This window comes from Helianthus annuus, chromosome 8 (genome assembly GCF_002127325.2).
Source record: "Helianthus annuus cultivar XRQ/B chromosome 8, HanXRQr2.0-SUNRISE, whole genome shotgun sequence".
NCBI classification, from domain to species: Eukaryota; Viridiplantae; Streptophyta; class Magnoliopsida; order Asterales; family Asteraceae; genus Helianthus; species Helianthus annuus.
Window position 1 is genome coordinate 21543265 of NC_035440.2, and position 72089 is coordinate 21615353.

The 72089-nt window shown below is 37.2% G+C and overlaps 5 protein-coding genes and 1 long non-coding RNA gene across 17 annotated transcripts; 2 read left to right on the forward strand and 4 right to left on the reverse strand.

Annotated features, from left to right (window-relative positions):
* Positions 1-6148: 6148 nt before the first annotated feature.
* LOC110872333 (protein SMAX1-LIKE 3) lies at positions 6149-9089 on the reverse strand. The gene is made up of 3 exons (XM_022121112.2): positions 7827-9089; positions 7487-7682; positions 6149-7335 (listed from the first exon to the last, which is right to left on the reverse strand). Exons 1-3 carry the CDS (start codon positions 8993-8995, stop codon positions 6310-6312), a joined length of 2391 nt encoding a protein of 796 aa, XP_021976804.1. The 5' UTR covers positions 8996-9089; the 3' UTR covers positions 6149-6309.
* Positions 9090-26316: 17227 nt separating this feature from the next.
* On the forward strand, positions 26317-27060 carry LOC118480925 (secreted RxLR effector protein 161-like). Its single transcript, XM_035975927.1, has one exon. The coding sequence runs from the start codon at positions 26317-26319 to the stop codon at positions 27058-27060; it is 744 nt and encodes a 247-aa protein (XP_035831820.1).
* Positions 27061-27722: 662 nt separating this feature from the next.
* On the reverse strand, positions 27723-28523 carry LOC110870925 (germin-like protein 9-3). The gene has a single exon (XM_022119984.2). It carries the CDS (start codon positions 28497-28499, stop codon positions 27888-27890), a length of 612 nt encoding a protein of 203 aa, XP_021975676.1. The 5' UTR covers positions 28500-28523; the 3' UTR covers positions 27723-27887.
* A 564-nt stretch (positions 28524-29087) lies between these two features.
* LOC118481198 (glycine-rich protein 5-like) lies at positions 29088-46154 on the reverse strand. The gene is made up of 2 exons (XM_035976515.1): positions 46000-46154; positions 29088-29541 (listed from the first exon to the last, which is right to left on the reverse strand). Exons 1-2 carry the CDS (start codon positions 46088-46090, stop codon positions 29201-29203), a joined length of 432 nt encoding a protein of 143 aa, XP_035832408.1. The 5' UTR covers positions 46091-46154; the 3' UTR covers positions 29088-29200.
* On the forward strand, positions 40563-44873 carry LOC110869724. Of its 12 annotated transcripts, none has more exons than XR_004864816.1 (10): positions 40563-40668; positions 40850-40919; positions 41066-41191; positions 41289-41327; positions 41432-41568; positions 42579-42690; positions 42774-43775; positions 43935-44029; positions 44221-44456; positions 44715-44867. It is a non-coding gene; the product is annotated as an uncharacterized LOC110869724 (long non-coding RNA). The 12 variants fall into 12 exon arrangements; XR_004864817.1 differs by having other exon boundaries at positions 42774-43483; positions 43733-43775; positions 43935-44456; XR_004864807.1 differs by having other exon boundaries at positions 42774-44029; positions 44212-44456.
* Positions 46155-52598: 6444 nt separating the features above from the next.
* LOC110869723 lies at positions 52599-54202 on the reverse strand. Its single transcript, XM_022118955.1, has 3 exons — positions 54026-54202; positions 53051-53557; positions 52599-52973 (listed from the first exon to the last, which is right to left on the reverse strand). Exons 1-3 carry the CDS (start codon positions 54200-54202, stop codon positions 52599-52601), a joined length of 1059 nt encoding a protein of 352 aa, XP_021974647.1.
* Positions 54203-72089: the final 17887 nt, after the last annotated feature.

Consider the following 72089-nt stretch of genomic DNA (forward strand, 5'->3'; position numbering starts at 1 on the left):
AAAAATCATCTACAACAACCAAACAGTATATTTTCTTTTTCAAGCTCATGATTTTTACTGGGCCAAACAAATCCATGTGTAGCATTTGCAAACACTTGGTTGTTTTGGACTCTTCAATGGACTTGTATGAGCTTTTATGTTGTTTACCTTTTAAACAGGAAACACAATGCTCAGAACAAGTAAACAGTTTATGTGCAAGACCTCTTACAAGGCCTTGTTTTGAGAGTGTAGTGATAGTCTTGAGATTTGTGTGCCCAAGTCTTCTGTGCCATAATTCTGTCTCTTTGTTAGAGGCAGCTGAGAACAGACAAGCATCAGTCATTGGGTTATCTTTTGACATATCAACTATATACACATAGCCACTCCTTTGAGCAACAAGATGTGTTTTACGCCCGGCTATGACAGCTTCAATCTTTTTTACCATTTCTGGCCCAATAATCTTGCAGCTATCCTTAGTGAAGAATGACCCATAGCCTTTGTCACTCATTTGTGAAACACTAAGGAGATTAAACTTCAGATTATCTATAAGATTGACATTTTCAAACTTGAGATTCCTATTCTGAACTATTTCAGACCCCAACACCTTTCCCTTAGAATTGTTACCAAAGGATATATCACCCCCTCCATGATTTTTGAAGTCTTTGAGTAGGGCTCTACATCCAGTCATGTGCCTGGAGCCTCCACTATCTACATACCAAAGACTATCTAGGTATGCAGAAGCTCCCTGCACAGCAAGTAAACAATTAGTTCAGGAAGGTCTCCAAAGCCAATAAGGCTTTGGATGGGGTCACAACAAGATCAGCCTCAAGTCCAGGAACATGGACAGTGGTTAGCTCAGGGTTTTGAACAGTTTTTGAACCATTTTTCTCTTTGGAATTGGTTAGCTGGTGGTGCATCTGTCACTTGCACATCTCTGGGAACAGATGTTTTGTTCAACTATTTTGTAACAGCTGTTTGGACAGACATAAAAGGTTGTTGTTTCTTGAGGGATGATTTTGATGAACTCTCAAGTGTTTTTGAAGTGTACTCTTTTCTTTTAACCTCAAAAGTTTGAGGTACACACACTCTTGAGTGAGATGATTGGTTTTTCCACAGATGGTGCAACTTTGTGCAGGCTCAATTATGCTTGTTTTGTTAATGTCAAAAACTTTTAAATGAAAACAATCCTTTGTGGAATGGTTTCTCTTTTCACAAAAGTCACAAAACAGATTTTTAACTTTTTCTCTTTTCTTCCTCTTTTCAACTTCCTTTGCAACAGAGTTTTGAACCACTGTTGGGATGTCTTTAAGAGGAATGATCTTAGCCTTAGGTACTTTAACACCGTCAACTTTGGAAAAATCCATTGGTTTGAAATTCTCAAGGATGTCACACTTATCTGACCAGGTGGGTTTGAATTGATATTTTTCAATCTCCTCAAAGGTTAATGGCCCCTCTAGCTTTTCCAAAATGATTTTATTACCATTTTTATCAGTGATTTTAATTTCTTGACCATCCTTGTTTGTCGGTATAATCTCAACAGAACCAGACTCATTTACAGCAGTGTTTTCAGCAACTTCATCCATTGTTTCAGCACTGGGTTCCACTTCTTCAGTTTCCAGCCCTTCAAGAATCGACTCTAATGCTGCAAAACAAAATTCATCACAAGGCACATCATTCTTAGCAAATAGAGCAAAATGCTCATCATTCAAATCATCAGGCATGTTACTCCAATCAACAAAGCCTTGGGTAAAGAAGCTTTGCTAACTGGCCTCTCCTGGAGCAGATGTTTGTGCAGCGTGTTGTGGTGCAGATTATTGCACTTGAACCTGAGAGACTGGGGCTTAGACATACTAGATTTGTGGAACAGTGGTTTGAACATATTGCACTGGAACAATGTTTACAGGGTGTGCAAAATGGGTAGTATTTTGCATGTGTGTTGCTGGGGTATATTGGGAATAATGCATAGTGTTTTGTGTATTTTGAGGTCTAGGGTTGGGATGAGTAAGGATTGGTCTAGAATTTTGACTCCTACATTCCCTAGCAAAGTGTCCTAGCCTGTTACACTTGTAGCACTTAATTTTGGATTTATCCAGCCCCACTTTTAGATTCCCATGCAACCCTGGAAATTTTCTTCATGTTCTCTTATAAAACTTGCTGGTTCTTACACTCATCAGTGCTAGTTGGTGCAAAATGTCCATTTCCTCCAGATCAGTGGGATCAAAGTGTTAGAGGTCATTGAGCTCAAAGAATAAGTTGTCAGAATTCTGGTTTTCCCCACTTGCTGTAAAAGCATAATTGGGTGAGTAAGACTCAGAGTTGTTAAAGGCTCCACCAGCAGTTATGTCAATGTAATGATCATAACTCTGATCCTTACTACAACCAGATTCTTCTTGACCCAGAAGTGCTGTGTTACCAATGGTGTAATCATCAGCAACCTTCCCAGATTCTTGTAACTTCTTTTTCTGGTTCAACTCTCTCTCATAGGTGAGGAGTCGACCATGAAGTTGGGTCAAACTTAGCTCTTTAAAACCCACAGAATTTCTAGTTACGAAAGCTATATTATCCCATTTGTCTGGTAATGACCTTAGAAACCTACTATTTAAAGTAGACTTTGCAAATTCGACATTAACCAGTTTAAGTTCACTAATGAGACAACTAAATCTTTCAAACTGTTGGGTTAGAGACTCTCCTTTGACATGACAAAACGTTTCATACTGTTGATTCAAAACCTCCCTGTTGTATTCTATAACCTCTTCTGTTCCACCGAACTGCTCTTTCAGTGCATCCCACAGCTCTTTGGCGCTGTTGCAATGCAACAGTCCAGCATATATGTCATTTGGGAGAGCGGAGGCCACAATGCTAAAGGCCTTTGCATCTAATTCAATTTATTGAAAATCCTGATCTGAGTAATTTTCAAGGCTTTAAGGCACTTGGCCTTTGGGATCTTCTGTGCTAGGCACCATTGGAACATGTGGTCCAAAGATGACTGACTTCCAGTAGCCGATGTTTTGCTGAGCTAACACATGACCCATCCTACGTTGCCAAATATTGTACCCGGATCTGACAAGCATAGGTGGCTTGAATAGAGTTCCGGTGTTGTGACGGTCCTGTGAATGTGATGTCATCTTGGTTGTTTTACAGATGTTTTTGAATAATCAACTTTTATACGTGATTACTCGTTACTCTATTTTTCAACTGATACGAACAACTTTAGTATCAATGGATTTGAGCTGAACTTTTATGTCAAATTGATTGTTAGATCGAATTTGACTGTCCTATGCTCTGATACCAATTGTTAGGATCTGAGTTTGTTTGATTGTGTTGTTTAATTAAGTGAATAATGTAAGAAGGTAAAACAGAGATGAATTGCAGCGGAATATTAAAGATAAACTTTATAACACAATCAAAGAAGAATAGCTTTCAGCAAACATGATTTCACTAGTCAAATGATTGTATGAATTACAAGATTCAACTATGCATGCATGCACTGCTAAACTCCCCCTCAGCCTGAGCTCACAGTTAGTTCGTACAAGATGAATGGTGAAAGAGAGCTAATAGAACAGTACAGGTACTGTTCTATTTATAGTACAATCCTAACCACTAAGCATCTAATGCTGACGTCACCTAGACAGTGACATCTAACAGACTAACAACCTCTAAACACTGTTACATTAAACAACTGATAAGTAAAACACTGATATTCCTATCCGCTGTTGATGCCCAAGCACTGATGTTGCAGATCAGTGCTTTCTTCAATGGCTGATCAGGCCTTTGAATCAGCAGTGCTTAGTCTTCATCGGGTCTTTGACAATCAGCAGATGTTAGGTCTTTTAGTCTTTATAATCAGCAGTTCTTTGATGATCAGTTGTTGAGAAGATCAGTACTTAGATTAATCAGCTGATAGAAGCACTGTCATTGGAGAGAACTTAGAACATGCATTGCTTATTGTGGATCAACTGTTGAGAACCAGTTTTGGCTTTCAGTATCATCTATTCTTCTTGTTTGATTGCATGGGCCAACACCCCTCTACATAGTCAATTTCCTGCTCTTTTCAGGCTCAAAAGGCAGAAAATATGCACTATTTAGACCGTATTAGCTGGGTTGGTGGTTCGATCCATTTCGGGTAGGATTGGGCCTAACCAATATCGCATGGTGAGGAGGGCGCAGAACTAGGACCCATGGCAGCCATTTTAGCTTATCTGATGCCGCAGATGAAGTAAAGTGGGGCTTTGACCCGTCTGAGGTATTTTCGATTGGAAGTCTCAAGTCTATCCTTAGGTTTTTAATAGAATGGTACCGGACTACGTTTTTGTGTGGAGTAAATGGATTCCAAAAAAAAGTTGGGTTTGTCGCTTAGCGTGCTGTAAAGGTACGTCTCCCAACTAGAAGGGCTCTAACGGCAAGTAATATTGGAGATTATGCATAAACGAGCAAGCATCTATTTGTTTCATGTCATTTTACCTAAACAATTTGGTCCCTTATTGTCAAGTGGTGTAAAATTCCCATGTTTTATGCTTTTTGCATAAGGGACATCCTTGACATCCATAAGTACTTGCCAATTTCTACGAAAAAGCAAAAGATATTTCAAGCTATTGCCCAAGTTACAATCTAGAGCATTTGGGATGCAAGAAATAAGTTGGCCTTCAACGGGTCATTTCCGGAGGTGTTGAGGATCATGGAGGAGAAAAAGGCTATGAGCTTCCTATGGGTTAAAAATCGCTCCAAGGATCCCACTATAATCTGGGAGAATTGGAGGAGATTTGAGGGTTTTGGCTGAGGAATTTTGCTTGAGTATTGTACCAGTTTCTTTGTTTTTTGTTTGGTGAGCCATAGTTTTTGGTTGTTTTATTTTTGTTTTTTCTTTGATGCACCTTGTTGGGTATCTTGTATCGGTGTAGCGACTTGCTAAATAATAAAGCGTTTTGTTGACCATTCAAAAACAAAAAAAAAAATAAAAATAATAGTGTAAGGAGGGAGAGTTGTTCGATAAGAGTACACTGGATTCCACCAATCATGTATTGTAATCTTACTTTTGCACTCAATTACCCTATAACACCTTAATTATTGGTAGTACTTCTTAAAAGTACTTTGTAACCTTTACTTACTAATTGAAAATAAATTATAAATTAAAATTAAAACATACATATAAAATAAAACTTTATTTAAAAGTAAAAATTACATGATTAACAAAAATTTTCCAAATAGGAAAACATAAATACCCATTGGCTTCGTCAAGAAGATTACCACTTGTGAGTTCTTTAACAGCCGATGTAATATTTTGTATCGTCGTCAAACTCTTTTTCATCATCTCGTCTAGGCCCTTTTGAAACCATTCATGTTTTCCTTCTATATCACCTACAACGATATATATGTATTTATAAGGGGTTTATTTTTTTAAATCATCCCCAACGGTCATATTTGACCAAAAGTAACGTTCATATTCAATAATTCAAATAGATAACTCCTCAAGGAATTGGCCAACCCGAAATAGGTGGCGGAGGTGTTCCCAACTCGAAAACGGTACTCAATTTGGGGTACCCGAAATGCCCCACTACCCTAACTACTAAAGAGGGAATACGAAGCAAACTTAATTAGTAGAATAGAAATAGGGAAAATTACTAAAATAGACATTTTTTTACTTTAACTTTTTCAAATAGACATTTTTTGTCTTTTCCATAACAGTCAAGTTAGCCACCGGCTAACTCTAAGAAAACCTCTAGCCGCCGGCTACACGTCGACCGATCTACAACCGAGACTTAGGTTTCGCTTTCTAATTGACTGAAATAAATCTGAAATTCTTAAAAAGAATACCTGTCTTGGTAAACCCTTGGTTAAAAATATTTGGTAATTTTCCATAGTAATACTTCCCTTGTCTAATTTTCTAGATTAAATCATTATCCCTTCCTTCTACGGTTTTTTGCTTTTACCACTACTTTTGTCTCGGGTAGTTCTAGTACTCTTTTAGTGCTTCTTGTTATAGAGTTGGGGGTCTCTCTGGAAGCAGCCTATCTATCCTCAACGATAGAGGTAAGTTTTGCCTACATCTCACCCTCCACAGACCCTGCCATTAGCTTTCTAATTGCGGGATTTACTGGGTATGGTTATTGTTGTTGTTGCATGTAAATATAACTAAAAATCGGTTGCTAGAACTCGTATCTTGAAAAATATATTCATGCAAGATATCTGAAACTAAGATTATCTCAAAGTATACCTTATGTTACATTTTTACCCATACCCATGACACACAAAAAAAAGACCAAAAACTGAGAAAAAAAGAGTAATGAACTATCCTCCTTGCATGATCCAACTTTGCTGTTCTCTTCAGATGCATTAGATATTGAACTTAACTTGCTTATCCACCGAATTGAAAATACCAGTATCTTGAGCATGCCTGTTTAAATCGAACATGCCAAATTGTCTTTCGCTGTGTGATCGCCTTATAGGAGACATTGCTATTGAAAATGATGTGAAGCTTTCACAATTAAGAATGACAATGGCGTCCTTTAGATGAATTGATTTGCCACAATCCTTTGTGATTCTCCCACTTTCAATTGCTTTTTTGATACCCATTTGAGATTGATAATCAACTTGGTCCACTTCTTCCAAGAAGAAAACACGACTAGCGTTTTCTTCTACCGCTGCAGCGAAATTTTCTATATAACTCTGACCATGTTCATCTCTTTCCCTTTTACAACTAATTAACTCTTGACCATCAACCATGGAGTAGTATTTTGTTGACGAGAAGCAGCTAAGACCAATAGGGATGAAGTTGTTTGTTGATCCAAACACAACTGTTGCTAGCTCTCTTGATATCATCTCTTTTCCTTGGATGTCAGAACCTAAGAAAAATAACCATGTATCTTCTTTGCCTTTCCTTTTGGTTAAGCCAGACCTGCATTGAAGAACGGTACTCACAATTTCTGGAATAATCGTTCGTTGCCTAGGAACCTTTTTCTCCAATGCATTGGTTAGAATCCTTATGTTCTTAGAGTTGACCTCTTTGAACTTGTGCATGAAGCATTCATCAGCATCTTTAACCTCACTACAAGAAGCCGAATTTGGACTAGAATTTAGGTGGGACAGGAGGTTGGGTTTTACAGCACTGGTTTGTCTTAAATTATGGTCGTCAAAACCATCGTCGCAATCCATTTGAAATGTGAAAAACTGGTGCTCTTTTGGGATATTTTTGGGGTCAGCTAATATTGGAGACTTGTGATGGTGTTTATGCGAGCTTGCTGACAATTTGGTGGAGGGAGAACAAAGATGGAATGTTTTGTCAAGAAAATGGGGCTGCTTGTGAAGTGAACAGCAAATTGAGCTCCATTTCTTGTGAAGTCTTCCAACTCTATCACATTCCTGTAAAAGGAGACATTATCTTAGAATTTTCAGTTAAAAAAAGTTCCAAAAGGAATTTTGTGTTCAGTTTTTATTCATCCTTCTACGGATTTTCAGGACACGCCGACATTGAAAAGGTTCAAAAATATGTTTAATGTTAAAAGGAACAAACCTGATCATTGATAGTGATTTGCCTGGAGTTCTTTTCCTTGCATTGTTGGAGCCATAATGGTAAAGTGGAGGTTTTATTAGTAGTGATAGACTCATTGTTTTGGGAATACTTGGATATGCTTTGTGCTTCTCTTGTGAAGTTGATTGAACATTCACCACAGCAAGCGAGTTGTTTCGTCTCATTTGGGGAATCTTTGCTAAAATTACAAAACCAACTTCAGAAGTTAGTTTATATCTTGCATAAGCTAACTTTTGATTCCTTGCACCAAAAAAATTTCGGTGTAAAACCAATGCAAATATTGTAAACTAATTAAGGACAAACTTTATTAAAGTTCTATTACCTATCAAGATTGAGGGTGAGATCCAGGCCACCAACAGGAGTTGTATGAGGAAAAAGATCCCATAATGTCTCAAGCGAAGGTCGACCAGATTTACAACTCAAGTATGTTTCGGAATTGGCTATCCCCATTAGCCAGAACTTCCCACTATCCCCATAACCAAACATCAGCCTGCTAAGTTCCATGATCATGTGCTCCATTGGAGAGTAGTAGTAGGTTCTCAACCTTTGCTCACTGTACTTTGACCAATAATCAGAGACCCACTTTAGATCACCAAGATATAGGATCACTCCTCTCTCCACATGGCTTTTTAGTAGACAACAAAGCTCCTTAACCTTGTCTTCAATCTCTTCCCTCGAATGATTGCTTAACGCATGTAATGGAAGACTTACAAACTGCACAAACTTCAAATTTCCAGAAAAAACCATGATGTTTCCTCTTTCAAATATGTCTATAACTCCTCTAACTATGTCATCAGCACTAACCAGACACTCCCTAATAACAACAATACTTTTCTTTCTCCTTTCCATCATTGTATCGATAACACTCATCACATCTTCATCTCGTACTCTTGGTGAGAATTTTTGTTTATTACCAAAACTAATTTGGAAATCTTGTAATATGGGCTTGATATTTTCTTTTGTCTGGGAAGATATCTCCAATGAGACCATTTGTTCAATCCTATTTTTGATCTGGGTACTAGAGAATCCAGCTCCTCTCATTACCCGACACACACTAGGGTCATCTAGTATGGACATAATCAACTGTTCTATCTCCACTCTAAGAGCTAAAACAGGTTGCTGCTGGTTTTCAACAGAACCACGACGTTGATGAGCTAGAGCGCGCTTGAACGCAGCAACCAAAGCATTCGAGAGAGACGGGTTGTTAGATTGATTTGGACTCAACATGATAGGAATGGATTGGGAAATAGGGAGGCGATTAAGGGCTACGTTGAAGCAAAGCTCGAGAGCCTGGCATTGTAGAGGGTGAGTGTTGATTTGGAGGCAAGCTTTCCGAAAAAGGCTAGTGGAGGATGTGCTCAAGGCACTCGCTACATGGAGAGGTGTGACTTGAGCATGACCTCTCCTTTTAGCGAGGCCAAAAGCTTGTTTTACGATTGCAGCTGCTTCTGAACTTAGTGAGTGTTGTATTGTGTATCCTTCTGCCCTCATGTTTATCAAGAGAATGTGTGTATTGTTGTATTTTACATATATGCTTTTGCTGGTGAAAATGTGTGTAGTACTAGTTGTGGTGCCTGGTGTCCTGGATTGAGGGGCTAAATAAGTAGAGACTTGGTGGATGGTGGGATTATGCTTTTCTTGTTGTTTAGTATGTCTCGGAAGTCGGAAAGTGGAATCCATGTCAAGAAACTAGTCTCTTTCTCTCTCTATTTCCCTCTTCCTCCCTTTACTGTGATTTATATACTATTTTTATATAAAAAATAAAGTATAATACTTTATTTTGCTGGAAAACAATACAGTTCCAAATCAACTGAACCTTTTTAAAAGACTAAAGGCACTCTAAAATTCGGGGCTTCTTCATCAACCACTATCCGGATTTTCATATTGATGATTAATTTGATTTCAAGTTTGATTATAGGAAAACTGGTTTTTTAGATTTGATTTTACATGTATGTTTTTTAGCATGGCTAGCTCATACAATCTTTAAACCTACTCTCAAATCTACATTAGTGTCCGCTATTTTATTAGAAATCTCAACTATTTAGCGAGAAACATCTTTACTGTACACATTGATATTGCTAGGCTACAAACTCTGTGGTATATGTAGATACTTTACGGTTTTAGGAGCTTGATATGTGTGATTATTGATTAATTATGTGTGATTTTATATATAGATACTTAAATGAATGTCCCCAAGTGGAGGGCAGGTTTTGATGATTTTAGGTGTAGAGTATGTGTTTTCCGGTAAAAAAAAGGATACTTAACCAAATTTGTCCAGCTCAAACCCAGGTTATTTGAATTTCATCACACCAACAACCACATTTGTGAACTGTTTTCTAAACTAACAAAAAAATACATCAAAAACTTACCCCCCATATTAATTGTTGTTTCCATTTTATCACTGATGAGGGCCCAAGCTTGATTAATTCCTGCTTAACCAAATTTGTGAATCAGTTGAAACCTAGGGTTGGTCCTAGGCAGGCAGGGGCGAGGTGGGCGACCATCCGGGGCCCATTCTGCCTGGCCCCGATTTTTTTTTAGAAGTTTAGTTACATGAGTAGTTAAGATGAAGAAAGAATAGTAACGCTGTAGGTCCCTGTTTCGCGGAGGATTACGAACCTAAACCTTGTTATACAAACCTACTAGCGAGTGCGGAATCCAAGCTAGCAAGCAAACCGAGTTAGTAGCAAGTAGAGAAACAAACACACAAAGATTCACCGATTAACACTAGTCGTATTAATGCAAATGAAGGTTCGGTTACAAGCTCAATGTTTACAGAAGTGTTCTATAAACTCTCTAAGTGTGTGTGTGAGTTCTGGGCAGAATGCTCTCTAAGCTTCTATCTCTTGGTGTGTAAAATGGCAGAACTAACTCTCACACAACACATGCATGGGTATATATACCCAGCTCAGCATGTCTGCTCGAAGGATTCGACAGATGGTCCGAAGGATCATCTGTCGACCACATGTTACACGAAAGATCAGCATGGACCTCGAAGGATCATCCTTCGAGGTCTAATGGTCGAACCATGGTCGAACCATATCTTTCGATCACCTCGAAGGATCAGGTGTATCCTTCGAGGCTATCCTTCGATCAGAACATCTTTCAACTGTTGTCCAAGTCACACCGGAGGATGGTTGACTTGGTCAACTTACAATACAAATCAGGACATCGTTTATATCAGACCGAATACAGACAAAGTACAGACACAAGTGCACCAACAAACTCCCCCTTGGCTGTAGCTTTGTCTTTGATCTCTAATCTTTGTCTTGTTCTTCTAAAAGTGTAGACTCGTCTTGAACTTCGACGGTCTTTGGTCTTCAAGTCTTCAAGACTCTGATGTCCTATCATGTCTTCAATGTCGGAGGATCTTCAAAGTCTTCACGTCTTGAAAGTAGAGAGTGTATCAACAAACTACCCGTATCATGTAGGAAGTGTGTTGACAAACTCCCCCTTAACATAAGCTCCCCCTTGAGTTATGCTCGTGAAAAGACTTTATCTTTATGAAGTGAGATCCTTGTGGTGTTGATGATGGCCAGCGGCAACTCGATCATCTTCATCTTTTGAGCGCCTTCTCGTCGTGTCTTCATTCCAAGGCTTGTCATCGACCATGTTCTCCTAGCCTTTAGAATCTGCACATGCAAGAAATCTAAACGCGTAATGAGAACAACTGCTTGGAATAGTATAAACAAATGACACACGAGTGACCATGTCAAAATCAAACACCGTCCGACAGTTTGAAAGTTTAATAAATTTATCAATTTTAAATTCTAACTTTCAAAATCTGCAAATTTTGACCGTTTATGAAGATTTAGTCAGTTCGGTTTTCAGTCAGGTTTCAGGTAACGAAGACTTGAGCTCCAACATCGTACGATCGAAAATAAAGCAGAAATAAAATCTTTTTGGCTTTTATAAAGTTTATATTAAAACAAGCCTAAAATCTTTTTGGTATTTTTGAAATTAAAAGACAACAATTTAAAATCCTTTGAGTGTTATCAAACGACATCACCGCTAATGTCGTGCTGATATGCACCAAACGACGAAACTGTTTAAAAGAAATAATAAAAGTTAAACAGTAAATAAATAAAAATATACAAACATTCTTTTTGCGAGTTTCGAGGGTAAGAGAATCATATCAGTGTACGGTCATGCCAAAACACTCTTGTTGTTCAGTTAGTTAACATTAAGATAAGCATCCTATAACAATTATCGGTATTGTTGTCCACTTAAGCTCAACTTATCAGATGTAATCATGTTTAGAGGATACGTTAATGTATGATTTATACTTACCGACCGGTGTTCATCCACATCACGACACATTCCCGTATCAAGGTATGCACGAGAGTTCATCTTACCGGTGAGTATACCGATTATCATCTGTTTGACCGTATAAATTGTGAGATACTCACTTATTTTGATTCGAAAACAAGCCCTTTGTGATATAATCACTTATTGATGAGGAACTTGATTTCCATATGCATGAGGGCACAGGTGCAAGTCCGTGAACAGGTCAGTACTTCCGTACAGCAGAGAGACGAACTTGACACCCGGATAAATGTGATATTTTATCACTTATTTGATATGGACATGTGATTGTTTATCACTTATTGAGGTCGAATGCAGTATGTAATATGTACACGTATGTATAGTATCATGGAAGATCTAGACTTGCGTCCCCGTTATTTTTCGGTAAAAGATACAACCATGATACCCAGATGATAAGCAGCATAAAGACCGAATATCTCAGAACCTCGGCAATCTATCAAACGAAATTTCGGTACTAAGACCATATGCCAATGAATGGTTCCCACCTGATCTTCAGTCGATTAAGATTTATATCACCCTGCACACTTTAAAATGATTGTGAGCCTACCGATACATCTTATATAGAGCTGCTTATCGTTTTTTATTTAAGGTTTAAAGAGGTTTGGATAGACCACTGATGTACTATCATTTTCTCTTTTGCTCGCCAGGAAACTCATTTTTGTTTTTCTATTGTTTTTGTGTTTTTGAATTTTTCGATGTTTTTGGATTTTCCGATTTTTGGATTTACTCCCCCTAAAATCAACAAACTAAGATAAATTTAAAAACACAAAGGTATTTACAAAAATGATTTTCCGATGTTTTTGGATTTTCCGATTTTTGGATTTACTCCCCCTAAAATCAACAAACTAAGATAAATTTAAAAACACAAAGGTATTTACAAAAATGATTTTCCGATGTTGGTTTTACTCTTGCTTGACCTTAATGCCGTTTACCAATAATAAAAAGTCAAATCTTGATTTGTCAAAAGCTTTGGTAAATAAGTCGGCACGTTGGTCATCGGTGTGGACCTTAACAACATCGATTAGCCTTTTCTCAAAGCAATCACGTATGAAGTGATATTTGATTTCGATGTGTTTGGTCTTTGAATGCTGCACAGGATTTCTAGTGATATCTAAAGCAGCAGAATTATCAACGTAAATAGGAGTAGTTAGGAATTCAAAACCGTAGTCCCGCATTTGTTGTTGGATCCAAAGAACTTGGGAGCAACAACTTGAGGCAGCAATGTATTCAGCTTCGCATGTTGATGTAGCTACACACGTCTGCTTCTTGCACTGCCATGTGACTAGGCGATTTCCTAAAAACTGACATCCAGCCGTTGTGGACTTGCCGTCGATTTTACATCCGCCAAAATCAGAATCACTGAATGCTACCAATTCAAAGTTATTATCCCTAGGGTACCACAGACCAGTGTCGGGGTACGTCTTCAAATAACGAAAAATCCTTTTGACAGCAGTAAGATGTGAGGCCTTCGGGTTAACTTGATATCTGGCAAGCAGGCACGTCGGGTACATTATGTCTGGCCTTGATGCTGTGAGGTACATGAGAGATCCGATCATAGCGCGATAGTTTGAGGGACTAACAGCTTCTCCCTTCAGATCTGGAGTAATTCCGTGATTAGTTGGCAATGGGGTACCAATGGGCGTTGCATCAGACATCTGGAACCGGCTCAAGATGTCACCAACATATTTAGTCTGATGGATGAATATCCCAGACTCCGTTTGTTGTACTTGTAGGCCCAAGAAGAAGGTCATTTCCCCCATAGCACTCATCTCGAATTTATCCTGCATAATGCGCTCGAATTCCCTACACAAGACATCATTAGTAGAACCAAAAATAATGTCATCAACGTATACCTGTACCAGAAGAAGATCTCCATCTTGTTCTTTGATGAAAAGAGTACAGTCGATAAGACCTCTGCGAAAACCGTTCTCCAGCAGATAGTGAGATAAGGTTGCATACCAAGCTCGTGGTGCTTGATGAAGACCATAAAGAGCTTTGTTGAGCAACCAAACCCGATCGGGATGGATAGGATCTTCAAAACCTGGAGGCTGTTCGACGTACACCTCTTCTTCAACCACACCATGTAAAAATGCACTTTTCACGTCCATCTGATAAACCTTGAATCCTTTGAAGGACGCATAGGCTAGAAAGATTCGAATTGCTTCGAGACGTGCCACTGGTGCATAGACTTCGTTGTAGTCGATCCCTTCAATCTGACGAAAACCTTGAACGACTAAACGAGCTTTGTTTCGGATAACAACTCCGCGGTCATCCTTTTTGCATTTGAAAACCCAACGGGTACCAATCTTCTTGTATCCAGCAGGTTTCTCTACTAGTTTCCAGACACCCAGCTTCTGGAATTGTTGCAGTTCTTCCTGCATTGCTTCAACCCAAGCATTATCTTTCAAGGCTTCTTTCCACGTTCTTGGTTCTTCTTGTGAGACATAACACGCGAAGGACCAGTCGTTTTGTTGCCCGGATTCTCGAATAGCTGCATACAAGCCTGCATTGTTGTTGTTTCGCAACATGTTTCTTGTTTGTACGCCACTTTGCACATTTCCAATGATGTTTTGTTGAGGATGGGTATTATGAATCCTTGTTTCTGGATTGTCTGGAACTGGAACATTTATACCCAGGTTGTTAAGATTAAGATCAACAACCAATTCAAGACCCGGAATTGACGAAGAGGATGATGCAGTAGTCTCAGCTGTTCTATGTGTTTCCACTGGAGGAGTACCCTCTGAAGTACCATGAACTGCTGTTGTAGGAGCTTCTTGATCTGCATCTAGAAATTCATCATCCTCTGAAGATTCGTTCAATTCGTTAGCATCATGAAAATCCTCATTGTTGAGAGTATTGTTGTTCACCGAAGAGGATGGTTCTTGATTCACAAGAATTGGACGAACCACCGGTGAAACTGTTGCATTGTCACTCTCGAAAAACATCCTAGCCGCAGCATTTTCTTCAACGGCTTCAACATTGATCGAATTGAAGAAGTCATCGTACTCAAACATCCAAGGTTGACCCGGATTTTTGACTGGCAAGGTGTGCCTTTGTACTCTGACCTCAGACCATTCCTCGACCCTTTTAGTCTCTAGATTCCAGACTCGTAAGTTAGGGGTGGCATACCCAAGAAAGTATCCATCAATTGCTCTTGCCCCAAACTTTCCATTAGGATCGATGATTGTGCATGGAGCTCCAAACGGTTCGAGATAGGACAAATCTGGTTTCCGTTTTTGAAGAAGCTCAAAGCAGGTCTTGTTGTGTCTTTTGACTGTAAGGACTCTGTTCAATGTGTAACATGCAGAGGCCACAGCTTCAGTCCAGAATGGAATAGGCAACTGTGACTCTACCAACATTGTCCTAGCAGTCTCGATCAATGTGCGGTTCTTACGTTCAGCGACACCATTCTGTTGAGGAGTATAAGCTGCACTAAACTCATGAAGAATACCTTTTGAAGTGCAGAACTCCATCATGGAATGATTCTTAAATTCAGTACCATTGTCGCTACGTATCCGCCTAACCTTCAACTTATACAAATTCTCAATCTGAATGATTAAGTTTTTGATAATACCAAAGGTTTCACTCTTGTGTGCCATGAACGCAACCCAAGAAAATCTTGAATAATCATCAGTAACCACGAGGCAGTATTGATCACCTCGAATACTCTTGTGCTTGACAGGACCGAACAAATCCATGTGCAAACGTTCAAGAGGAACTGCCACTGTGTTGATCTTCTTTGTAGGGTGCTTCTTCTTTGTTTGCTTTCCTTTCTGGCACGAAACACAGATGTCTTGAAGATGGAAATTTTTGAGGGGAACACCATTCACCAATTCATTTGAAACCAAATGATTCATTTTACGTAAGTGAATGTGACCCATTCGTCTGTGCCAAGAGATAGTGTCTTTTTCTGTGGCTTTGGAAACGAAACAAGTTGCTTGTGCAGACGTAGTAATAGCCTGGCTCATGTCAAGGACGTACAAATCATTTATCCTTGGAGCCGACAAGAGAATCCATTCTTTTGGAATTTTGAAGCCGGGTTTCAGCACATAACATCCATTAGCATCAAAGTGTACTGAAAATTTCTTGTCACAAATTTGAGAAACACTAAGAAGATTGTGATCAAGTTGTTGCACAAAATTGATCTTGTCAAAGCTGACAATCCCGTTAGATATCATTCCTTCACCCGTTATATATCCACCTTTATCTCCAGCAAAAGCAACATAACCTCCTCTAATAGATTTAACGTCGTAGAGAAGCTTCATGTCGCCTGTCATGTGCCTGGATGCCCCACTATCAACAATCCAATGACTACTGATAGTTCCTCCTGAAGCACCCTGCACATGAACTCAAATGAATTAGTTGGAGATGGGGACCCAAGCCATTGTGGTCTTGGGTCTTCCATTTTCATCAATGACAATAACTTCTTGTCTTTGATGGTTGGTGAATTGTGATGGTCCCCCTGATTCAACAACCGTTTTTGGTTTCCAAGTCTGTTTGGTTTCACCAGTGTTTTTCTTTAAAATTTTAACTTCTTGATGATTTGAAGTTTTAGAATTTTCTGGTTTTACAACAACAGATTGTTTATGAACCACATCGGTTTTAATCGCTTTTTCAATTTTCTTGACCTGTTGCCGTTTCTGTTTCTTTTCCCTTTCTTTTACAAGTCGGGGATCTTGTTTTGTGGAAACAGATGGCTTACGGTCAGTCTTACCACGGGGATCATCAACCTTTCCTTTCTGCTTATGAAGATATGGGCAGTTTCTAATAATGTGCCCAATGGTTCCACACTCAAAACATGATCTTCGTTCTACAAACCCCGAAGAATCATGTGATCGTCTAGCCGATGATGTTGAACTTTGTGAACCCGAGGTACTAGGTTTTGAACTACTTGGTTCATTTCTTTTCTCGACAAAAGCTTTCTTGACAAAATCTAAGTTAGATTGATTTTCAAACTTCTCAATTTTGTCTGTTCCCGTCGATTTCACAAAGTTAACATTCTTCTTCTTCTTTTGGTTCGGCTTCTTTTGCACTGGAGCCGGTGCTTTACCTTTGGGTTTGGTGTGATTTTGCTGTGTTGGCACTGTTGGCAATTTCTTGTTGCCAAATTGCTTTCGAACTTCAGCCTTTGGGATTGGAGGACACTGGGTGACTGTAACTTTAGGTCCTGCCTTTCCCAAGAACTTACTTGTCGAATTCTCAAAGACTTTGCAGATTAAGGATTGATTAACATTCTTAATGGGAAAATCTTTGTCTGAGTAAATTTTATCATCACCAACTAGAGTGTACAGCAAATTCACACTCTCCGGCTCTCCTGCAGATGAGGACTCAGTTGCAACAGTCTTAGCGGGTTTGACAGTGGGATCACATAGAATGTGATTCTCAAGAGGTATGTCCTCATTTTTGACTACCGCATCAGACTTTGCTGGGACAGTATCATCAGATTCATCATCAGACGAATCAGCATCCTCAATCACAACTGTCGGATCTTGATTCTGTTCAGCACTCACAAATGTATCTGCTGACACATCTGAATCTGAGGATACTTCCTTTTGGTATCCGAGCCCTGCAGCAAACTCCTTAACATCCAGAGGCACAGAAGGTTCAAAGAAAACTCTGTCCTCTTCATCAGGCATGGCGTCATAATTATGTCTCACTGGTGGTGGACACTTCTTGTAGCCTATACATGTGACATCTCTCTTTTCCTTCTGAACGTCAATGATGTGATCTAACACATAGCTAGAACTCAAATAACTGTCTAGCTTGAGTTGGATCGCATCACTTTCGGTTTTCACACAAGCCATCTCTTTTTGCATACTCTCAAGGCGAGATATATACAAATTAATATCAGTTTGTTTTCTTGAAACCATTTTAGTCAGTTCAGTTTTATCCTTCTTTAATGTTTCAATTACTGACTTAAATTCTTTTTCATGGTTTTCATAAAACATGTTGGCTTCTGTGCATTTAGAGAGATCCACAGTCAACTTCTGATTGTGGAGAAAGGTCACATCATATTTTTCTTGCAAAGCGTCATGCTTACTTTGCAAGTCACTCAAATTCTCATTCACAGTAGTATGTTTGTCTTGCAAGTCAAACAAACTAGCTTGTAAAGCATCATGTTTGCCTTGCAACTCAGACATACTTTTCTCAAGATCAGCACATCTAGCATGCAACCTAGCACATTCATCACAATTAACAGCAGTGGGTTCATCGACACATACCTGACTTGATGAACCGTCGACATTAGCCATAAAGGCTGAATGGAGAGAAGACGAAGAGTAAGCAGCTTGATCCACCAGAATAGATCTTCTTTGAGTTTCTGCTACAGCTTCCCCCAAGAGTTCATCAATGTCAATATCATCCGAAACATTAGATGTCTCACCCACATGATCATCACCAGAGTTGGATGATTCTTCATCAACACTCCTGCTGTATCCAGAGGAGTCTTCATCTTCAGACGATTCATCACCACTGGCAGAAGATTCTCCACCATTGGTGTGAACCAGCTCCTTCACAATCTGAGCAAAACATGCTGTTCCATCAGGAGCATCACCACCCAACTGGATTGACCAGTCACAACCTTCATCCACCTGAACTGCAAGTGCTCGGTTTGTTTGGTTGTTGACAGGCACCAATGTACGATCATTGTTTCTGTTCTGCTGGTTGCCTTGGTTCCTGAAGGGGTTTTGATTCCCGTGCTGGGCTGGCTTTGTACATTCCCGTTTAAAGTGGCCCCGTTCACCACAGTTGAAGCACTTAACAGCTTGCTTATCGAACCCATACTTGGTGTCTCGCTTACTCTCCAAGCTGGTTCTTCCAGTACTTTCCATCCAATCCTTTGCTCTTCTCACAGCACTCGCAAAGGCCCACTTGATATCCATCAAGTCCATCTCTTCCTTATCAATCTGCCTGTAATCTTCTTGTGTCAGATTAATATTTCCAATCTGACCTTCTATCAACCCACAGTACGCGCTCACTACAGTGTTAAGCAGCTCCATGTGTTCCTTAGCTACTTCTACACTGATTTTAGAGAAACTTGAAGTGTCAAGCTGTACTGTATTTGGCTTTGATTGTTGACCTGCAGAAGATGATGTTCCTCCATAACAGGCATATTGTGGTTGTTGAACAGGAGGAGGAGGAGGTGGTTGTATTGGATTTCCATACAAATCTGTGGTTGGAGGCGGCTTTACAGGAACTTGCACTGGATTGCCGTACATATCCGTGCTTGTGACAAACGCCGTTTGAAGTGGAGCATGTGAACCGGCTTTTGCTGATGAAGAAGTGGAGGTGCCATAATACATCTCTGGATTCTGTGGCACTGCAACTCTCTTTGCCTTTAACGTTTCTTCCTGATCCTTGTTCTCCAGAAGCTGCACGAAATCGTTGATATTTGTAGTTCTCAACGTTCCGTTGTACTTCAAGATTTCCAGGAAGTTATTCCATTGAGGAGGCAATGCATCGGCAAACTTCTTTACCACCTCTGTTGGAGTCGTTGTGACTTCAAAGTTTGTCAGCTCAGTAAGCAGGTGATAGAAACGGCTTGTCATATCTCCCAAGGACTCCTTATCCATACATGTGAAGCCATCGAATTCTTTCTTCAGTAGATCTCGTCGTAGTTGACGTGTGGCTTCATTACCTACTCCTCTTGTCTTCAAGGCATCCCACAGCTTCTTCGTAGTCTTGAAACTGACGAACTGATGATAAATATCCTTGCTCAGTGCTTGAGTAAGAATAGCGTATGCTTTCTTTTCTAAGTCATACGTCTTCTTTTGATCATCAGGAAGATCGGCAAATGTAGCTGTCGAAGAAGCAGCAACCTCGATAGTTTGATCGAATTCCGTAATGAACCGTAACCACAACTCTGTATTTTGACCAAGAATGTATGTATGGAAACGATCAACCCATCCTGGATATTCATGAAGATGCATCAACTTTGGAGGCCTGTTCAAACTTCCGGTTTCACTTTCGCTTAGAAGAAGACTTTGAATACTCGGAGTTTGATTTGAAACAAACGCCCATTGACCAGCTGGAGTGGCATTTGTTTGTGAGGATGTAGATACCGGAGATTCGGCCCATGATGGAGATTGACTAGTATTCATGTATTTTCCACTGTCTGGAGCCGGACTTCCCCACCAACTAGGATTCATGATAGATAAGCAAAATAAATGCTAAGTAAGAATGATCCGAAAGATAACACAACCGAAGGATCCTGGTCGAAAGATCTGAAATCACAGAAACTTGTTAACAATAAACAAACCTCAATCGAAAGATATAACCTTGTTCGAAGGATCAACAGTACTCGAAAGATTACTGTTGACTCTCGAACAATGATTTCGAAAGATTCAAGAACTCGAAAGATTCCCTTTGAAAGATCCTTATCTTTCGAGCCAAATCCTTATCTTTCGAACAATAGATCTCGAAAGATTCACCAATACGAAGGATCCTAATCTTTCGGACACTAGTCTTTCGAAAAGATTCCTCTGTCGAAGGATATGTTTCAGACTTCGAAGGATGGGTCGAAGGATATAAATCTTTCGAGCCCTCCTTGATCGAAAGATATCGAAGGATGATCTTTCGATGTCGAAAGATATCTTTCGAGAGGCTCTGACACAACTGACACAGATGTGACGGGTTGGTGAAAAGGTGATGGGTAGGTAAGTCAACTTTCGGCAGAATGGTATGGCAGGCTGACAACTTTCCCACCAACCACGATTTTGAAAGATAATTTGCCCAAAAAGGAAAACTTAACCCAGAAACCGGTGACCGGAACCTTAACCGGAATATTGCCGGAATTCACCAAATCACTCAAAAACAAGTTTTCAAGTTACCCAACCCACTTTAAACACTCCCGGTTAGTTTAGACACGTTTTTACTCAAAGAAAATGCAAGAAAACAAGTAAAAACAGGTGCAAAAACCAAGTGTTTCAACACACCAAAACTTGTAAAAACCCGGTTTTAAACAAGGTTAAGAGCCTTAGCTCTGATACCACTTGTAGGTCCCTGTTTCGCGGAGGATTACGAACCTAAACCTTGTTATACAAACCTACTAGCGAGTGCGGAATCCAAGCTAGCAAGCAAACCGAGTTAGTAGCAAGTAGAGAAACAAACACACAAAGATTCACCGATTAACACTAGTCGTATTAATGCAAATGAAGGTTCGGTTACAAGCTCAATGTTTACAGAAGTGTTCTATAAACTCTCTAAGTGTGTGTGTGAGTTCTGGGCAGAATGCTCTCTAAGCTTCTATCTCTTGGTGTGTAAAATGGCAGAACTAACTCTCACACAACACATGCATGGGTATATATACCCAGCTCAGCATGTCTGCTCGAAGGATTCGACAGATGGTCCGAAGGATCATCTGTCGACCACATGTTACACGAAAGATCAGCATGGACCTCGAAGGATCATCCTTCGAGGTCTAATGGTCGAACCATGGTCGAACCATATCTTTCGATCACCTCGAAGGATCAGGTGTATCCTTCGAGGCTATCCTTCGATCAGAACATCTTTCAACTGTTGTCCAAGTCACACCGGAGGATGGTTGACTTGGTCAACTTACAATACAAATCAGGACATCGTTTATATCAGACCGAATACAGACAAAGTACAGACACAAGTGCACCAACAAACGCGTTTTTGTAAAGTGAAAGTAGCAGCGGTCGTGTTGAAAATATAGCAATTCAAATGGTTATAACAATTCAAATGGTAGTCTTAGTTCTTTATTTGTTTTGTCCAGATATATGTGAATTAATTGGGCTTGAAGCTGTACGCACCGGTATTGGGCTTGAAGCTGTACACATGGGTATTGGGCTTGAAGCTGGTTCGGGGTTTTCATGGGCTGCTGTGTTCTTAGGCCACTAAGTGCTGGGCTGGACTTTCATAGAAGACATCAGAAGTTGTGATGCGAATGGATCAGTTTTTTAGGCTACGTTGATAATATACATAAACTAGACAAGATTTTTCTCTCAAAGTTTCTTTCTCTCAGTCTTCAACGTTACACAATCGCATCGTAGAATTAGGATTTTCTTCATCTAAGTTTGTCGGTTAATTCTGGTGTAATCAGATCGTTAAGTTGATGATCTGATCTTGTTCGTGTAGTTGTATTGAGAGTTCTTCGAGTGATGTACAAAGATTTGTTGTAATAATTCTTAATAAAGTTCTGTTAATACCGTTTTTTGACAGGTCGCAATAGGGCAATGCAACGGTTTTTTTCCGACCGGAAATGAGGTCAGAAAGAATCCAATTTTCCAGTAGTACGATCTAGTTGAAACCGGTTAATCTCTTAACATCACATACTTAGTTAGATAGTTAGAATAAGTATTATGTAGCGGTTACAAAGTACGAGGACCAAAGTTGACAACATGGAAGATGGTAACTACCATCATAATCGAAAAGGTGTGTCTCCACACACACACACACCATTTCGAATCGGTATCAAGGCACAAGAAGGAAAAGACGCACCGGTTGGATGAATGGACAAGATTCGACATACCTCTTCATGATTCAATCACAACCACATATCCAAGAGACGTGTCCTTTCACGAAGAGATGCAACCATTCACTCGTACCCGTAGAAAACTATAAATAGGTTTATGTAAATTCATTTGTAACTAACACTCTCAATTCGATTTGTATACATTCATTCAAGTTATTGTTATTCAAAGTTATCACGCTCATTTAGAGATCAAGATCCAGTTCGGGCCAGAGCATCAGGCTCTAAGCGTGGGAATCGCAAGGCATCGCAGGGAATTCGCGATCAGGTTTCAATTTTGTTTTAAATTCGCAAAGTTCAATTTCAGAATTTTTGATTTTCGGTTCTAGGGAAGTCGGTCGAACCGAACGGTTAGGAATCTAGGTTTTGGTTTTGATTCCGGGGTTTAGTGCGAATTAGTTTGTTTCGGTTGTTTGGTTATTACACGATTCGGGTAATCGGGTTGTTAAGATCTATTGAAACCAAAAGAAAGTTTATTAGAAGTGAAGATTATTCGGCAGGAAGATATGTCAGGATCAACCGGACAAAGTCCGATAATAATACAGAAAGATGGAAATTCTCTTTCCCAGTTTCAGTGTCCGATTCTGAAACCAACAAACTATACGGTTTGGGCTATTCGTATCAAGACGATTCTTGAAGCGAATGGTTTGTGGGAAACGATTGAACCGGCAGAAAATGCAACGGTAGACACTAAGAAAGATAAGTCTGCAATTGCATATCTGTTTCAAGCAATACCAGAAGACGTTGTATTGCAAGTTGCAAGTTGTAAAACTGCAAAAGAGATTTGGGATAATCTAAAGGTTAGACACGTTGGTGTTGATCGGGTACAAAAGGCGCGTATGCATACGCTATTGTCAGAATTTGAATTGTTGCAAATGAAGGATGACGACACTATTGATTCATTTACCGCAAAGATTAATAGTATCGTTACCCGGGCAACTGAAGTAGGAACGAAATTGAGTCAACCGAGTCTAGTACGCAAACTCCTAAATGGCGTACCGGATAAGTTTACTCAAATCGTTGCCTCTATGGAACAATACTCCGATCTAGAAACCATGACGCTAGAAGAAGCGGTCAGAAGACTAAAGACGTATGAAGAACGACTCAAGTTAAAGAAAGGAAATCAAGGAAAAGCCAATACAGGCTTAGGTTCACACATCATGATAACAACAGAGGAAGACAATCTGGAAACCGTAGACGTGGTAGGTTTAACCAGACACGTGGGAATTGGCGGAACAATGGAAACAGGCAAAGTCCCAGAAACGAAGGATCTACATCTAGACCTAGAAACGGAAATTCTAGAAATTGGAGGAAGTTTGCAAGAACCGACCTAAGTAAGATCCAATGTTTTAAGTGTCAGAAGTTTGGACACTTCAAGAAGGACTGTTCTGAGAAAGACGAAGTACAAGAACATTCAAACCTCGTCGAGGAAGACGAAGCACCCGTATTACTAATGACAATACAAGAAGAAAATGTTCAAGAAAGGGCTCTGCTAAACGAAGAACGTATAAAACCAACCAGTTACGCCTCGAAAGATGAAAACCTATGGTACTTAGACAACGGGGCCAGCAACCACATGACAGGAGTGCGAAGTCACTTCAAAGAATTAGATGAAACGGTGACAGGACAAGTACGGTTTGGTGATGGGTCACACGTAGAAATTAAAGGCAAAGGTTCAATACTACTGGAATGTCTGAACCAAGAACAAAAGATTGTTTCACAAGTATACTACATTCCAAGTCTGAAAAGCAATATATTGAGCCTCGGACAACTTACAGAAATCGGTTGCAAAGTGGTTATGGACGGAGATCTACTTACTATCCGAGATCGAAATAGAAAGCTACTAATGCGAGTCAAGAGATTGAAGAACAGGCTGTACAAAGTCAAACTGAAAACTGGAAAACCAATCTGCTTACTATCAAAGACCGAAGACATAGCATGGTTATAGCACGCAAGGTTAGGCCATTTACACTTCGACGCTATTAAGGAAATGACTCGTAAGAACTTGGTACATGGAGTTCCCCAAATAAGTCATGCTAGTCAAATCTGTGACGCATGCTTATTAGGAAAGCATAGTAGGGCACCATTTCCAAATCAGGCAAAGTTCAGATCTTTAAAACCTCTGGACTTAGTCTATGGAGACTTGTGTGGTCCTATAACTCCACCAACACATGCTGGGAAGAAGTATATATTCTTACTTGTAGACGATTGTACTCGCTACATGTGGGCATATTTACTAACTTCCAAGGATCAAGCATTCGAAACATTTAAAGAGTTCAAAGAAAAGGTGGAAAAGGAAATGCAGACCAAGCTAAAAATGCTAAGGACGGATAGAGGAGGTGAATTCACATCGGCTGAATTCAACAAGTATTGCAAAACCAACGGCATAGCAAGACAGCTTACAGCACCATATTCCCCATAGCAAAATGGAGTAGTAGAAAGGCGAAACAGGACGATGTTATCCACTACTCGCAGTATGCTGAAGGCAATGAACATGCCACAGAACTTTTGGGGTGAAGTAATACGACACACGATATATGTACTAAACAGGGTTCCGACAAAAGCCCTGGTGAACAAGACACCATACGAAGCACTAAAAGGAAGAAAGCCAAATTTAGAACACTTGAAGGTCTTTGGCTGCACTGCTTACGCTAAGGTACTACCACTTCAACAAAAGAAGTTAGATGATAGAAGTGCACCTATGGTTTATCTTGGAATAGAAGAAGGATCAAAGGCGTACAGATTATATGATCCAGCAAAGAACAAGATATGTGTCAGTAGAGATGTAAAGTTCATGGAAGGTCAACCATGGAACTGGAATAATTATATGGAAACGGTAGATTCAGGGAATCCCGAATGGACAAACTTTGTCATTCAAGAAGACGACATACCATCAGAACTAGAAGAAAATGAACCAAGTAGTCCAGGCAGTAGCGGGCCACAACATAATGATTCAGGAGGAGATCAGACAGAAGAACCAGACTCCTATGTAACCCCGCCAGCACATTCAAACAATCAAAACTCAGCAGGAAGCTCAAGCAGTTTATCAAATGGAGGTCCATCTACCTCTGAAAGTACAACAGAAAGTACTAGCGACACTCCAGTAAGACTAAAAAGTCTCGAAGACCTGTATGAAGAAACAGAAGAAATTCAACTAGATCCACATGAATTATTACTCGCTGAAGAAGAACCAAGGAATTACAAGGAAGCATCGAATGACAGAAAGTGGATTGAAGCAATGAAGGCTGAGTTAGACTCAATAAACAAGAATAACACTTGGAATTTGACGGAATTACCAAGTGGTCATAAGGCAATAGGTTTAAAGTGGGTATTCAAGACAAAGAAAGATGCAAACGGAAACATTGTCAGACACAAAGCAAGGCTAGTTGCAAAAGGATATGTTCAGCAACACGGAATAGACTTTGACGAAGTCTTTGCACCAGTAGCACGTATGGAAACAGTACGACTAATGTTGGCTTTAGCAGCATATCAAGGTTGGGAGGTACATCATCTAGATGTGAAATCTGCATTCTTGCACGGAGACCTCAAGGAGGAAGTCTATGTATCACAACCAGAAGGATTTGTAAAGCCAGGAAATGAAGGAAAGGTTTACAGACTATCTAAAGCACTGTATGGATTGAGACAAGCACCAAGAGCTTGGAATACAAAGTTAGATCAAACCCTAAAGTCACTTAACTTCAAGAAGTGCACTTTAGAGAACGCAATTTATACAAGGACGAGTGAAGCCTCTACGCTAATAGTTGGAGTCTATGTTGATGACTTGATAGTCACTGGAACACCAAAGAAGGAGATAGACACCTTCAAATCTCAGATGAAGAACAAATTTGATATGAGCGATCTAGGATTGCTAGCATACTATCTAGGAATAGAAGTAATTCAAACAGGGGGTGAGATTGGCATCTAGCAGACAGGATATATCAACAAGATACTCAAAGACGCCGATATGTTATCCTGCAATGACACAAAGACACCCATGACTCCAGGAACTCAATTAACAAAGACTGAAGAAGGAGATTTAGTATATGCAACACATTACAGAAGCCTGATAGGTTCTCTCAGGTACTTATTGCATACAAGACCAGATCTCTGTTACCCAGTCAGTCTACTTAGTAGATTCATGCAAGAACCAAAGGAACAACACCTGAAGGAAGTAAAACAAATACTACGTTACATCAAAGGAACTAAAGAGCATGGAATCATCTACAAAAGACAAGGAGGATGTAAGATCACAGGTTATAGTGACAGTAGTTTTGGAGTTAATACAGACAAAGGAAAAGGAACAACTGGTCTGGTATTCTACTTTGGAGAATCACCTATAACCTGGTGTACACAGAAGCAACAGACAGTGGCACTATCATCATGTGAATCAGAATTCATGGCGGCCACTGCAGCAGCATGTCAAGCACTATGGCTTAAAAGATTGTTAAGTGAAATCACAGGCTGGAAGGAAGAAAAGATAACACTCAGAGTAGATAATGTTTCAGCAATAGCACTCATGAGAAATCCAGTCTTTCATGGAAGAAGCAAGCACATTGACACACGCTATCACTTCATAAGAGAATGTGTGGAAAACGAAGATATCACTGTGGAACACATAAGTGGAGAACTACAACGGGCAGATATACTAACAAAGGCACTAGCAAGGATCAAGTTTGCTACAATGAGGGAACTGCTCGGAATTCAAGATTTGAAGCAACTCATGGATGTTCGAGATTAAGGGGGTGAATGAAACCGGTTAATCTCTTAACATCACATACTTAGTTAGATAGTTAGAATAAGTATTATGTAGCGGTTACAAAGTACGAGGACCAAAGTTGACAACATGGAAGATGGTAACTACCATCATAATCGAAAAGGTGTGTCTCCACACACACACCCCATTTCGAATCGGTATCAAGGCACAAGAAGGAAAAGACGCACCGGTTGGATGAATGGACAAGATTCGACATACCTCTTCATGATTCAATCACAACCACATATCCAAGAGACGTGTCCTTTCACGAAGAGACGCAACCATTCACTCGTACCCGTAGAAAACTATAAATAGGTTTATGTAAATTCATTTGTAACTAACACTCTCAATTCGATTTGTATACATTCATTCAAGTTATTGTTATTCAAAGTTATCACGCTCATTTAGAGATCAAGATCCAGTTCGGGCCAACAAATCTAGTATCAACATCATAATGTCAGGTTTCAGAAGTAACACTTCCTTTATGAAAATTTTTCATTTATCATCTTGTCCAAGACAAAACTTGTTTCTTCTTGAGTTGTTGAGGATTGTACTTGTGATTACTTTAATTTCATCTTTTGAAAGCAAGTCGTTTGATTCATTTACTGGCTTCCGTATTATAATATATAGAGAAAAAAACAAGAATATTGTATCAGCAGAAATATTATATTTTCTTTATCTCAGCAGAAACATGATTTAAATCTGTATTCAACCAATAGCTAACAAAAGGCAGAAAGATCTTCTTCCCATTTATTCAAGAATTATACAAAAAAACCATCATCATCTTTCAACAAAGAAATCCCATCTGCAACTCAACTCTTGCCAGCAAGCCCAGCCTTTATTTTCTGAATAGTGTAAACATCTGTTTTAAAAGACAAAGCCAATACCCCATCATCAATAGTAGTATTAAAAACCGAATTCGGAACTGAAACCGTTCCTGCATTAGCACTGCCAAACGCGGAAACAGCCAGTGCTTCATTCTTTTTATCACCATTGTACTGAAAATGAATAAGTCCCTTTGGGAACACAAACATATCACCCGTTTTAAGGGTCTGTGTGAAAAGTTTATTAGTTGTATCAACGAACCCAACTTCTAAAGTGCCATCAACAAGGAACAAAAGTTCAGACGCTCGTGGGTGTGTATGGGGCGGGTTCACCGAACCAGGTGGGAAATCAAGAACCGCATACGACACACTTTGACCATTTAGAGCCGGGAATTCGGCCATGCTTGCTTTTAAAACCTTGAAAGTTTTAGCCTCTGGGGCATCTAGTAACACCCGCATGCCTATATATGTGAAAAAGTTCCCATCTACCGTTGTATTGTCTTCGGGGACAATAAAGTCAGAGAGAATATCAGGATCACCAGCCATTGATTCACTGAGAGCTGATAGTATTAGGACTACTATTAAAAACATGGTCTTCATGTTGACTCTAAAAGATGGAAATGAACAAAGAAGCTCTTTTGTTGATTGTACAATTAGTTACATTGTATTAATTTATAGGGGTGTATGCATTTACCTTAGGGAATGATTGATAACTACAATGACCTTGTTTTGCAAAAACAATGGTTGTCTGTTGTTTATTGGATGTTTGCAGGCCATTGTTGTTGATTGCTATATGTGTTTGATACTACGATCGATAGGTAGCATTCGGTGCCAGCGTTGGTTTATGAACCTTTGTAATGATAATACTTTATAAGATTATAAATATGGATTATGTTAGGAGTAATTGATTGATCAAAGTTTGAATGGAGTTACGTGTCAAATATGTAAATATGTAATAGTTATGTTTTAGAGTTTAAAGTGTAATTGTACAGTTAAAGGGTTGTAAGTGTCAAAAATGAAATGTGAAACTGTATATATACGTATGTGTGTGTCGTTTGGTAAACGATGCGTCTGTTCATGGTAATCGGTATATAGCCGATCATACCACAACATCAAGGGTTACGAACCCAAATCAAATTCAAAATATTATTACATTATTTATTTCGTTAATCATCAAACTAGGTAAAATAAATCCTAAAAAGAAATAAACTGAGACATTATTCCAACCAATATCCACTACAAACAAGTACAAAATTAGAAACAATCGTATACACAAATGCACTGCACACTCAAGTGGATTTTTACATAGACATATATAGTAAAATTGATGTTAAAATGGTGGTTACGGCAATCAAATGCCTATCTTTTTGGCACTTGCTACAAATGGCGGCAGCGCTGTGATGGTTGTTGCGCTTAGCCGCGGCTCCTGAACCAGCAGCATATACAGGTATCATCGAGCCACCCCCTCGTGGCGAGGAGTTAGACTGACCACCATTTCCGTTGCTCCCTCTAGCCGAGCTCCCACCACCACCACCACCCCCTCCTCCACCTCTTGAACTAGCATGGGCATATTTGCTTTGGTTTATGGCTCCATTGCTGCCAATACTTACAGAACCATCTGATTCATATATTGGTGGTTTTTCTGCAAAATCAAATGTCTTCTTGAGTTAATGTAATCTTTATTCGCCAAGTTTTACACAAGAAAAGAGTTCACATACTTTAAAAAAATGAATCAAACCCCTAATCTAAACTTGTTATTTGATTAGTGGGTAACGGGCTTAAGATTAAAAATGAAGTGGGTTTAATGGGCCTATAGTGGGTAATATGGTCTAATTTTTTTTATTTGATTGTTGAGATAATGTGATGATATTTTTTTATAGTTTATTGATTTATATTTGTTAATATTTTCCTTATATATTTTGTAATAAATAAAATACTATAAACTAAAAAAATTAAATTACTTTTTTTCGGGTGTCGTTAGTCATAAAAAGACATCATGGGTGTTGGAGTTAAAAATTATTGGGTGTCACTCGAGTTTCGGTTACATATATAACACAAAAAATAATAATTTCATGGGTATCAGATGAACCCGACGCACCTACTTAGGTCCCCCTTCCCCCACCCCATTTATCAGTTTACGAAATGGTCCAATTAATGAATAATAATAATACAAAATGGACCATATAAAATACTATAAAATCAATTAGCTATTTTGTGTAGAAAGAGAGTTTGCAAAGAACTTTTCATTTAAAAAATTGTGTATATAAGGTTGTAGATACTATGGACCATATATATATTATAATATTAAAAATCAAATAGCTGTTTTGTGTAGAAAGAGAATTTGCAACGAACTTTTCATTTAAAAAATTGTGTATACAAGGTTGTAGATACTATGGACCATATATATATATTATAATATTAAAAATCAAATAGCTGTTTTGTGTAGAAAGAGAGTTTGCAATTTCATTTAAAAAATTGTGTATACAAGGTTGTAGATACTATGGACCATATATATTATAATATAAGGTTGTAGATACTATAAAACATGATTTCTATATAAAATAAACCAACGACCACAATCTCTTCTCTTACATTATCTTCTCCCTAGTCACGTATGTGGTTTAATCGTGAATGAATTTGTGTTTGTGTTTGAATTTTGAAACAAATTTGGATTTTTTGTTTTTGAATCTTTGAATCATCATATAAATGGCGAATGGTAAGTTTGTGTTCCAATGGGTTCCCAGTCAGTCACATCCTCGTGATGTTGAATGTTGGAGAACTTATATATTAAAATAATGTGTTTTGTATAAAAATGAAAAACTTTATATACTAATGTCAAACAAACAGAAAAATTCATTAAAATGTCTTTCTTAAAAATCAAAAAATAATTATTTTCAGTTAATTACTTCGTGACATGTTGGTAGTTAATATAGCATGTCACATCACACCATCTTTCTTGGTAGCTGACAAGTCGATGTAACATGGCACAATAGCATTATTGAAACATAATTTTTGTGACCCATGACTAGTAGCATAGTCGATATTAGGTAGATATCGTTCTGAGAGTGTCTCGGCAATAGATGCCACATGGAGCCATGTAATATGTGGATATGGTTGCCAGGGACGGGAAACAATTAACCTAAGGGCCGGATAAATTGTGTTCGCTTGTGTTGGTGAACCAAGGGATAAATTGTGTTCGACTGTGGTTGTGACATGAGTTCGCAGGTAGACAAAAGTTTCCACAAAACCAATATGGGGGATGATAGATGGTTGTTATATACTAGAACCAACTAAAAAAGTAACATGGTAATCCAAGAGAGTGATTGTGTTCAACTATAGTGGTCAACAAGTGTTCAAACATTTATGTTGTATTTTGAGTGATGATCTGAGCCAATATTATGGAGAATTTGTATAAATTATATCTACCTTCACTAGACAAAAGAAGTTGGTGTTCCCTACGAAAGAGTATTAAGGGAGAAATTATTTGTAAGACGAGAAGACATTATAATTATCTTATTAGTAAGAAGTTGCATGGTGATCTCTACCGGATTACAAAGATATTCTTTTCGTGAATACGAATTCTTTGTGAAGACCAAAAATTAGATAAGAGATGGATTATATAGTATCCATTTGAACCAATATAAATATATGTGTTTGCGTATTGAAATATATGCTACAGTAAACATTTTCAATTATTATCTTACAACCAACAAAATCTCACCAAGTAATATTTTCTAAACAAGCAATGACTTTTTTTAAAAGTGAGCATTAAAGTAAAGTTAGCATATACTAGAGGTTCTCAAACTCTTGTTGGGAGACATGTATAATATCTCCAGCTATAGAATCGATGAGTGAAACTAAAATCCAAATTATAAGTCAGAAAAGTTAAATAGACATAGTGTAAAGTTAAGTGACATGGTGAGGGATATGGTTGAAGTATCAGCAATAGACAATGAACTAAACTTGTTGGCCTCTACAAAACATTGACAAACATAGTTGATGCAGACCAAATGTTGCCGGCAAAGTTTAGTTATGTTGAAGTCAGGAATTACACTTGAAGGATTTAACTAGTTACTACAGAGAAAGGCTATGATATAATTACCACAAATGGGAATTTGCCCCATTGCTCAGACAAGTTACCACTACACAATTGGAGCTTATGAGTTGCCAGTGCTACTGATCAGTTGCTAGTGATGAGTTGCAACTGGTCAAGCTTCCGCTGGTACTGATCCAGTTGTCACGAGTTCCAACTGTTGATCAGTTTTATTTAAACATAATGGAAAACATGTAAATAATACCTGATACAGCAAATAGGCCAACGGAGAATCCATTCAGAGACGCAACCATTGTGTTCGACATGATAGTTAACTTGATCTGGTTCCCCCTTAGGATGTATGTTTTTGATGGTAGTACCGAGTTCTTTAGGGTTGAAGAACTCATAGTAATGGAGAGAGAGGAGGGGACGATTTTTGGTGTTGATGTTATGAGAGTCTAACCCTAATCCCTCTCTAGTAATCAACTTATACACCCAAGGGAAACCCAATTAGTTAATAAGGGTAATATGGTCTATCAACAATTACCAACTAATTATATTATAGGTTTTAATATATTTTGATCCATATTATATAAATGATAATGATGGCTACTAGATTAAATACATATAAATAAATATTTAATCTTACATTATCCCACTTAGCCGAATAATCATTTATCATGAGCATTAGATAAGTCTGATTAGAAGTTAATACTCATTTTAGCTTTAAAACAAGAACCGTAGCAGAGAAATACAGTCGTTGAATCATCATTCGACTCAGGACCCCCATTAATCATACTACAGCCTCAATTTAAAACATAATAGTTATGATCTAAATATTCAAGTAAGCCCTTTAACGTTTGATTTGTATTTATATTTGTCTATATGTTATTATATCGGCAGAACATATGTTAGAGACATACAAAATCAAACCGATGAGGAAAATTAATAGTTAATCATTCATAGTACGATATGCAGTTATACATAGTCATCAATAAACCCGTCATTATTATAAGTGCTTACATAATAGTTATGGGTGATAGACTTTTACTTATAAGATCCTTAAGCATATCATGAATGCATTCGATACAAAGATTTAGTTTCATCAATTCGTTCATAAACGAATATTTAATTTTGTATCGAAATTTAATGCAGCACCTCTCGAACTGATACTGTTCAAGGAGACATGGTAGCTGACTTTATCAAAACAAGACTTCAATATATAAGTTATATGGAGTTAATCAACTTATCAGTCAACTGATAAATTTTCAACAACATTTAGTGACTATTGCTTTGTGATCAACAACAAATTATGTCATTATAACTTAGGTTGTTATTATCAGTTTATTATGACTCCTCCACGAGATAGGTTTTGTCTGCTGACATAAGGATATACCAATATCCCAAAATTACATTTTGTCTTCTTTGAATATTACAAAGTTAGAGTAATCAACCGGTTTGAGTTCTCACTTCTTTAAATTATAGCCTCTCGTTTCTTTTGAACATATTGTAATACTCTATTTGATGCTTCACATTAACCTAGAGATATCTAGTGTGTTGCAATGTGAGTAATATCTAAACGAGTATAGACTTGAACTTACATAAGGCTTCTAATCAATGAAGCGTAAGGAAATAATCTCATTTATCATATTATCCTCTAAAGGAGAGCAGTATTGTTTGTTACATATGTAAGGACCCATTGAAGGTTAAACTTATGGAATGAAACTAATGTCTCATTGGGTCTATCTCGGTATGTTATGATATCTATCACGTAAGAAATATCTCTGGGATCTATTATATCAAAGTTTGTGTTAACAATGTTTTGACTTATGCAACATATACTTGTCAAACGAGTGTCATCTATATAAAGACAAGTTTGTTTTAGTTGCTCCCACTCATTTTGAGGTAGGTACATTAATCCACTTGGTTCTTGATGAAAATAACTAGATTAAGATTTCATCACATTTTTATGTTTGCATTAACCCGTATATGGATTTTATTGGCTTGCAAACAAAGTGTTCTTAACCTTCAGTTTAGAACTTTTAGGTTGTTTTCTAATGAAAATGTAAATATGTAAGTCAGTTGTTAGGGAAAGTTGTTTTAGTGTTCTTCTAATGTAGCTCAAAACTATTATAAGCTACTAGAACAGTGATGATCCTCGAAGAAATCTTTTGTAAGATAGGTAAGAATGATTCTTTGATAATTGATCTCTTTCTGAGTATAACCTTTTACAATCAATCATGCTTCTTCGTGTCTTAACGTTTATATCAGGATTTAGTTTAGTTAAGAACACTATTAGGTAATTCAATCAAATCCCAAACGTTATTCGAACACATAAAATCAGTTTTACTAGAAAACAGTTTTATTCCATTTAGAAGATCGATTGACACTAATGGCTTAATTAGAAGAGATAAGATCAGTAAATTTTTCCAAAACCATTTCAACTTTAGTTAGGGAGGTTATGTAATCATCAGAGTTAGTATGTTTTTAAACCTAGATGACCTCCTAAGTTGATTATTGGGTTTGTTAGAAGTTTCAGTTTTATGGATTAGCTCTTGGTTAGGTTGCTTTCATTACGGGATTCTAAGTTTGTAAGAGTTGGTACAGTATGGTGTACAAGAGGTGTAATCGGAGTAAATTTTAATAACTCTCTTCCCCCCGCCTCTTGTATTCCTTGCAAGTCATGAGAAGGGCTTTTACTGCTCCCAGTGACCTTAGAAGTCTTAAGGAACTCGGCATGCTTATGGTCAATATTTAACGACAAACAGATTCTAATAGAGAAAACATATTAATGACGTTAGTCGTTGTAATTTCTTTTGTTGAGGATTATGTTAGTTTAGGTAAAAATCTAAGCATGACCACAATCAAGCAACAATGAAACTTTTGTAAGAGTATCATTAGATTTTAAGGAGAAGTTTTGATGGAACAGTGTCGAGATGGAGCAGTGTCTTATAAAAGAGATGTAAATTGAAGTAATATGAAGTTTTCACTCCCCACCTCTTGCAACTATTGCAAATTATTATTAAGCCACTTAATGCTTCCACTGATCTTTGATGTCTCTAGAAATGCTACAAGATAAGTTTCAATGAGGTATCTGACGTGGGAACCTATCATACATATGTTAGACTTTATTTGATTTCCTTAATGTCGAGATGTCATAAGAAGCTTGGGGACATATTTAATAGAAATTGTATGAAGTATATATATGAATAAATTTCTATAAAACTGTGGGCCATATGAGACAAATTTAGATACAAGTGGATAGTTTTTAAATAATAAATTATTTGTGTCTGAATATTCCATTTTGAATAAGTTCCACGAATATTAATGAATAACTTCTGGTGGACCCATACTTAAGCCAAGTAATAGTTTAGGGCTTTTTAACATCATGATTTAAAATAACTTAGAATGAGATTAGATGAAAAAAATCATCCTCATTAACTATGTCATGATTTTTCATGAATTTCGATTACAATGGATGAAATTTATAGTTCTCATTTTTCTTTTGTCAAATTTTCATTTACATGATAACAAAAGTTGTGAAAGTGTAAGGTATCATCTAGTTTCATCTTAGTAATGTTTCTATCCAGATTTTGAGAACAAATAATATGAGAGTTTAAGGTAAGTGTGACTTTATGTTGGTTATGTAAACCTCTCAACTGTCATAATATGGCTTTAGTATTGATACTAAATTCTGATTAATTTCCAGAATATGTAAGGTATCATAAAGCGTAATTAGAATATAACTTTTCATGGTTCTTATAGCCTTAATATTTAGGTTTTTCACTAACTCTCATATTAGTTATTTGTTGAATTCTAGTAAGGAAACGTATAGAACTAGAGTCAACTTATCATGTGTTAATTGGAATATTAAGATTAGCAGACTTAAATATCATTAGTAGACGACTACCTAATTTCATCCAACGGTTCTTTTGAATCATGGATAGTCTCGTTGCTTATGCCTAGTCTAATGACATATTTATGCAGTGAGATTCTCCATTGAAGTACCTTAGAGTTGGAATTTTGTACTTGTATTTTGACTATTGACCTTAGAAGTATCCTCGTTAAGGTTTTAGTGGTTGTAAGGTGAATAACGTCTTATTTTCCAGTTTCTAACATTTCTTTCTATGTACATATGTTGCTTATCAACACGCTCCAATTCCTTTGGTACTTTTGAGTGTTATAGTTGATTTGTAAGGCATCAAATTGTACAAGTGAAAATTTTAGTATGTAATGTACTAGAAAAATGTACTTATTTCCATGTGAAAGCCCTTAATTTTATGGGTCATGGTATTGTACACTATAATGTATTCATATATACCACTTAACCTTATAGTTTAGAATTTTAAATGAAGGCATGCATCTTAAGAGTTCTTGTGATTATTCCAGAGTTAATAGATTAGTCTTAGGGAATCTGGAATAACTTTAGTGACAACATTTATGTTAGATGAGTTCTTGATTATCATAAGAGACATCATGTTCGATTTATCCTATTCATCATGCTCTACTTTTCTTCTGTGGCACTTTTATCAGAAGAGAGCAATAGGATTATCGTGTCTTAAGGGATAATCAAGGATTTAATTTAAGAGCTAATCTTATAGAAACTTTAAGTAAAGCAAAACATATTAGGTTTAGGAATTAGAGTGGGTGAGATATTAATCTATAAAAGAAAGTTACAGTGAGTAAGGGTATGGGTACTAAAAATAAGGCAGACAAAATATGATCATAAGATTAATGAAGGATCATTAAAGTGAGGATCATTATTTGAAGAAGTTGTGATATGTCTATTACTAACATCAAAATAATAGACTAATTTGAAAATTCTACTTAAACAAAGACAAATCACCTTTGGGTAGAAGTGTAATCATGTAAGCATGTGTGCAAAGTAATTGTGACAAATCAGCTTTGGCCAGAAATGAGACAATACCTTAGTTGTGCACTTGTTAAGTATGTTAGACATGAATGAATTAAATCAGCTTTGGTCAGAAATAAGACATTCACGTTTGTAAAGCATAGTTAACATAGCTTTTATAATACTTGAACAATAAAAACATGTATCAAATCACCTTTGGGCAGAAATGACAAATCAGAAGCTCATTCAAGTTAAGTTATTTGGTTTTGTGAAAAGTTATTTGATTCTAATTAATTAAGTGTTTTACAAAACCAATTATTTTGTTCACAATAACAGCCCAATAAAGTAATGAGATTTCGAAAAATCTTGACATTTCGAGAACATATTAGATTTCGGATGAAATTTAGTTTTCGAAAAATTTATGATTTCGAATGAGATTTCGGATTTATCCGAAATTGTGATCTCAAATAAGATTTCGGATTTATCCGAAATTGTTCTCCAATATTTGAAATCTGTTGATTTTTGTAGTTAATTGTGATAACATTTGGATGATTTCGAAAAGTTATTGATTATTTAGTTTCCTAAATTTATGCTTAGATAATCATTATCCTGTGATTTCGAAATCTTTTACTAATCTTTTACTGATATACCATATCATATATTTCGAAATCTTATGGATAAAAAATAATCAAACTTAGGAAAAACAAAAAACTTTTGATTCGACTCATCTATAATGTTAGAAATTCTTCGAATATTTATGATGAACACGAAGAACACCAACGAAGAATTTTATGAGTTTTCATCTGGAACCGAAACCTTAGACTAAATTTTATGTGTTTGGGAATCTATAAATTGCATATCTCTTGTGAAACCCTAAAAGTTATCATTAGTTTTAAAACATCACCCTCATTTTTTTCTAGGGGTGATGATTATAGGTCTATTATTGTTCTTAGGTCAACCATCATTGATTGTAATTGTGAAATCATGAATGAGAAATAGTGAAGTTAACAACAGCAAGCAATCCCACTAAATCGCACAAATAGCAAAGTTATTGCTTATGTCTAGGGAGGGTGTGATATAGGCAGACCTTATCTCTATCTTTTAGGATAGAAAGGCTGCTCCCAGAGAGACTCTCAGCTCCAAAAGAAAAAGTGAAGTTAAGAGACAAATTATCGTGTTCTCCTGAGTTGTACTATATTTATTTGTTTTATAATCATAAACACATGTCTCTACAAACAAAATATGGTTTCATGGTTCAAGGAAGAGCAATGCAGATCTTCACATCCATTGTTGACTCTCTCAATAGAAAAAGGTGAAGCTTTTATTGAACCGGCTTATGCTTCCCATGGCGAAAGCAAGCATGGGTGATGCTTTTAAGGGGCGGGAGGGGGAGGACCCCCGAACTTTTCGCTCAGTAGTGGAGAGTATGTAGTTTTCATATAGAAATTTTTGAGTATATACGTTTTCGACCCCCCGGTTTTATAGAAATTTTTAGGTCGGGTGACTCTCCCCCCCCCCCCCCCGGGGTTAGAAATCTCAAGCTTCGCCACTGAAAGCAAGCGTCTCTTTTGCACTTCAAAGTGGGTACAGTTTGAATTGTTCTTCAAAGATGGATGAGAGAATGACTACTGCCTACTCGAATGGTGTACTATTTTCTATGGATCGAAATTCATGGATGATAGGAAGCCTTAGATCTTACAAAAAAAAAATGAAACCCGAGTCACCTGCATGACAATTAAGAATATTTACCACTATACTACAATTAAGAGCATCATACTCACTTGATATCATAAATAATAAATTAAGGAGTCAATTAACATCCAGAAAAATAGGATCCTCAAGAAATTCAAACACCAAAAAAGTAACATTTACCAACTTCTTACAATTTCAAGCTAAATCGATTAAAACTCAGGAGAATAAGCTACATCTTGAACAACAAAAGAGTATTAAAAGAACTTGAACTTTGTTTCCACTACGATTAGTAAGGGTGATGTGGTGGTAAACTTATTTGGAGTAGGAATCAGTCGAGATCTTGTTAGTTTCAAAGGTTGTAAAAGTTGATGAGTCAACCTTATATATTTGGATGTGAACTTAGCTTTGTCACAGGTTTGGCAATATCCACATCGTTATGTTTTGTTATATCCATATGAGAGCTATTATGTTATAAAGAATGTTTTGCCTCAAATAACACCAACGTGTTTTGAGAGAATTGGTTGTGGATGAAAGGAAACCTCGACACTTAAGCGTGCTTGATTGGAATCAATCCATGATCGGTGACCTCCTTTGGGAGTTCTCACACAGAAACCAAAAGGAAGTCTATGCTCCTCTTGTGGGTAATGCGGGCAATATTGATTGGTAAAATTGGTTGAAAGTTACAAATTGTATTGGAGTCAATCATGTTTTGTTCAACCAAGGATGGTAGGGCAAACCTCATCAATTAAGAGTCCCATGGGGGGTGTTTGTGACACCTTGGATGAATCCCCACATCATTTTGTTTTGTCCTCACGAGAGATATTGTGCCATAAGGATAACACACCTTAGATATCATCAATGTGTTTTGGTTTTACAGCGTATGTGTGAGATGAGAACTCCATATTTAAGTGTAATTGAGTGGAAGAAATCTATGGTGGGTGACCTCCTAGTAAGTTTCGACTAGAAGGTCAGTGAACCCTTTTGACCCTCTTTTGATTCCACCCATGCTGACTCTATCTCGTTTATCAAATAAGCTCGAATATAGGCTCGGCCTTATTTCACTACTAGAAAACTAGGTAATTGCGACCAAAATTTACGACCAACATACGGCGGTCGCAATATTAGCGACCGGTTTGCGACCAAAATCAAAACAGTCGTAAAACTAAGGACCAACCCAGACTCGGTCGCAAAACGGTTGCAAATTTTGTGACCGTCTTTTTTCAGTCGCAAATCAGTTGCGTAGTGGTCAGAAAACGGTCGCAAATACGAGAAAAATAAAAAAGCAAAAGTTGGGACCGTCTAAAGCAGTCGCAAATACAAGAACATAAAAAGAAGAAGCAAAAGTTGCGACCGTCTAGAACGGTCGCAAATACCAAAAGGTATATAAAATAGCAAAAGTTGCGACCTTCTAAAGCGGTCGCAAATACGACAATATCTAAGGGTACAAAATTATATACTAAACATTAAAAACCATCGCAACGCATGAGCATAACCCGCTTGTTATTATTAATAAAAAATAAAAACAAATTTTTAATTAATTTGGAAAAAAAGAACAACCATCCTGAATTTGCATAAAAGCTTGCATCACTTGCAGATCTTTATGTCAATGACGCCTTTGGAACCGCACATAGAGCCCATGAATCCGCTGAGGAAATCACAATATACTTAAAACCATCTATTGCTAGTTTCCTTTTGCAAAAGGTTTGATAGCTCATCTTTAGTTAACCCTAATTACTACTTTGACCATTCTAATAATGAAGTACAGCTTGTTGGTATTTGCTGTAGGAATTAGACTACCTTGATGGAGCAGCTTCAAACCCAAAGAGGCCATTTGCCACCATTGTTGGTGGTTCAAAGGTATCTATACTATATTAATAAGCATATCCAAAGGGCAGATATGGTCATTTGCCACTTTTTCAACATGTACAACTCTTGAAAGCTCATTGTACAAACCATGAAAGCACACCAACCCAAAGCTTCTAGAAACATGAAGTGAAGCGGCAACAATTTTAGGCGGCCCATATCTTTTGAGTTCAAATTTCGAATTCCAACACTCATCCCCAAATACTATTATCCCGCTTATTCCCTTCATTTGCGTAGGCCAGGAAGAACCAGAGAGGGAGGGAGACGGGAAGGGGAGTCTTGAGAAGAGTTCCGGCGACAACATGATGCAACGAGGTTGAACAATGACGGTAATAACTCCAGTTCCTTCCTTCCCTTCTCTCTATATCTCTGCGCTTCCTCTCTCTTTCTAGGGTTCGATTTGACGGCGATGAATGCGATTAATCATCACAGAAGTCCTGAACCCGGATGTATTCACTGGATTCCACTTACGTTTGTGTGTGTTATAAGATGGATTTTCGTTTTTTGTAGGTCATGGTTTAAAGACTTGGTAACAGTTTGAGAAGAGTTCAAGATCGAGCTATTGTTTTGTAGTATGAAGGTATGCATCTTCCATCATAAAATCTTTCAGGATCAGGATCTGGTAAAGTAAATCTTGAATCATTTTTACGGATGGAAAATCCACACAAAACATAGGTTATGTGTAGATTTACTTGAAATTGTGGAATAAAATTGAATTTGGATCAGTTGTTTGCAGGAGAAAGTGAGGAGAAAGTTGTGGTTGTCAATTATTCGTGGGTATTCTTGAATAATTACGACCTGCAGGTTGATTTGAAGCATTTGATGTTGGTTTTAGCAAAGCTCTTACTGTGGGTATACTTTATTTACATTTTTTTTATATTATCTGGTTTCGGGTCTTTATACCTTTTTAGGGTTTTTGACAAAATTGGGGGTTTTACTTGCTTTTCAGAGATAAAGATTGAAGCTTTGGTGTCGGGGTGTTCTTCAGGTTAGTTAAACGGGGTTCAGATTAATCGGATTGGGTCCATATTAAGACGGATTCCTTTTTATCGAAGGACAATTATTTTCCAATTTTCATGTTTTGTGATGCAGAATATGTCTTGTAATATATCTATTATATTAAGATGAAGGCAAGGGAGACGAAGTGGTTTGAATCGCCTTCGACTGAACTCAGTCGCTGTAACTCACCTCTGAAACGTGCTCTCTCTACTGTTCGCAAATTAGCAGAGGTGAATATGTTTCGTTGATTAATGAGTAAGAGTAGGATGTAATTCATTGGATATGAATATGTTTCGTTGTTTGGATATGAATCTGTTTCGTTGTTTAATAGTAAGAGTAGGATGTAATTCATTTGAATGCGAAATTATGATGATGGTTTTGGGCCTATAATTTGATTTTCTACTATTTGCAATGTCAACTAGTGTAGTTTTGAGAGAAAAAGTAGAAGAGAATCCAACTCAACTCGAGATTGGGAATTTTTTTATTTCTTCGGCTACGTTTTTATAATGTTGGTCTGGTATATATTGGGAGTTTAGAGTCCTGTGCATTTTTGGAAGGTGCCAAATGTCTAACATCATTTAAACGTATATTTTTTTAAATGATAACCCGCTTGCTTTAGTGGACCCTTTTACCAAATACATGTGCTTTATCAAATAATCGGTTTGGTACTGGCTGAAACAGGACTAACATGTACTTGGTTTTTAATGAAAACAATTTGTTTGATAAGTGTCTGAAAGATAAAAAGCTAACAATTTTAATATGTATCAAAGCTTTTTATTATCACAAGTTTATTAATGACTTAAAGCATACATATGGAAAGTTAAAGTCATCACTTTAAGTAGCAATTTAACTTTGACACGTTTGTGCAAATTTTCTGCACCTGCCCAAATTATGGGATCAATATTCTGCTTATGAGCATTGGGCTAAAATTGAAGTAAATCCTCATGCCATATCTTACATTTCTTGGTACTGTTTGTTCATTTAGTGATAATTCTTAGACTTTTAAAAGTCATCTTTTAATATCAGAAAATTCATCTTTTATTATTTAAAAAAGATAAAGTCATAAATTAGATCATTTACTGTTAGTTAACTATATAGTAGTAAAAAACGCATCAGAGTCTAGACGCAAGCGTATGCTCTCAGGGCGAGGCGAGGCACAACTTAAGTGCCTCAAACACACTCAGGTGCTGAAAATGCTCTGCACCAGCCTGACTGACCCGTTTATATTTGTAACGTGCAGTTGTTCTTTGTGGGCGGAAGGTTTGTCATTGCAAGTGATGGTGTTTAGGTGCTTTATCTGCAGAAACGGCTTGAAAGTTGCAGTCGTGGCACTAGCCCGACACATTGTTAATGTAAGGAAACACATAATTTTCAATTAAAATTTCACCTTCCTATACACATCAAATTTCTATTTATTTTTTCTATTTACATGAAGCTATACAACCTAAGGGATTAAGAGATGGAAGAACCAGAGGAGCGCCAAAAGTAGCGGCAGAGCCGGATCCATTACTGGATCATGCAAATTGAATCGTTAATATGGATGTCTTAGATTTTGAGGTTTAGTGATTTTCCCTTTCTTTCGATGGTTGAGTATAAAGGTATAAATATATGGGTTAATGTGTCTAATAGGGGTTAGCTTTACACTTTGGGTCAAAATAGAAAGAAAACGGCTGGCTTATCTTTCAACGGCTTTGCTTTGCGTTGTGGAATTGGTTTATTCGAGGGGTTGGCTTTACACTTTGGGTCGAGAGTGTTTTCTTAGTTTGATGGGTATATCATCATCGGCGGGGTTTAATTCAAGTACAACCTTTGTTTATGATTTTGACTTGAGGTCAAACTGAAGTTGTCGTATCATTGGTCATTTATAAATATTTACCTCCACCCCCAAAAACCTATATAAATCATTCTTACACTTCTTACAATTAGGATCATTTCCTCTGTTTATATATGCATGTAAATGTAGTTGTAAGTCCAAACTGAGGATCCACATTTTAACTTTGCAGGGTTTTCAGAATCACCTCCAAAAATCACAAGGGACCAAGGTACACATTTTAGTTCTGGTACGGTCCTGTTTTGGACCATTGCACAGTGTGTTTGTTTCAGGTACAGAGCATTGTATCCAAACAAGTGGGCCGTACCGAGCAGGTATTGGTCACGTTTCTCAATCCTACATAGGTTTACTTGAACTAGATAAGTGAAGCTTAAGCTCGGGCTCGTTATTAGACGAGCTTATATGTAGGCTCGATCTTGTTTTAGCTTGGCTCGATTCGAGCTTTTAGCTAGCCGATACCGAGTAGCTCATGAGCAGCTTGGCTCGTTACGCCCCTAGGCGGCCTGACTGGTATGTTTTTACCTGCATGTGACTTTGAGTATGGGTTTTTATCTATCTTGTAGGGCAAGGCATAAGGGTGCATTACAGGCCTATCTTCATTGGCATGTATAATCTCCCCATTGATTTTCAGTCCTTTCTAACAAGTCAAAAATCACTACTCTTTTTCATGATTTTGATATTTAAATGTTATTTTTAAACATGTTTTTATCTTTTTTCTCCCTGCAGCTTTATTCTCGTCTAATCAATTTCCCAAATATATAACAGATAACAGATATGCTGAGGGGAGGGATCTCTTTAGAACCGCCAAGACTTGCTGTATCGGGTGAGTCGAGATAGAAACAGAGATCTCATAATCACTGGTATGTCTTTCTTTCTAGTTTCATTTCTAGCTATATCAAGAATCTCCATCAGTTCGGATAGGATATTTTTATATTCTTTGCGCTTTCGAATAAGCGGTTTTAATTATTGTAGAAAGCATCTTTTGTGTTTAATTGTGTTTTGGAAAGTGAAATTAGGATTACTGATCTGATTTTAATTTTAGGTTTTACAGAAATTTGTTTCAGCTGGTGCAGTCAAACCATTGAAGCCACAACTTTAGCTGACGAGGATTTCCACATCTTGCTTAATTTTGACGATGAAGATTTAGAGTGACGAGTTTGTTTGTTATATACAATGATTAGTTTGTTTTTATATATAATTCTAACTATTAATCATGTTTTGCTATTTAAGTGTAGTTAAGGGACTGCACAAGCTCTTCAATTGCCAGATGTTGCACTCAAACAAAAGGTATACGTGAAGCGCTTATTTATCGTCATTATTACTGATTATTGATGCCATTGATCTGGCCAGAATTATTTATCGTCATTATTACTGTTATGCTAGGTAGGATTATCTTTCAAAACAGGATCATTCAGTTCTTTTGATTCTACAAAAACACATATGATTTTTGTATTTATTTTGTTCCACTTTTAAAATAATGTATGTTTTAATTTCTTGGGATTATTTGCAGGTGGTTTAATTTTGTTTTATTTTTTCGTTTTGTAGAAAATGCTGTTAATGTGGACTTCCACCAGAAAGAGAAGAGGATTAAAGGGCAGTTTATTCTACATATGTGGAGGTTTAGGCTGTGTTTATGAGTACATTATTGACTAAATGTGACAGGATAATTAGTATCTTTATGGTATTTGATGTTTCGAGTGGGATGTTTTATATAATTGTGAAAATTTGATAATATGTAAAATTTAAAATTGACATTGTATGCAGGGTAAAATAGAAAATGGATAAAAATAATTTTTAAAAAATAAATAAAAATTGCGACCACAAAAACGGACGCAATTTTTCAAAAGGCAAGTAGTTGCAAAACGGTCGCAGTTTGTAAAAGACAAGCGGTCGGAAAACGATCGCAGTTTGTAAAAGGCATGCGGTCGGAATACGGTCGCAACAAGACCGTCGCAACCGAAGTCCCACAAAACCAGGAACAGTCGCAATATTTGTGACCATTATTAAAGTCGCAAAACCCTGGTCGCAAAAGATGGCAGCAGTCGCAACTTAGTCGGAATAGAGCAATTGCGACGGGTGTTTTTCCGATTGTAGTTCCGATCGGAAAACGGTCACAACAGGGCAATTGCGACTGGTTTGCGACCAAAATTGTGGTCGGAAAAACCTAAGCTTGACCCTATTTAATTTTTTAACAAGTTATTTCAAATAAATAAGTGGATCACGCATATCCGGCTCAAAGTAGGTGTGTACATGTAACATGAACCATGATGAATGATGGTTGGCAAAATCATGGCAAATCTACTCAAATCAGTAGAAAAAGTCAGAGTTTTATATCCATCTCACTCACGTCTTTTGTATCTAAAGTGGTCAAACTTTTTTTTAACAAAAAAAAACTTTCCATTAAAGCTGTCTAATTTGACTGCAAATCTTCATCATCAATATGAACGCTCACCAGTTTTTGGACTACTAGATAGTGCTACATAAAAAAGTCTAATAAGTGGAGCCGGTGAAAATGAACACTACTAAAATACTGAGTATCACCTAAGTATTATACTGATGATAGATGTCCTTTTCATCACCTACACCATGTTTTCCGACGGATTACCGACTGTTATCACTTTTATTAAGGATTTCGACGGATTCATTTATCGACGAGAGCCCTCTATTTCATAAAAGTTAGTATAATTTTGATAGCAAAGAGTGGTTATCATGACAAAAACCACTTCCCTTAAATATGTTTTGTCAAATCTATAAAATACATAGCACGCCATCGTGCGCGTGCGCACACACAATATATATATACACACATATATAAAGAGAGAGAGAGAACCTGAGTTATTGGCAAGCTGAGAAAATGATACATGAAAAGTGAAGCTAAAGAGAACCAAGAGAAGCAGCAGCAGCAGTTTCATAACTCCCATATTTGCTTTCTTTCTTTATGATCTGTTTTAATGATTTACTTTCTTAACCACTTCCTCTTTTCATTTATATACAACACATGTAAAGCCAAATGGTGGGACAAAAATGTTAAAGCATTTCAATTTCTTTTTTTTTTTTTAAATCCATTATTTAATATTTGTCTTGCAAATAACCAAAAGACGGGCGGAAAACGATTTAAATGTAGCTCCAAACGTATATATTATATTTAAAAAATCGAGAGGACAATATAAAATATAATTTTTAAAAAACAAATGTATGATTCATGTTATAATGATTGGTTGGTTTGTAAAGTTAGGATTGGATTTTAATATCAAATCCCCGCGTTATGTAGCTACCGAACAACGATCAAACACGTGAAAAACGTATTACAAAAATACGAACTTTTAACACCAAGTGACCCATGTGACGTGATACGTAGGCGAAGTCAAACTTATACCAATATGTATTAGAAAGTTGAGAAGGTAAAAACATAAGGAATCAGATGTGACCACCAAACATTGTGCTAATAAAGAAAACTAAACTTATTTAACTTTTGTGGCAAAACTATAAAAAAACCAAAATTATATTATAAAAATAAAAAACCTTAAAGTTCCAAAAAAAATAATAATAATAAAACACACAAAAGACAATAAAAAAAAGACACTATCCTTCAATGTGTTATCACAAGAGATAGAGGGGAGTCTATGTGCTGATACTATGGATATCATATGAATGGGAGAAAAACTCGAATCTCATGAAAAGAAAATGAAATATTGGGGGTCAGGTATACAGAAACAAGATGCTGTATGATATTAATTATAAAAAAGTTTCTACTAATTTAGGTTCAGTACAATTATGAGAGATAGTAGGCAATCACGGCCCAATTATCTTAACATACAAAAAACACTTAACGTGAGAAGTGAAGGAAAAAAATTTTTCATTTTTTTCTCATTTTATTAAGCACGTATTTTAGTATGTTAAGGCACTGGATCGATGACGTACATTAACATTGCACTTGATTCATGACGTGAAACAACATAAACAAGATAGATGAAGAAGAAGATGCAGGAGAAACTCATTCATATCATTACAATCAACACAGATTACATACTGAACGAGTATACATCATCTTCTACAAGCTAGTTTAGATCACAAAGATCTAAACCCTAGCTTTCTCTCACTAACACATAGTCTCTCTCTTTCTAGGATGTGCACACCAGGAGGAACAAGAAGTTAGGAGAGGTGCACAAAGCTTCTGCCCTAATCTACTTTATACACACATATATATAGGCTAGGGACTAAACCCGGACAAAACACATTGTCCGGAATACAAAACAAAACAATAATCCGAAACAACATATTTCCAGAACAATAACATACACTAAGTAATCCGAAGCATTAACCCGGAATACCAGATAACCCGGAACAGTAGAAGTAGTCCGGAATGCCTCCTGAAATCTTGATATTCTTCATTATCGTTGACTTTAACTTGGACTTCTGCTTTGGTTGACCAGAACTGATAAGCGACAGTTACCCTGCAGGAACTGCACTTACAGTCTCCCCCTTAACTGTTGCATCAGTTCTGTGTGGCATCGATAATCTTCAATCATCGGATACTGCGCTTGCAGGCTCCCCCTTAACTGATGATATCATCCAGCTTTCAACTTTGGCTGAGACTTGATCTTTCCGGCAGAGCACTGTGATCTTCAACCCTTCTAATCAAAGACTTGCTGACGATCACTTAAATGGCCGCTTTGTGAAACCCGAAGAATCCAACATCAAACGCTGTAGATCCTCCCCCTCAAACTTCTCCCGAATCAAATTAACGCGAACTGACTTACAACAACATGTGAGAATATCGCTCGATACATTAATCTTCAAACTTAACCGGTAGAAGAATGAAACGTTGGATTTCCAATGCCCAACATCAAACACTTCAAATTCCGTAAAGACATGAAGTTTGGTTCAATAAGTTAATAATAAACCAAACTCCGAAGATGTACATCCGCCATCTTGATCAGAGTCTTCAACCGAGTTTCTGAAATCATTTCATCTCGAATCTTCAAGATCCAATCTCGTATCTTCACGAATCCACCAATTACCCGATGACTTTCGTCTCCAATCTCCCCCTCAATGTAAGAACCCCTATTTCGAGAATCTGATCAGTCACCAACTTGGAAGAGGGACCAAGAAGACTAATCTTCTCTACTCTAACCGGCATACGATAAAGGCTTAACCTTCAACTAGTTGCCAAACGAACAATTTGCTTCATCACGTCAACACTTGATTAAACCTCGAACAAACTTGACAAAACTCAATCATACACTAGCTCTAACTTGCTTCATGTTTTAAACACTACGCCACCGGTAAGATTAACACTAAGTTAATCTCAAAGATAGTAAACATGAACTTGTTTCGATGTAGCACCACGGGCTTTTGATTTACAAAGAAAATAGGAACTTCAAAATTTTTACTCCCCCTTTTTCTTTGTAAACAATACAAAAGTCCAAGCAAGTCTTATTCTCTTCACCTCCTCACTTGATCCGGACAACATAAGTACCATAAAACTTTTCGATAATCCGAAACCGACTTCAAGTTTCCAAACTACACATAATTCTGACTCTTAGTTAGTTATCCGGTACCCCAGGTAACCCGGGATAACTAGAAAAACTCGGAACATGCACAACTCGAAACTTCCGAACAACACAAACTTCTAAATTTAGCTAAAAATCTGGTACCCCAGGTAACCCGGAATTCTAGAAAATTCGAACTCATAAAACCCGAAAGCTCTTGAAACCTCGAATCAGATCATCGGAACAATACTTAGAGTACAAAGAAATTCGGAACAAGCAAAGAAATCCAAAAAACCCATAAATTCGAGTTTTTTAAGTCCGAACTTGGCCTTATAATTCCGAATTTAGCATCAAAATACATAAACTCTGACTCTTGTCCCTAACATAACCTTGGACAAAAGTCCATGGCTTAAACTTGGACAATTGTCCATGACTTAAACTTGGACAATTCTCCATGACATAAACTTGGACAAAAGATCACATACTAAAATCTGACTATATAGTCCATGACATAAACTTGGACTATTTAATCATTACAAAACTCGGAATAGTATCCTCATATAAAGCTCTATGAAGAAATAACTTTGGAACTGAAAACCCGGAAACTTATCTAACTTTTGAAATACCCGGAAGAAGGCAAAAATCTTCACCCGGAGAACAGTTTCACATATAAACTCCGGATACACAGTGAGACATATAAACCCGGAACAGTTTAACATATAAACTCCGAAACAAACTCGGATAAAGATCACCAATTAAATCCGGACAGAATACCAAATTCGGATAAAGGCTTAACTCCGGACACTAGTAAATCCGGATACAATTTTGAAACAAATCCGGACAAGAGAATATAAAGCAAACTCGGACCTAAAACCCGGAACTTAAACTCGGATTCAAACATAGACTTTAAACTCGGATCACTATAAACTCGGATAACGTCAAGTTTAACAAATCCGGACATTGGTAAACACGGAAACAAATCCGGGTATACCTCTTCAGGATTATCTACCAATATGTGACTTCACATAAAGGTCACAGATAAACACGGACGATACAAATACGAAATGCAAATTCAGACATTCTAACAACTTACTGAAATCTGGACAAAGCCATTTTCAGATCAAAACCCAAATCTGCAATAACTTGGAAAACAAGACAACCACGAACAGCTTCATTTTCTTCAACTTTTCTGCAGAAAAACTCACGTCTCCATGATGTTTAGTGGAAACAAACATCAAATCAAGAGCAATGGTGATTCGGAAGGCGGTTAGACCATTCGGAATCGGTAACCATGCTCTGATACCACTGTTAAAGCACTGGATCGATGATGAACATTAACATTGCACTTGATTAATGACGTAAAACAACATAAACAAGATAGATGAAGAAGAAGATGCAGGAGAAACTCATTCATATCATTACAATCAACACAGATTACATACTGAACGAGTATACATCATCTTCTACAAGCTAGTTTAGATCACAAAGATCTAAACCCTAGCTTTCTCTCACTAACACATAGTCTCTCTCTCTCTCTCTCTCTCTCTCTCTCTCTCTCTCTCTAGGATGTGTACACCAGGAGGAACAAGAAGTTAGGAGAGGTGCACAAAGCTTCTGCCCTAATCTACTCTATACACACATATATATAGGCTAGGGACTAAACCCGGACAAAACACATTGTCCGGGATACAAAACAATACAATAATTCGAAACAACATATTTCCAGAACAATAACATACACTAAGTAATCCGAAGCATTAACCCGGAATACCAGATAACCCGGAACAGTAGAAGTAGTCCGGAATGCCTCCTGAAATCTTGATATTCTTCATTATCGTTGACTTTAACTTGGACTTCTGCTTTGGTTGACCAGAATTGATAAGCGACAGTTACCCTGCAGGAACTGCACTTACATGGTCCTATAATCTAAATAAAAAAATCGTGATCTTACATTAGTAGAATAATTATGTAATTTTGTCAAGTAATTATACTACTTTAAAATCACGATTTTTTTTTTACATTTTGCAATTTAACATCATTTTTAAGTAGATGTGAAAAAAATTCAAAAAAAAGTTTACTTTACTTCTCACGTCAAGTCCATTTTGTATGTTAAACCCATTTATATTTGATCGTTATACAATTACTCAAAACCAATAGCATACTCGTTTAGTCGAAGCGAAGAACATATTGTTACATTGTTGCATTATACATATAATACAAAATAGAGTAAATGTCAATTTACGTCCCTGTGGTTTACATCAAAACGCAGGACCAGCCCTCATTTGAAAAAACGCAACACTCCAGCCCCTGGGGTTGTCGATTGCGTTCAATCAGGTCCCTACTCCAATATTCCATCAGTTTGTCGTTACCATTTGTGTTAAAAGACTATAATGCCCCTCAGGGACCGAAATTGCAACTCGTGTTATGATGTTGTCTTCTCTATAAAGTCTGCAACTATTTTCACCATTATCAAACAAGCGACGGTAACCTAAAAATATCATCAGGTTCATCGTGGAGAAGCAATGATATTGTTCGCTCAAATGCAGTATGCTCATGTGGTGCTACGACTTGCATTAGAAAATCCTAGACTGAAGCTAATACCGGGAGATGTTTTCTTTGCTATGTAAGGGTTAATTTGGCTGTTGATCATCGATTTCAGTGACTTTTATGTGTGATAAGTAGTGTGTTATGTTTACTTATCACATTCCAGACCGATGGCTATGGTTTGCTTCGGTGGATTGAACCTCCAGTTTCATGCCCCAGATGTGAGAGGATTCTTCCATCCCTGTTGAGGTCAAATAAGGAGAATTCAAATTTGATGAGGTTGAAGGCAAAGGAAGCTGAAGATCGAAGACTTAAGTTTGTGTTAGGTGTTTCTTGGTTGTTGTTTATGATATGTGTAATCATGTGGTGAAATGTCTGCAATTTACTGTTTTTCTGACTCACTAAATTCATTTTGTATGTTTTCCACCGGCTAGTTTAAGTAATGAAACAATAACTTTTCAAATTATGTTCTATAAATACAAACGTGTTTGATCTTTTGGTAGTGGAATACCATTCTAGTATGAAAATGGATCAATGAGGTAAGAAACGTTTACCTTCTTTCTCCTACCTCCAAAACTGGATAATGGATAACAAAGACAATGAAGCTTGTCTAGAAATAGAGCATGACTTACAGCTACCTGATTTTGGTGTAGGAAAGAGATTGGAACCTGTCGGTAAAGAAAGTTGCTCTTCTAGTGTTGTTGTTAGTCAGGAAGTGGTCAAACAGATAGATGTTGATGGGAAACACAAACAAGTTGAAGTAAATCCGGTTGTTAAGAAAGGTGATGATGTTGCTACGGAAGAACTTGATTTCAACCCTAACCCAGAGGATAATTACGACTCAGATGTTTTAAAGGATGCATGGACCTATGAATCAGAAAAAGAAGATTGGTCTTGTATTTGGCACAACCCATATTCAGGAGAAGAGTCAGATTCAGGCCTATCATCGAGAGGAGACTGTCATTGGAAATAGGCTTGTTCACTATGTTGCTTGTTGAATTAGTTTGCGTTTAGTTGGTTGTTTAGTGTTTTTTCTTCTATGATCACTTTATTTTGAAATAAAATGCAAGGTTCTATTTTGGTAGATGTGTTATGTCAACAATTTACATAGACCAAACAACTAATAGATGGTATATAACATTGCATACAATCCAACTTGCCCTAAAAACATGCAACTTAACCATCTAAACAGAATTGTTCAAAGACAAGCACCATAAACATAAAACAGTAAAAGCAAATTGTTCAAACATAAGCCAACACCATAGTTGTTCAAACACAAACCAACACTGAATTTGACCATACTGGAAATCTAAGTAGCCTCAGCCCCACCTTGACCCTTGCAGCTGCGACTGTTGTGGCCTAGGTTATTGCACTTGCTGCATTTTGTGATGCCTCATTTTCTTGTTAGCTTCCCTCCCTTTGTTAACTTGGCCTCTACGTCCAACTGTGACGTCTTTCGTTTCTTCTTAGGCCTTCCTACCTGCTTATGATATTTTGGAGGGGTCAATTTGGTTAGGCATCTTGACCGAGGCCACATCTCAGGTCCTGCAATTGGATCAATAGTGTGCATGTAAACTTTCTTCCAACTGTCCAGCCAATACACAGGATCAACCCAACTCTCTGGAATACCAGGACTCAAACCATTTTCAGACACGTTCCAAATTGCAGCAACAGCATGTTTACAAGGCATTCCTATCAGATCCCATTTCCTGCATGAACATGTTCTCATCTGCACATCAACCACTGTCTTGTTTCTCGAATCAGTAACCTACAGAATTTGGAATAAAAGGATAAAGTCATCATTTATTGTGTGATTGAAATAAAGTGTAACTTTGCAATTCTTACTTGGTAGTTGGAGGAACCTGTCATCAACACATTGTATTGTGAAGCCTCATTCTTGATACTATCAAACATTGTGGTAGCAGCAGGACTTAGTGGGCCATCACTTTTGGCTATGATCTTTTTCACGTTGACAATTCGTTTGGTCAAATATTCCCTGATGTATTCTAAGCATGTGATGATTGGCTTGTCTCTTGCACCGAAGAATTGTTTGTTAAACACCTCACAAATATTGTTCAATAGCATATCGCACTTTACCCTTCCTGAAAAGTGGGCTCGTGACCATGCTATTGCAGGGATCTCCGTCAGCCAATCATACAACTTTTTGTCTATGGCTTTAATATCCTCCATTGCCCTTTCATAATAGGGCATGCTTGTTGCACTTGCACATCTCCATAACAGGTTCTTGTACACATCTCCCCGCCATGTCTTCTTCATATTCTCGTGAATGTGCCTCAGGCAATACCTATGTTCAACTATTGGAAAGACCTTGGCCATAGCAGGCAACAAACCCTACAATTTAACAGAAGAATATAAGAAATACAAGTCAATTGAAAGTTGACAGCTTAATTAAAAACAAGAGTTTTAATAGCGATTACCTTTTGTCAATCACTGATAAAAGTGAAATTACATCTTATTAGTAACTCTAGATCATCCCCAAGTATATTCAAAAACTATGACCACGTGTTGATAGTTTCAGCTTCAACAATGGCAAAGACCAGTGGATAAATTCCATTATTTCCATCAACCCCAACTACTGGGAGGATCTGACATGGGTATGGACCTTTCATAAACGCACCAACCAATCCAATTAGGTCCCTCCTAGTGAGATTGAAACCCTTCTTTAAAGCACCATAGAAAGCATATAGTCTCCTAAATTGTCTTGTGGAACTAGTAGGATTAGATCCAGATTCAACATCAATCTTGATAGTGGTCACATGGTTAAATCTAACAAGTTCCTCACAACACTCCCTGAGTTGCCCATATTGGTCCTATAGTCCCCATTAACTTTGCCACTGCAATCATCTTTGCCCTCCTCAATTTAGGCAGTGAAACTTTAACTTGGCGCTTCTTCTCAAGTAGATCTTGCACTACCCCCATCTGAATGTTGAGATTAGCATGAAGCAGTGGTTCCACCTCTTTAGCTGTGAAATTCATGGTGTACATACCAACCTCCCTTGTTTGCAAACATTGGTGCGCACGTTTCAATGTTTTGACACACCAGTAGTCTTCAGTTGTGGGTTGTCTCACTTGCATCTCCCATGTACATGTAGGTTTACCAGGCTTGTGCCTTATTCTCTTGGAGGCTGCCTATCAATGCCTAATTTTCCTTACCTACCACGATTCTTTCCTTCTTACTTTTATGGCCCTCAAAGTCTTCAGGAGTTGTCAAATTTGGGTTTTTCCCCATGCACACCACCCTAAATCTCAACCTGTCATTTTTGTTTATGTACAATTGTCTCCTGGATTGCAGTGCAAATGTTTTGACCATGTTAGTAAGCTTCGTCTTGTCAGGAATCAATTGTCTAATGAAAAAGGGATTACAAGCTGCATCAGGCCCTATAGACTTCAATGTTGATCTCCTTATCTTCCTCATCCTTTTCATTGCCTTATCTAAAACTGTTTGATCTTCATCTGAGTTACAGTTTCAAAGTCGTCCAGGTCCACGTTGAGGTCATCCTCAAACACATCTTCATCACTACCATTTTCTTCTACATCAGAGTCAACATTTGCTCTGAATTGTTGCATGTCAACCTCTACATCATACAGCATGTTATTTTCTTCTACCCAGTAATCCGAATCATCTTGTCCCTTTGCATTAGGGCTGGCAATTCTGACACGAACACGATAATACGACACAAACCTACATGAAGTTATCATGTTTTGTGTTTGACCTTAACAGGTTTCGTGTCTAAAATAGGTCGACACGATAAGACCTTAATAGGTTTCTTATCTAAACAGATTAAAATCCGTTAACCTGTTAAGACCCGTTAAGTACATGTTAATAATTAAAAATTAAAAAATATTATATGTGGGTGTGGACATGGGGTCATCAATCATGGTACCTAAGATGAATTGTACACAAACACACGCGGTTCTTTTTCCACAATCTAATCCCTAATTTTTAAATCTCTCTCACAAACACCACCATTCCCTATCTGGTTCACAGTTTCCCCAATTCGGTCATGTTCGTGTCTTAAACAGGTCGCATTCATATCTTAACAGGTCGTGTTCGTGTCTTAAACAAGTCGTATGATACGTTGGTATCTTTTTCGTGTCTTAACAGGTCGTTTCGTGTAACCTATATATTAACAAGTTTGTGTTTCAAAAATCTGACATGATAAGATTTCGTGTCGTGTTCATGTTTACGTGTTTCGGGTTCGTGTCTTATCGTGTTTGTGTATTAACAGATTGGGTTAACCCGTTATGTCAGCCCTACTTTGCTTCATCACCATGGCTGTCATTTTCTTCTACATCCAGTTCTTGCTCCCCCTCTTCATCAAAGTCCTGATCATCACTTCCCCTATCATCTTTTTCCTCATTGTTCTCATCTGCCTGATAAGTACCCCCTGCTCATCTTTATCTACATGTTCAGTATCATAGTAGTCACTTTGAAACAAATCAACAAATGTAGCATTATACACTTGTACTTCTTAACTTTCAAGAGGAGGAACATGAGGACTCTGTGTCATGACTTCTTCACCACAAGACGTCATCAACGCACGAGAGGTCCAATGATTAACATAAATTTCAATGAGTTTCACCCCGCCACGTATATGCTCAAACAAGTTTGAAAAATCACTCTCACTTGATAAAAACTTCAAACCCAAATCCAAACATACATATGGAATTTTATAATGGAAATAAAACACCATGTCAACAGAATAACCAAGTTACTTCACCATTTCTTCTAGTACATCCATGCAGAAATCATCAATATCAACACAATCAATGAAACTAAACTTACGACCAACATACGATAGACCAGGGCTCTTAGTAACTCGCCATTGTGGTAGACCTTAAGATTGAACTTCGAGTGTTCATCATCATATGTACAAGTAAAAAAACAAATTGTTAATACTTGCAGACTCTACTCTACTCTGTTCAGACTTGTTTATGTACAGGGTTAATTTCAGAGATTACAACTTATAACTTCAAACACAGACACACAATAACTAACCATAATAATTTTTAGGGTCAATATATACCATCAGGTCTGATCCTCCAAAATCCACCCGTTGTATTCGTATTTGTCGCACTAACCGGCAACTTGCTGAGGAAGAAGAGGGGATTGAAAGGTGAATTTGGGGCTTACATGGGGATCAAACTTGTTATACGAGTTTATAGATTACGAAATGACTACTTTGCCCTTCGAAGTACAGGTGAAATGACGTAATTACCCAAGTCAACAAACAGTTGACTGACGAAATATTGGAGCAAGGACCTGATTGAACGCAATCGACAACCCTAGGGACTGGTTTGTTGCATTTTTTTCAAATCAGGGTTGGTCTTACGTTTTGGTGTAAACCACAGAGACGTAAATTGACATTTACTCTACAAAATATAGTAAATAATATTTAAAGTTGTTAAAAAATTGAATATATAGAATTGGGGAACTATCAGAATTATCCTTGATTATTTGATATTTTAAGTCAATTTCTTATAAGAACGATATTGAGTTTCGGGTGATAAGAATCTAAATAAGTAAATCTTAACTTTACCAAATCCACGGTATCCGAGGGAAAATGCGATAACCTAACAATTAATGACTTTAATAATGACTTATGTAGGTGAGACACGATTTTAAAATCAACTTTAAAAATGAATATACAAAAACATATTCAAACTCGATACGTTATCATCTTTAAATCTCTAATGGTCCACAAGGTTTTCTAAATCAGTGATGCTATATTTTCCTAAACTTGTTGTTACCTGACCTTTCATATCAAAATATAGTTTTTGCTTTCAAGTTCATTGGCTAAATCTAAACTCTCACATAAACCATGTAGAGAGAGATGCTTGTAGTTAAAAAATATAGTTAAACATGTATAAAATTGAAGTTATTGTGAATGAAAATAAGCACGAGCTTTATCTAAGACGTTTTTATGAAAAAGTTTTGCCCAACTAGTGGACATGTTTGGTGAGGACCGATGTCATGTAACACAACAAAAAATTTTATCTGTATTTTTTATATCCAAAAGTCAAGCAACATCACATATTTTCGGAAGTTGACACCTATGGCTATAAGAAAACTAACAATCATAATTCAACAAAAATAAATCACAGTTTAGCAAAAAGTAGCACATGTGTAAAAGTTGACAAAAATAGCTAAGAAAGTTATCTACTATTGGTCCAATGGTTAGCCATTCACACATGTTACCATGAGGTTATGTACAAACCTAATTAAGAAACACAAATCAACTTGAACAAGTTATTCTAAGATCATGTGTAATGGTTAAAACCATATTTTTGGACGTTTTACGTTATGTGGTAGCCCAGTCAGCAATGAGGCATTATGGGACGTTTTCTAAAATGAGTGTAGTGGGGATGTGGGCATTGTGAGACATTATGTTTGTAATAAAGTTAAATAAAAAAAAACATCAAATAATCTCATTGGACAAGCAAAAAGAAAGATCAAGGTGATTGGAGAAAAGGAATAAAGCTAGGCGTGGAAAAAACAACCACAAACAGCTAAAAATAAAAACAAAACGCCCTCAGGGGCCGTTGCCGGGCGTGTGTGAGCGTTATTGAACATAAAAACGTCACTTTAACGACTACGCACGATATAACTCATTAATACCAATTGGTATGCGTTTAAATCATCCAGCTATCAATTAGCCAAAAACTTGAAAATTAGTATTATTAGTATTATGATTAATTTCTCCAATAAATTAAAATTATTTCGGACATGCACACTGAGACAACTGTGAAAATATTATTGGGTTGGTGTCAATATCTACAGAAATTAAATTTATCCGATTTTTGTGAAAATAAAAATAGAAAACGTTAAAAAGATAATGGTTTTCAACTTTTCATCTGTAAAGCACATAAAAGAAAGATAACCACAAACTTTTTGGGTGGGCCCCATGACATCATTCTCTGTTTGATATCTACCACTCTGTTCCGTATCAACGATACGTGTTTCGACATATGTGAGTACAGGGGTGGAACCATAATACTTTATAAGCCACGGGTTAGGTTCAACCCCGTATTCCTAGTATTTTTTTTATTTTATATAAAGGATACTTCTAAAAAATACGGGGATACCTCTAACCAAAAAATAGGATACTTAATATGACTAAAATCCTATCTTTTTAAAAGCTTAAACATTTTCAACCCGAAAACTTGTAGAACAATTATGTCCGAATGATAAAATAAGCCCAAATTAACAATAATAAAATTAAAAGGACTCCTTAAATATAATTAATAAAGTTAACCCAAGACGCAGAACGATATTATAGTTGAATAAGTGACATTGCTCGTCTTATGGTGGAAACCGAAGCACATAGTTCTTGTCCTTTGGTTTATCGGGTAGTGAAGCTAGCTTTGGTTTTACCGGTCGCAACCGCAACGATTAAAATATTATTTTTTTTCTAAATTGAAGCATGTCAAGACGAATTTACGCAAACGAATGTGCCCGGAATGGTTTGTGCAGTTGAAAAATAAACTTTTGATAAAGTAAAAGACGACGATATGATTTAACGATTTCAAACTATGAAAAAGAAAGATGACACATCTATTAGGTATTTGTTTTACTTTTTTTATTATTGTTTTTTATAATTGTCGGGTAAATTTTTTCGGCATACCCCTAAATTAATGTGATAGCTCTGCCACTGTGTGAGTAACAAATGATTTAACTGCATCAAAGTAGTTACCGATCTTGCATCCCGTTAACTCACCATTTCGTCACGTCGTGCCATTCTCGTGGCAGACCAGACTGCATTTTTACTGGTATCAGCATATTTTATTAGGGTCGTATTATTGGCACGCCTTGGGAGACTAAATCGACACCCTCAATACGCATCGTATAGGCCTATATGATTTGTATTGAGGTGGGTTCAAACTTCTATGTTTGTCAAAGGCTGACAATGTCCCCTTACCAAAAATTAATACGCATCGTATAGGCCTATACGATGCGTATTAAAGATGTCGATTTAATTTTTTAATTTTTGCAAGGTAGCTTCTTGTCACGCGGTAGATTTCCGTCACGCGAACGAAGAAGCAACACTTTGGACATCTGTCGGTCTTCAAACGTCTAGGAAACATTATTTGAGAATACCCCTGAATTTATCGAAGCTGTAGAATGAGATCCTCCACTGTTGGGTTATCATCTTTCAACCCCATTTTCCCTAAATTTATTGATTTTGTTTTGCAACAGGGATGTAATGCAATGATTCCTCTCAATTGAATAGACAGACATTTGCTTCATAGGACTCACTTGAATCGTCTCGGATGTAATAACAGTACGTTTAGCATCCGTGCCTGCTTGAATTGCAGAAAGCAAAGGATAACGAAGATAAACATTGTATTTATCACGAAAGTACTGAACAACCGAGATAACAGCTCTGGTTTCATCTGCTGTATTTGGAACAGGAGAGTTGAAAAAACTGCAATTGGAATTGATCTTGGAACAGCATACTCTTGTTACCGTATGACACATGATAAAAGCGCTTCTCTAGACAATCTGGGATTATGCTCCGCAAATTGGGAACCACATATTTACTTCAAGATTTACGTCTGATGTCCAAGTTTGATCACATTTAACTTCATCTGCGGCAGTCCAATGACTTTCTTCCCACGTGTCTGCACCGTGATCTTCGTATTCTTGGTTCACTACCAACTCATCTTTATTAGTGTTTGTTTGAGAACCTGATACAGATACTCAACGGTTCTCCAATTCCAGATCAATAAGCAAAAACACAACGGTTTTCCAATTCTAGATCAGTAATGTAAGGAGAAGCGTTGAGATAACGAACATCCATCAAGCTCAAAAAGAAAACTTGTGTTTCCCATAGTCACAAATGATTGCGGTTTGTATTTCCCATAGCCACCGTTTCCGTAGTAAAAAACGTTTGCGGTTTGCAAATTCAATCTTTATTGTTTCATTAAATCTTGAAGCAAATATGTGGTTCCCAATTCATCTTTGCACCGTGATCTTCATATTCTTGGTTCAATACCAACTCATCTTTAGTAGTGTTTGTTTGAGAACCTAATTCTGATACATAAATCTTGAAGCAAATATGTGGTTCCCAACCCGACACGTCTTCATGTTACGGAGAATGTTCTCGAAATTGAAGGAAAAGAAAAAATGGTCGCTGAAGTTTCGTCTTCTATGATGATCCGAAACATTCCGAATAACTACACAAAGATTTGTTACGCACTGATTATTGAAAAGATTTTTTGAAATCGAAGAAAAGAGTAAAAAAGATGAATTGATGCGTGCATTGTTTAAATCTGAATCAGTTGGTATGTGTTCATATCAGCGTTGTTTATCATCCTGTGTGAGCATTGGAAGCTCGACAAACAGTCTTGCAATTATATCGTGTTAAGATGTTTCTAACTAAACCCTTGAATCCCAATGTTAATCTAAAAATATTTGTTTATTTTGCTAGTGTTTCCCATAGTCACAAACGACTGCGGTTTGTATTTTGCATAGCCACCGTTTCTGTAGTTAAAAACAGTTGCGGTTTGCACATTCAATCTTCATTGCTTCATTAAAATTAACAAGCCGGTCTCGGTTGCATATTTTAGAGAGACCTTTAAGTACGAATCCTACAGCTGCATTTGGAACAAGAAGTCCAACAATCTGTTCATTATCTGTTGTTGTCTAAACAATTTGAATGCACGTAACGAATTTGACAACTATGACAGCTTATTAAAAGTATAAATCACCTCCAATCTTTTCCTGGACAAATAACACATTATAAAGTTTAAACTTATCGTGTGTTGTAGTTTGGAAAGATGACCAAATAGAGATCTGAATAACAAACTATGGAGAACTTGTTTGCGTTATTCTTCAACATACGCCAAAATACTCTAAAATACGAAAAAAAAACTCTAAAATACGAAACAAAACTATAAAATACGCAAAATACGCTAAAATACGATAAATGTTGGTGCATATTTCGTACGTTTGCCACTGTGCGAATAGTTAGATAGAGCGTGTGTTGAATATTGTATAGATTAGAGAAAGTCGGACACGGATTAGACATTGTAAAGGTCCATCTGGACGGATGGACAACATATAGTCCAAACCCCCATCCGAATGAAGGTGTGACATTATAAAGTCCATCCGGACGGATGGACACTAGCTCATTCGCACCGGATAGGCTGTTGCCTGTAAATAGGGAGTTGGGGTTCCCATTTGGACAAGCTTTTGGGTCTCTGAGGGGACATGTTGTCCTACTGGTCTCATGGTGTTGTAACTTGTCAAGATTTGAATAGAGACCAAATTGAAATTAACTGCCCGGTGTCGTATCTATCTTCTACTCCTTTCTTAGTAATAATAAATGCACCGAACACGTTGTTCAGGACCGAGGCTCCATCAAACTTGTCGGATCATGGAATATCAAGTGGTATCAGAGCTACGGTACCGATTTAATCGATCTAACAGTCGGTTAAATCACCCAAGCTCATCAATTTTGGGTTAAACGGGAGTTTTGATGTTAAAACAGAGAAAGTCATCAAAATAAAGGTAAATTCACGGATGGATTTTGGAATTGAAGACATCATTATGTTCGGAATTGATTCGCGCACAATCCTGTGAAGTTTCATCATGAAATTCACAGTAATAAAGATTTTGGATAAAAAAAAAGTGATTGGGAGTGTTCTTGAAGAGTTTTAACATATTCGGTCCGAATAGCCATCCGGACAGATACCCATGCGGATGGACGCACTCATCCGGATCCGGATGGACCGAAGAAACTCATCCAGATGGACCTCAATTCCATCCGGACGGATGAGAGAACCTCATCCGGATGGACATGAATTCCATCCGGACAGATGAAGATACTCAGGTGGCAAATTGTCAACATGATCCAAAATCAGTTCATCCGGACGGTTGGACCTACTCCATTCGGACGGATGAACAAATGCCTTAAAAATAAAAAAAATTAAAAAAATAAAAAAGGCATTTTTTGATCGCAACGACGAGGAGAGTCTCCAAAAAAATTTTGGTGACTGAAAATTTTTTCGGGTTTTTAACGACCAAGTTGGGTTGTTCGGGGACACCATCTAGGGCTTTAGTGAACAGATTTGATGATGCGATCACGGATTGTGGAAATTAGTGGGGCAGTCATGATATTGGTACAGAATGTTTATCATTTAGGTTATCTGACTATTTATAGGCCAAAACGTAAAATCCGCGATGACGAAAAACTGACGTTTAGGGAAATTGTCATATTTTCGGCATAGTCGAGTTTTTCACAGATAAAAAGAGGACTGAATTACTCAGTTTGAGGGGGAATTCAGTGATAGAGACGTCAGAATTTGCAAAATGAGGGGGAATAAAATTTTCAGATGTTCTAGCATTTTTGAAATTCGTGACGCTGCAACACTATCTGGGTGGTTCTGACTTCAGGATTATCTGGAGATGCATAGGATCTGGATTCATGATTTCGTAATCATAGGAAGTTCAGACTTTACAGATCAGGATCAGATTGACGTCTTAGGGTTTGAGTCCCGGGTCTTCGTCAAGCCGGTCAGTAGGATTAGCATCGGAAGGTGCAAATTGTATTGTGGATGCTTATAAGATATCACAGACGTGTGATAGTCTAAAGTGTCAGAATGGTTAATCTTCGAGCAGATGAATTGTTTTTCGGACTAATTGCCGGGGAATGATGATGTTTGTTGGTTAAGTTGCTGCCGGAACTAGCGGAGAAGACTATACATCTGTTATCATGACTGAAGAGGAAGAACGTGATTCTGATCCTGAATGAATGTTTCTAAGATATGAATGTGTTATCAGATGATTCAGTGGATTGTCCGGAAATGTAAGTCTGATCGTGGATGAAAGCTTCCGAGATCTAGATGATCCGAGGAAATGATATCTGATCGTGGACGAAGGCTTCTGAGATCTGTGAGTGATCGTGGATGATAGCTTCTAAGATCTAGATTACCCGAGGAGGTGAATCTGATTGTGGACGAATTCTTCAAAGATCGCTATACATTACCAGATAATTTGTTTTCCGATGAAGAGTTACTGATTGGGGAGAATATCGGTTACTCGGGATATCAGATCTTCAGGGGGAATCATAGATTTGACATTAACCAGTGAGGTATTTGAAGTTTCTATCAATTGCCGGTTTGAGTTTTTGTACATTCTTATATCAAGCTAGCGGAATGCGGGATCGTGTTGCTGAAACGATATATCAAAAACTGAACGTGGAGGTGGCTAAATCTGAAACAGAGATTACTGCGTTGATTAGTTTCAAATTGGTGATTGTTCGTGAAGATTGCAGTTTAGCAATTCAGAGGAGGAGTCAGGAACCGTGCAAACAATGGAATGAAGATTCATTTCAGGGGGAATACATTGTTAAAAGCAAACTCGGATCATCAGCCGAGGGGGAATCTATTGAAGATTTCAAGATGCCTGATTGAAGTTGCAGAATAGTTGAAGATTGCAGAATATTTAAACACGGCTCAAGGTTCTCAAAGTGTTAGAGACGATTCGACAGTGACAGCCGAGGGGAAATCTGTTGGTGCATATTTTGTACGTTTACCACTATGCGAATAGTTATATAGAGCGTGTGTTGAATATTGTATAGATTAGAGAAAGTTGGACACGGATTAGACATTGTAAAGGTCCATCTGGACGGATGGACAACATATAGTCCAAACCCCCATCCGAATGAAGGTGTAACATTGTAAAGTCCATCCGGATGGATGGACACAAGATCATTCGGACCGGATAGGCTGTTGCCTACAAATAGGGAGTTGGGGTTCCCATTTGGACAAGCTTTTGGGTCTCTGAGGGGACATGCTGTCCTACTGGTCTCTTGGTGTTGTAACTTGTCAAGATTTGAATAGAGACAAGATTGAAATTGACTGCTCGGTGTCATATCTATTTTCTACTCCTTTCTTAGTAATAATAAACGCACCGAACACGTTGTTCAGGACCGAGGCTCCGTCAAACTCGTCGGATCCTGGAATATCAATAAAATACGCTAAAATACGACAAAATACATGAAAATATGCTAAAATACGTTGAAAAGAACCTTCAAAAGTTAGACATATTTTAACGCATCAGGAAAGAAGCATATAAAGAACCTTCAAAAGTTAGACATATTTTATTAGCTATTATACCTCGTTTAATAGCAAGATAAGAAGGATGAGATATCGGCAGTTAGCTAGAAGAAGTTTCTCTCGATCAAGTGTTCTAATAGATTCCCCCTGTTAACAATGTCCTGTTAATTGTTTCAGGTGACATGCTTGGTAACAAAGAGGAACACTTTCTTCTTTTGTTCTACAATCTTTGTTACTTGTTAATGTTTTATTTTTTTCTACTTTTAGAAAGGTTTGACCACCTCACGACTGTAATAAAATGGAACATAATCCCATATTGTTTAGAGAAGTCCTTTTATCATGTGTCATATGTTGGACGGAATATATGGATGGAAAGCCCGCATAGTTTGTTTTTTTTAATAATTTTACAGAAGATTTAGAGAAACAGAGAATGCGTTATGAGATTCTTCGAGAATCAGAAAAAAAGAAAATATGGAACGACAAGGGTGTTGGTCTTTTCTCCCACGTGTGATCCAAAGGTCGGTCTCGGGTGGGCATAAGATCTGTGGGCCCTATTGTCGGATATGTGACTCCATGGAAGATGTGATTAAGGTAAGTGTGTCGTATCATGTGTCATGTGTCATAAAACAGAACATAATCCTAGATTGTCTAGAGAAGCGCTTTTATCATGTGTCATATTAGAGAAACATAAATTTACAGACGATTTAGAGAAACAGAGAATATGTTACGAGATTCTTCGAGAATTAGAAAAAGGAGAAAATACGGAACGACAAGGGTGTTAGTTTTTTCTCCCACGTGTGATCCAGAGATCGGTCTCGGGTGGGCATAAGATCCGTGGGCCCTATTGTCGGATCTGTGACTCCATGGAATATGTGATTAAGGTAAGTGTGTCGTATCATGTGTCACGTGTCATAAAACGAAACATAATCCCAGATTGTCTAAAGAACCACTTTTATCATGTGTCATATTAGAGAAACATAATTTTACAGACGATTTAGAGATACAGATAATACGTTACGAGATTCTTCGAGAATTAAAAAAGGAGAAAATACGGAACGACAAGGGTGCTGGTCTTTTCTCCCACGTATTTTATCAAATGAACTGTCACGTGTGATTGGCACGTGTGATTATCAAATGACAACTTCAGGGGTCTAGTCCTAGCTAGTTCCTCCCACGTATGATCCAGAGAATACGTTTCTTGGGTTCGCATTCGACACAACACAACAAAAAATAAACTTCAAAAAATTAGTGTCTTGATACGCATCTAATATAACACATGATAAAAGCTCTTCTTTAGACAATCTGGGATTATGTTCCGCAAATTGGGAACCACATATTCGTGTGTAAAAGCTCGGAAAGATGACCAAATAGAGATCTGAATATACCCTTTGTATTTGTTTACCACATGATACATGATAAAAGCGCTTCTTTAGACATTGCATTATGACAATATTGACAGGAGTGCTAGTCTTTTCTCCCACTGTGCAAACTTGAAAAATCTCACCATAACACATTGTAGTCTGGTGGGCTTGAATGGTTTTAATATATTTCATCTTGGACTATCTAGTCTAATACTTGAAAATGGATATGATCGTGTCAAGATCTTTATCTAACATGTCATCGACCAACTGCTCGAAATCCCTTTTGTTTCTCGGGTTCGCATTCGACACAACACACCAAAAAATAAACTTCAAAAAATAAGTGCATTGATACGCATCGTATAGGCCTATACGATGTGTATTGAAATAAAGTAAAAGACATGGCAAACTGACAGGTAGACAGGAGGGTGTGTCATTAAAAAACCCCTTTTATTATCCTAATATCTGATAAGTTTTATTGTCAAGTCAGGTAATGTAAGAATCAAGGAAGACCGAAAGACATACAATGTCAAAGAACTAGTAGCCGATTATTAAGAGAGTAGATGATGTGTAATGAATTGAAAAAGTGTGCAGATAGACAGGAGGGTGTGCCATTAGAAAACCCTTTTATTATCCGAATATCTGATAACTTTTATTGTCAGGTCAGGTAATGTAAGAATCAAGGAAGACCGAAAGACATACAATGTCCAAGAACTAGTAGCCGATTATTAAGAGAGTAGATTGGGCCTGTACCCACCATCCAGCTAGACCCATTTGAAATATACAAGATGGAAAATTTATATATAAAGGAAAAATATTTAAAATATACCTTGAATAAGATAGGACTTAAAGATTTAAGGACCATATTCATATAGTAAAGATTTTGCAATGATTATTTATGCGCAGGTGTGTGTATATGTGGACCAAATTTTTATAACAATACTAATAATTTTTTTTAAAAAAATTGGTAATATATCGAAGTGACATAACCAAAGCTTCTTACTTAGTGAAATTAAAAAAAAAATGTCCATCTTCAAGTGAAACATATTGTATTATTATTAAGTAAATAACTATGAACAATTTGGTAGCGGGGTAGAACTTGAAAGGACACAACCTCGACTAGTCGGTCTGTACTCCTAAAGAAAAAGGGCTATGGAGATGAATGCTAGTCTTGATTTCACTAGGTTAGAGAATATGATAGTAAAACTTATCTGATCAGTAGAAACCATATCCAAAGGCATGTCTGCAATGCGTTCAACTTCCTCCATAGCTCCTTTGTCACTCTATAATCCTCCTAACTTTAATTACCCAATATTCGCCTTCATAAATCAACATATGTCCTCTTCCTTGTAAAAAATCCATATGCCAGTCACAATACCCGTATTAGGTGGTCATGATGCAGAAACTAAGGCCCGAATGTGTAATATCATTAAGTGGATAACTATAAATTGGTTTTACTCGATCCATTTTTGCCCAACTTGTTCTGACCCGCCTTGTTTTAACCCAACCAATTTGCTATAAAAAAATCTAGATCCAACACTGCCAAAAACTATTTTTGTTGGGTCAGCTCACGTTAGAATTAAGAAACACACAAATGAAATGGATAAACGAAGAGTTGAATCAGACAGTAGTGTTAGATTGTGACATCCAACTTTTTAAAAATGCTATAATCTTCTAAGTGTCATCCGAACGTCAAATATAAATATAAAATGTCTATGATGAAACCATATTGTGTTATTTTCCGAGTACCGTTTTGACTTCAAAATTCTAGTTTTCATGTTTTCCACGATGTGTTCACCTCTTTTGTGTTCAAAGTTTGTCTTCTTGCAACTCATCAACATGCATTCACATGCAACAACCATATCCAGTAAATCCCACAATAGCCATGCTACAGTATGGTCAGAGAGGATGAGATATAAGCAAACATTACCTCTATTTCTAAAAATAAAGAGGATGCTTTTGGAGAGACCCTCAACTCATAAACAAACAAACAAACAAAGCTAAAAATATAGAAATAGAAAGCAATAAAAATATAAGAAGTGATGAGAGGGTAATACAGTAAAAAAGACACATATATAACAATCATACAACAGCATATAAGCACAGACCCAATAAGACAATCAACCACAATGTCCCCAGAAAGTGTATAAAGAAAAAACTAAGCTCCTAAGACTCAACGAAGATACTATTGTACTCTCTCCTAAAAAATCCTTAACCTTAATCATGCGTTTACACGAACTCGTATTCAAGTAAAACATCCTAGTGATACAAATGTTTTTTTTTACCAAAATAGGAAACTTAAAGTTAGTTATTAATGTAATTCTTAAAGATATGTTTTGTAGTCCTGAGTATAACATAAATCAAATTTATGTTCACAAATTAGCAAAATATAATAAATTGTATGCTGGTTTTGATGAGCATTCTTGTTATATATAGGACTTGTTAGCAAAGAAAGTCCTGGTGCTTGGTAAAGTCACTAGCAAGTAAATATAAAGGATTACTTGAGTCCAATTTGCTAATCAAAGTGACAGCAAGAGGACCATCTCCTTCACCATTAGACATGTTGACAGACTAATAACCGAAATATAACAAATAACAACAAAGATAATCAACAATAACAAACCGAACCAGCAACAAAAGAACTCCGACAAACACAACAACAATCAAGAATCAAATAAAATCACAGACAACATTATGTACAGTAAAACAAAAGGCGAACGATGCCAGGGACCAAATAGTAGGTTCTTCACTCAATGGTGCCTACCCAAGCCTTTGCACAGGAGCAAAACCCTAATGTACTACAAACCTTTTATGAAAAATAAACAAGTAGTTACAAACTGTATAGGTTACCTAATGCAAAAATTGAAACAACTAAAACAAAAACAAGGAAAGATCTCACCAAGAAAGCAAACCCTAGCTAGGGTTTCTCCGAGAATAGGATTTTACAACCTTCAAGGTTGAACTCTAAATTAGAACAACATCTTCCAAGATTTCTCTTCCACTGGTCCAAGAATGCATCCTGATAAGTCAAGAACGACAAATCTCCACTCAATCTGGAATTGGCAAACAAAATGCTACCAAGACTCACAGATTCTTTAGAATCAACAAAATTTTGACTAGATCTGAACGATCTAACCAGATTCACCAAGAAATCTTCAACAGAAGAAAAAACCCAATATCGAGAAACCCTAATTTCATAGAATCAAACGATCTAACCATATTCACCACAAGATCTTCAACAGAAGGAAAACCCCTAATATTGAGAAACCCTAATTTTCTGAGAATCAAACGATCTAATAACGATCAATGGAAACCCAAGAGCTATAATACTGATGCCATATCAAATTTAACAGGTATCAACAGGAACTGAACTCGATCTACACAAACTTCAACAATACACTAACACAGAATTGATACAACAAGATCTACAACTCTAACCCTGACTAAGCTTAAAAACTTGATAATCAGAACATCAACTAGACTAGATAGACTCACAACACTTAGATTCAAGATGAATATTAGTTACAAACCCTAATCATTAAATGTTCTAGAGAGAGAGACTAGTACAAAAGTTGTTGTAACAACCCTCGAAAAAGCCATAACGAATCATAACCGAAACTCTGAACGCGTAAAATGGGAACCAGCACAAAAAACGAAGGAACTCAAGTTTAGGCCTCGTTGTTACGCTACGCGATGGGGATAGAGGTGTGCAATCGCGTGACGCGACACCTAGTTGATCGCCAGAAGACACGTGGCAGCCACATGGCATGCCTACATGGTGACTCTTGACACCTAAACCCAAGCTACACACTTCGCGCTATGCGAAGGTGAACCAGGAACACAGTCGCGTGACGTGACATGGTTGTTCTGCAACTATACAAGGAACGAGTATTGCAGCATTCAGACTTGTTCAAATTTCTTTCTTTCATTCTCTCGTTCTATTATTGTCCTAATACCAACTACCCGAAGCCCTAAAACTTTGCTCTGTAATCAGCATGTTAACCCAGATCACTGGTACGATACCCTGTCCGATTGATCTAAACCCATCAACGAATGTCAAAGTTCTGCCCATATAAGGCTATACATTGTTAACTATGTTGGGGTTTTGATCTCGTGATTATCGTTAAAGTTTGAATTGGGTTAATACACTAATACGAGTTGCATTGTGTGTTTATCTGGAAATTAGAACTTAACCAGTAAACTTAGTGGTTAAGTAAACCTAGCGGTTAAGAAAGCTTAGTATTTAAGTAAACTTAATAAGCTAAGGAAACTTAACAGGAAATGAAACTTAACAACTAAGTAAGCTAAGTAAGTTAATCATTTAACCAACTAACTAAGATTAATCAGTTAAACAGCTAAGTAAGATAATCAGTTAAAAAACTAAGTAAACTTGACAGCTAAAGCAATTAAGTAAACTTAATAGATAAGTAGACTTAATAGGTAAATAAACTTAATATGTAAGTAAACTTAATCAGTAAGAAAACTTAATAAATAAAGGAAACTTAATAAGTAAGAAAACTTCCTAGCTAAGAAAGAAATCTACCTTACCTATAAATAGGTAGCCTAGGACTTCATACTTCCTTGTTCATTTCTTCTTCTCTTCTCTCTGTACGTTAGTGTTCTAACCAATGATCGCTGATACGATACTCTGTCCCATTGATCAGTAAACTGCGTAATGTATGCCAAAGTGTTGCCTGAATAAGGCATGCTTTATTAACTAGCGTTGTAGTTTTGATCTTGTGACCATCGTTAGGTTTGATTTGGTTTTACATTACTACGTATCCTACTCTGTTAAACTATATATTTAACTATCCAAAAGCTCAGAACTAAAAACTTACTATCAAACAAGATGTTTAATTATCAAAAGATTTAGAACTATAAAAGTAGATGCTTAGTTATCAGAAGACTTAGAATCAGGAGGCCTGTTAAATCAAGACTATATGCTAACAAGGTGAGTCATTCTCTTTTATCAAATGCTTTCAAAACCCTAAATGTTTTCCAGATGTATTTACAGTGATTAAGTTTTTGTATTCTGAAATTACTGTTGGTATGTGGGGTTTTGTATACACTACTAGTCCAGCGTTGCTATTTGGACAAAGAGTTGGCCAATAGTAATGTGACCACAGTCACAGGAACTGTCATCGTGACAAATACTTATTTGAGTATTTGAAAGATATAAACAAATGTAAAAACCCTTATTGCTGTAATTATAAAATTATGACTTTTTATACAAATGAATGAACTCACCATTATTTCCTGCTGATAAAATGTTTTTAAACATGTTTTCAGGTGATTACCATAGATCTGAATAAGAGTTGTGATACGACACCAAAATGCATAAAGAAGTGGCTTATTTTATTACTTATACTAAGAAACGTTGTTTTATGTATTCGGGCTTATCCCATATTAAGTTACATTAGTAAGACATGGGTTTATTCCCATTTGTTTAATAAATAAAATCCGATGTTTCTAAACTCTGACATTTTTCCTAACTCACAATCTTAATGAAAATTTCCGTTGCAATATTTTGAAATAACCACCGGTACCACTTGACTGTTAACGGCTCACGTCTAGGGTATCGTCAGGGGTTGTGACAGTTGTTGAGTGAATGAGATATTTTGAGAGGCCTTCTCTCTAATACTCAGGCCATATGCCCTAGACCCACAACCTAACTAAGCCCATATGATATATAACAATAACAAGCCTCTTTATATAACGGCTCACACATGCGATGTTAACCCTTTATCCAGTCAGCAAGTCAGCATCTTCCCAGTCAGCAGTCAGCAGATCCAATCAGCATCCTAGTCCAATCAACATTCATGTCGAGTCAGCATCTCAACATTTACATTTACATGAAATTATAAATAACAAAAATAATTATGTAACTAATGATTTGGATAATATGTATAATTGATATTATATTTTTAAAACAGTATAATATTATGAACTACAAAACCAACAATATATTTGTATATTGTGCATCAAATATTGATGCGGGTCCAAGTGTGGAGGAGCGGGTCATCTTGTATTTGGAGACCCAAGATCGTGTGACAAAAGTAGCTTCGCTAAAATGGCCTTAACTTGGGCTACGGGGGTCCGTTTTGGGCGTGCGTGTGACAACTCGAATTTCCACGATTTATATCTTCGTTTGTTTGCACGTTATTGTTTGGATTGTTCGTTTGCACGACTTGACTATTTCACAACTGTATGCGTTTGTAATACGTTTAGTATAAATATTGTGGTTGCATAATTATAAACTATAGCCAAAAATTCCCACTCACACCTCATGAAAACACTCCCTGGTGAAAACACAATAGGTGTTTTCGTCCAGCAAGGGTCCAACGAAATCAAGTTGGGCTTTGGCCCAAGAGCATTAGTTTTAAATATTTACCTCTAAACTATACGAACAGTTTGGAATTCGGCAAACCCTAGAACACCTCCCT

Coding starts and splice junctions, on each gene's coding strand:
- LOC110872333 (XM_022121112.2), bottom strand. CDS start 8,995: ATGAGGGCAGAAGGATACACAATACAACACTCACTAAGTTCAGAAGCA. Junction 7,683..7,826: donor CTCACCCTCAATCTTGATAG/GTAATAGAACTT, acceptor TTGTAATTTTAG/CAAAGATTCCCCAAATGAGA. Junction 7,336..7,486: donor AAATCACTATCAATGATCAG/GTTTGTTCCTTT, acceptor CTCCTTTTACAG/GAATGTGATAGAGTTGGAAG.
- LOC118480925 (XM_035975927.1), top strand. CDS start 26,317: ATGACTCCAGGAACTCAATTAACAAAGACTGAAGAAGGAGATTTAGTA.
- LOC110870925 (XM_022119984.2), bottom strand. CDS start 28,499: ATGAAGACCATGTTTTTAATAGTAGTCCTAATACTATCAGCTCTCAGT.
- LOC118481198 (XM_035976515.1), bottom strand. CDS start 46,090: ATGGGAGTTATGAAACTGCTGCTGCTGCTTCTCTTGGTTCTCTTTAGC. Junction 29,542..45,999: donor TCAGCTTGCCAATAACTCAG/GTTCTCTCTCTC, acceptor TTGATTTTGCAG/AAAAACCACCAATATATGAA.
- LOC110869723 (XM_022118955.1), bottom strand. CDS start 54,202: ATGAATTTCACAGCTAAAGAGGTGGAACCACTGCTTCATGCTAATCTC. Junction 53,558..54,025: donor GGACTATAGGACCAATATGG/GCAACTCAGGGA, acceptor GTTAAATTGTAG/GGTTTGTTGCCTGCTATGGC. Junction 52,974..53,050: donor CAGGTTCCTCCAACTACCAA/GTAAGAATTGCA, acceptor CAAATTCTGTAG/GTTACTGATTCGAGAAACAA.